The following is a 72,089-nucleotide window of genomic DNA, read 5'->3' on the forward strand; positions in this document are numbered from 1 at the left end:
CAACCTGTCCTACAGCACTGTAGGACTTTCTGATAAGGTGAAATATAGTGCTTTGAAAATGTATATTCATGTATATTCCCAATAGCCTAATGAGCACAAAATTCATTCAGACATGTAGAAGACATAGCTAAATCCCTGAAACAGGATCCTAGTCCTGTGCGTTGTCTTACAAGGCCAGTCATAATTTTCAGTTGTAACTGTGCCATATTGGGTTAACAAATATTTCACAGAAGAAGGCCTTCAGCTCCTGTTTTATCCTGTTCTAGTTGCCTTTGTCTTATTTTTTCCCATTGCAAGTTTGGTTGGTACATCCCTAACAAAGTTCATGATGGAACAAAAAGAAAACCTTACCCAGCCTGAGTGGCAAAGGGAATGGCTCCTTAATTATCTGTGCTTCCCCTTAATTACTGCCACTTGATTTAAATCGAAAAGGCACTGCTTTAGAGTGACAATGTGTTTAGTCTAACATTCATCAGAATAAGAAAAATTGGAACATAGTTGTATTATGTAATGAAGAGAGAGAAAATACTGAGACTGTTAAGCTATTATCTGTCCCTATTTAGAAGTGGTTTTTACTGAGAACTGTAGCAAATTAAAGTAATATCAATTCTGATATAACTCTCTACTTTTATTGAAGGGTGACTCAAACCACCTTTTTATCTCAGAGGAAACAATATAATACTAGAGAAATGGCCTTTGAGAGAGAAGCTGTATCCCTGGTTGAGAGTTTACATGAAGGTATTTTTCTAACATTTAGTGAGAGGTTTTTGTAATGGCACTGAAATAATACACAATGTGAAAGTGTAAAACTATATTGAATCAGAAAACAGACCTCATAGTACCTGTTACATGGGCTAATACGGGAGAGTCTGTGTTTTTCCTCACATCTATTTTCACAGAAAACTATTATTTTTATCAGTCTGTTTTAATCTGTTGTATTTCCCCTAAGTAGCAGATTCACCTTCATGGACTAATTTTTACATTGCAGTTCTGTTAGTGTCTTGTTTCCAAATGTTTTCAGGAACTGTGGTAAGCTCATGTCACTGTTAATTAACCTTAAAGGGAAGACAATACAATTCCTCTGTAATCACAGAATGATACTACAGAGTCTGTTTAGTCACCATTGCTTCTAACTTTTAAATTAGTTTTACAAAATAGCAAAACAATTTATAAAGTCACATTGAAACTTGAAATAATCAAAGTGGAAACTCTTTGGCCAGTAGCTAAATATTGTTCATTTACTGCTGGCAATGATTAATGTTCTAGGCAAATTATTACTGATTTTATTTCCGACGTGTCTACACACTTATGACAAAATTCAAGCTTTTGAAAGAAATTAAGACCAAATCCACAAGTACAGAAAATAATAATCTACAATAATATAATACTTTAATAATTTAAATTTTCCTTTCTCATAAGGGAAAAGTTATTCTGCAATTCTTACTATGAATCAAAGTTTTTGGGGTAAGTCTCTCTTTTTCTTTTTTAATTTTTTCAGTTAAACTGTGTAAGTAAACTGATAAATAATATTTTTGGTTTTGACCACATAGATAAAACAAGAAATTATAGGGATTATAAAAGTATTATATTTTTTATCCAACTCACAAAAACATCTGAATTGACAAAGGCAAATAGAAGTCAAATTTGATAGAAGCAATTTAATTTTAAAATTTCTTTTTGATGTGCACAAAGGCAGAGAACTCCTTGTGTGGATAAGCTTCCCTACAGTCGTCAGTGTGATTGGTCTCCAAAAGATAATCTTTATAGGAGTATCAGTTTTGTGTCAAGAGGACAGGAAAGGAGCCGATGTGCAGCAGCATGCAATGTGTGTGCCCTCTGTAAAGTTCTCTAAAATAAAAAATGTCTCTGCTTTAACAGATATCCTTTAAGAGGGACTCCAAATGCCAGGCTTTAAGGGCTAAGTTGTGAAAGACGAGACGCCAGGGTCCAAGGCTTTTGAGCACCTGGACTCGGGGGATACAATGGAAAAATCCAACCCTTTTCCTGGTAAAAGAATGAGTTAGAGTGCAATGGAGGAAGTTCCTAATTTCTTCCTCATTAGTTAAGTACTAGGAGTTTTGGGGGCAAAATCCTAGCTTTTAAGGTTCCCAGTAATTTATTTGATGTACTATAGATAATATATATAGTAAAAAAAAAAAAAAAAAAAAAAAAGAGGTGATATTAGACTCATCTAGACATTAAATGTGTGCTGCTCATTGTGGCTAAACAAATTCAGTTACAGCTGCTTGATATGGTTAATTCTCTGTGATATTAGATCAATGAAACTGTAACTATGGCATTTTTACTAAAAAAGAAAAGGAACAAAAGGTTCATATTTCTGGAATGCAAAACAACATCAAAAGCCAGTCAAACCATCATAAATTCTGCAGTAGTCTTGCACATGTAATTATATCATCTGTTCCAGATGTTCCCAAAGATCTTTGAAAAACTGCATGACTTCTTCAAGTGACCTTCCAACATGAAATTTACTTTTGCAAACAACACTTGAGTATCAGATTATGAGATGATAATTTCTTTTAGAGAAAAGTAACTTCTGGTTTGCTATAAATTGTGTAAATTCATGAGATATATGTAATTTATTAAATTGTGAACTGTCTTGTTAATAACATCTGCATACTGATTGTAAGCCTTCAGGTCTTTCCAAAAAATTGACTACTTTTGAATTCCAAGTTTCAATAACTGAGAACTTTTTATTTTACTATTACTCAAGTATGGCTCAGTGGACTGTATATTAAATTGATCTGATTCCCTTCCTAAGCATGAGGGGAAGGAGGGTTTTCTTAAAGACTGTAAGAATGGAAAAGGTCAGGACAACATGAAAGAGTATTTTTCAGACCACAAATGAGAAACTGATTGAAAGTTTGCAATGTAAAAATGCAGTCTAACCTCTATTTTGCAGAGGTTGAGGTGCAGGTTTTTTGACCACTGACTAAAATAAAATTTCTGGTGAGAATCTTGTTTTACATAAAACCACACTGAACCAAACCAACCCCTCATCCAGATTTTATTCATATATTTATTAATACTTTATATCCTTCTCATGATATCAGTAAACTCTAAAATAATATTAAATTCATTCCATCAACTCTGTTCTTCCCCAAAATGCTGAAGAGGAATGAGGAGTGATAACAAATCAAACAGATATATGCATCACTAATCCATACAGCTCAGCTCTCCTTGAAATGTAAATTCCAGAAAGGGACTTGCATTTTCAAAGATGCATACAGCTTCTGCTAACTGGTGCTCCTGCATTCAGCTCATTTAAAGATTAGCTGTAAACTTCAGAGAAGAAAGAGAAAGACTTGATGCCTGCAAGCATAAATATAGAAAGACATTAGAATTTTCCCCCTTCCTTTTTCTTGGAAGACTATGAAATTTTATGTGGCATATAGACGTATGAGTTTTTCAATTACTAGCATCTACCTGAAATTTTTATTAAAGTATGCATTGTTTTCAAATTTGCTTCTTGTAAGAAAAAAATAAAATAGGAAAAGTAGATTTTCAGAATGTATAGGAAAGAGAAAGTAATATATTTTTGTCCGATATAAGCTGCATTTATGTTGCTCCCTTTGCTAATGTATTTCTGAAATTGGAAGGAGTTTTGTTTATCACTGAGGTTGCATTGGTCAGAAAGAACCAGCCATGCTAGACAATACTGGGAATCTGGATTTGGGTGTTCTGTTATCAGACTAAAGTGCTGTGCCCACAAAATAGAAAGAGCCATTCTGATATAGAATCACACTGTAAATTCAGAGTTCAGACATTTTCTGGTCTAACCTTTTACTTGACAAAAGACAAAGAAGACGCTGTTAGACTGCACAGCTGTAGTCATTACCGTTTACCTATGCAATGTCCTTGTAGAGATGGTAGAAGAGCAGCATAAACATTCTGTTCCTTGACTAATTTGAAACAAAAATTTTGTATTTCCACAGATTCTTATTTGACATTGTATTTCTTAGTGTCTACATCTAATCAATATTAATGATTAAGAAGACACAATCTCAGAAAAGTGGAAGAAGTAAAAGACAATTTCCACCATCTGTAGAAATCAGGGATGTAGAAAATATACCTCAGAAAGGTAATTTCAGAGATTAATTATATGTTAATGAAAATAATTTGCTCTCATATATACAGCATGATTTCTCTCATATATACATAAACAAGTAGTAGAACAGCTAAAGAATAAGATTCATTATATCATTTTTAACATTTTGCATTTTTTGAGAGAATGTTTGGTGGAAGATATTTCTACATAGAGTCTGATTCTATCCAGCTTCAGAAGAATACCTCTACCTGCCTAAGTAGCCCACTCATAAGGTATTAAAAGCGAAGAGTCAGCCCTGCAATACATACCTCTTAGCCTGGAAAGGGGAACAATCCCACGGTAGAAATACACTCTCCTTTAGGCTGAGCAGTGACTTAGGTAGAAAGACAGAGATGCAGGATCTTCATTGGGTTTGATGCTCAGAGTTGATTTTCTTCTTTGGTATTGATATGTAATAAATTGTTTACATGAAAAAGCAGAAAAATCAGCACAATACTGTTAAAAAGTACTGAAAATAAAATCCTGATGCAGGGCTAGAAATGGTTGTGGTTCTTACAAATAACCTGAGTATGTCGTGCTGAACACTGTGTCTGAGATACGTAACACAATAAGAGGTTTTTTTAAAGTTTAGACTATACCATGGTCTGCACCAAAAATGGCAAAATAAAACTACACCATGCTTCGGGGGCAAGTAAATAAGTTTTGTTTTTAACAAGAACCGTTGTGCCAATAGAGGTAATATAAACCAAAGTCAAGAGAACAATAGAATAATTAGTCAGAGAGTACAAACATAATTCATATGGTAGTACTAAGAGCCTTTCCATTCAAAAACAAAGTGATAAAATTTATGCAATCAAATATTTGCACAGTCACTCGCTAATCATTAATATTTTTTGGCATTGATTTTTATTTTAGTGAATAGAATATTAGTGTTCCTGGGATATTTTAATTTCTTTACATTCAGAACCCTCACTTTAACCTCCTTCAAACAGTTTATATTTTTACTTCGGAGATTTTTTGAAAACACAAGATAGTAAGAGTGTGGTTTAATACCCATGTTATACAGACAGTAGCTTCTAGCTCACCTATTCAAAATTACAGGTGAAATAGATTCCTTCTATTATTAATTAAGTACTTCAGCATATTAAAGATGATGATTTATTTATTGGAGCTACTATGTATGCTCCTATTTTAACATACAATTTAAACTTATTTTATGAAAAATTCTATAAATCAACACCACTATCATGTGGGATATAAAAAATACTAACAACAAAAAATACAGAACAGTCAGAATAATACTATTTCCAATATTTACATTTTTTTACAGGTAGATGCATTTTTCCAAAACAGCAGAAATCCTGTAGAGATACACCTTTGCTAAGTTTGCTGAAGTTAATGTATTTGCATGTGAGACAAAGAAGATCAGAATATGACTCCCAGTAATCATACAAATACATAAAACTTATTTTTCCCACCATAAAGAGTACCCTTTCCATGAGTAACAGATGTGTTTTTCCAATGAAGCATATAACCAGTGTATTAATTCTCATAATACAAGTCTTTACAGTTTAGAAAGATATGTCTGAAAGTGTGTCTCAGGGCCTTTTAAAGAAACATTGACTCCTAATGTGTTAATGCCAGTCAAAGGAATGATTAACCATCCTGTAAAACTTTGCATTGTGCTCTCTGAAGTAAGAATAGAGTTGGTCTAAAACAGTGCTGTTAACAAGAGGATGGGGACGTCCTTTGGATTCATGTAAACACCTCTCCCTCCCATCACTTCTGATGCAGTAGAATCCCTTGGTTTGGTTAAAATAAAAATTAGAAGACATAATTCGGGATGGAAGATTTAGAAATCTTTCAACTTTTTGTAATTCAGGAAGAGGGTCCTTGATCAAAGTATTTCCATCCACTATGTGAATCTGATCCAAACTGAAATGCTTAAGCCACTTTTCCATATGGACATCATATAGACTTCTCTGAATAGCTTTGTATTTGGTATTAAGTACTCCATTCTTAATAACAATATCTTCAAAGAGTTGAACAGGCTTGTGACTTTCTACTCTGTTGTAATACACTTGGGTATAGTCAGATATAACTCTCTCAGTGGGATCTCTTAGAATGAGCAGCAGTTTAATGGAGCTATTCATGTCATGAATTCTTCCTGGAGCCTGTGGTGATGTAAAATAGCCTGGTGTTTTCTCAATTGTAATTTGATTTCCATAAGAAAATGGCATCAGATTTCTATACCAGTCTATTCCTTTTACATAATTTTCATCCCAGTCAAAGAAGTGGACTTCTGTAGCTGCCACCACAATGTTAGGATGAATATCCAACATTTCCAGCAAAGCTCTGGTCCCTCCTTTACGAACTCCTATGATGATTGTCTGAGGTATTTGTCTGCTCGTGCCAGGAGGTCTCACCTGTGCTGAATAGTGCTCACTTTTATTGCTGAATAATCCCACTTGTGACTTCAGTGTTTCCAGCAGTGCCCCATTCTCAACAGGAGCACCCCGAGCATGAGTCAGCAGAAGATAAGCTGACACAAGTAGGAAGGCCATGTGGAGAGGAATAATTATTTCAAGATAATGTTTTGCTCAATTAATGAAAGAACAGGTGAGTCCCCTCTGGTTGGCAGAACCCGTGGTAAACACACAGCAAGCTTCTGAAGCATCTGCAAAATAAAACAAGACAAATCAGTGATTCTAAAGTCATCATGAGTTAAAAAATTCAACACACAATTCAATTCACAAAGCTAATCTGTGATACCAATAGGAAATGAATAACGAAATTATTTGTTTCCCCTGAGTTTATATCAGAAGGACAGGAAAGTCCCATGTGTTGGGGCTTTTTTCTCCTTACCATGAGTGACCATTGATGGTTACTAACCTTTCAACAACTTTTATTTCCTCTAAGCAGATTAGAATTGTTCACCTGATTTTGAATCCTGACCATTTGTTGCTTGCTTTGATTTTCCTAATTATCTTCCATATATAGCACATCTCTTGTTATAAATACTGTACCCCATATGATAACAATAATTCCAAAGAATATTTGAACGTCAGCACCTTTCCCCAAATTCCCTGCTAGAATAGTATATTCTCATATAAATAACAGACCTGGATGATGGTGCCACCATCTGGGTTTTAGTGAGCTATGAATCACACAAAAATAATTCTGTTTTCTTAGATACAAAAAACCAAAACATAGATAGAGGCAAAGTTTTGAAATCGGTGCCCACTAGAGCAGAAAACTAACTCTGTCAAACAAAAGTAAAGTGGCTAAGTGGGATCAGTGTGGGAAAAATAAATGATGCAGGGTGGATGAATTCTCTGTAACTATCCAAGTGTTGCGCTGCACAGTCATATGCGTGTTGGGAAAATCTGGGCAAAATCAGATCTTCAGATAATATTCTGCAGTTCCTCCAAAGCTCTGTATAAGACATATCCCGATGCTTTCTGGTCACTGAGAGATTTCTGCAGGGAGACAAGTCTGCTTGAGGCTGAACAGCTTCTTTTACTTAATCCACATTGCATATGGTCATTTTAAGAAGTGGCAAATGTTAAATATCTTCAAAATTTGCAAAAACTTGAGGCTTGCAGGTACGTGCATGTGCAGATGTAAATGAAAAAAAAAATCTATGTAATTGTGTAACTAAAATTTGAGAACTCCTGGGTAACTTTTGTACATAATATTTGAAACAGATTGCTTATGGATCTGCCGTCACAACAACAGTCATAAAAAATTCAGATCAATGCAACACCTGCACCACTGTGCTTGGATTGCCTGTTTTTAACTCTGAAAATCCTACAGGACAAATTCCCTTTGAGAGGACTCGAGTTTCACTCAATTTCTGAGCAATTACATGATTTAAAGATTTGTGGGATATATCTACATTCTTGTTTTGTTTTCAATGTAGCATGCAGAAACAAGGGTTTTGTACAGTGAAGCAGCAGTTATTTAATAAGCCAAAACCACTTTTGGAATAATTTTGAATTATGGCACATATTTTAAAGTAGTCTCAGAAATGTAACAACCTTAGCTCCTTCTCCAGTGTTCACTGTCTGTTTCTGAACATATTGGTCACAGTACTTCATCTCTTAGAAACAACCTTAGAAAACACAGCTGATTCCCATTTGTCATGGCACTGAAAAGCATTCAGTATTTCTATTTAAAAATTGTTTATGTTGAGTCTTACTTTACAGGCTTAAAGACTTAAAATTTTTGATAATAACAGTCTAGGCAATGCAGCAGATTCATTAAATCTATTTTCTAAATTTTATTGAAACCTTCTCCAGCTTCTTGGATATCTAGGGAATGATTGTAGTCAGCCTCAACGAGCACTAAACTCACAGTTATATAGCAAATATTAACCCTAAAATTGCAATTTAAAAAATAAACTATGACCTTTAGTGAAGAAATCTGCAGAGAACATTCCCTGTTATGTCTGAGCAAGACTTAAAGGGCAACTGCTTCTTCAAAAAAGAGCATAGTTTCAATAGGAAGAGAGAGTATACGATTACTAAATATTGGAAAATCCAAGTACAAATTTGCTTTGTAATCACAGAGTGGAATGCTGTTCTGTAGGAACTTGAAAGGAAGTTTCATTTTAAAGATCACCATTTTTTCCACTAGGAACTTCACTCAGAAGTTCTGTTTGAAGTTCCCAAGAGGAAAGAATGTGAGAATTTCTATGGCAGTCACAGGAGGGAAGAACAGGTATGTTTATACCAAAATCATTTATAGTTACTATTCCTTTGGATGGCAAGTTTGGGAAGCGGTAACCATGCTGTTCAGTGCTGCTGAGGATTAAAATACATTTTACAATAATGGCAGCTAATGCTGGTTTTGGAAAGATCCTTCGGATGCACAGCACGACAGGTGCAGCGTCGCACCCCAGATGATTCATGGAATGCCAGCTTTCAAAGAAGGGACTCTGCTTTAAGAATTTCCAGCCAAATTTTCCACAATTCACAAGGTTCTTGAACAGTTCAATCTGAGGAAAGGCACAGCAATGCATAAGATGGTATCAGAAGTAGCAATATATGATACCATGGCAACTTTCCAGCCCTGTGATGCCAGCAGGCTGGGATTTGGGAGCAGGGGACAAGGGAGCAGTTGATCATTCTTTTAACCTGAAATTAATTCTGAAATCCCAGTGTTAGTTTGCATTCTATTAATCTTCATTGTTAAATTAAAATTCTTCCAGGAAGACTGAGGAATTGTTTTTATAAAAATCTTACAGGTTTTCTCAATTTACCACTTTCATGATAATACAGCATGTTATACATTATAAATGCATTTACACATCTATACATTAGATTACAAGTACTTTGAACTAAGGGAAGACCTGTCTGAATGTCTACCAAGCAAGGGATTACTTATAAATACCAAGGTGGAGACATACAGTTCATTATCTGATTTAAATTCTGGAACTATCCCATTTTGAAACAGTTTCATGAGCTGATTCAAGACAGGTATCTTAGGCAATTTTACTTAACTTGAAAGAAAACTATTTTTAGATTTCTTGAGAATTAGTATTCTTGAGACTAACTAGGTTAACAGCTTAAATTGAAAAAATAGAAAGGAAGAGGAAAGAAGCAGGAATTTCTCTGGAATAAACTAAAAGCAGAGTAAAAAAGAGAGAAGTATTTCATACTGGGACTCTGCACTAGTATAGACAGAGATGTGCTCTTCCTAGATTTGGTGACAGGTGAAAAAATTCTCACATTCTCTTTTTAATTTTGTTTAAATAATTCAAACACACCAACATTATTTCATCCCTGAGTTTTCTAGTTTCGTACACCTAAGAATCAGGTACAAATAATGAAACCCAAAGAAGACTGTAAGCTGTATGAGAAAATCATACTTATCACTGAGGAAAGATTGGTCTTCCAGAATATTCTCAGGTTCACTTCTGATATGAGTGAGAGTCTGCTTAATTTACCATCTGAAATCAGCAGTTCTCTATAGGACACATTCAGGCAGCAAGTAGCAGAAGGAATTCTGCATATTCTGTGACCTGAAGTACTGTTTGAAAAAATAATTAAACTTAATTATTAACCATTTTAACCAGTTTTCAAATTAATTAGTTGTTTTAAAAATTTCTTAGACTCATTGCTAGGAAAAATCCTTACCCAGGAAATACTACAGAAAAAACCAAATTCAAAATGTGCTGTAAAATTGGTTCCTAAATAGATCAAAATTGCCTTTGGGAGCAATTCTATCACAACAACATTTCAGCTTTGGCCTAAGATATTTGATTGATTTCAGTGGAGCTCCAAGATTTTAGATCCTGTGGTTAGGTTATAATTGCTACACAAATGTAAAGGTTTTAAAGCAGATTTATCACATATAATTGGAATGTTATTATAATAATTTTTGTGTTGCTTTTATGCCTTTATGCAATTACATTTTTAGAAGATATTAACTGCCTTTTATAATGAAAACAATATATTTTACATTGGTGCACTGCACCAATGAAGAATCTGAAAGTATTCTTGTAAAACTAACCCCATGACATGATCAGAATTACAGTGCCTTACTACCATTTTTCCCTGTTATTTGGTAGTGTTGGTGCTGTTCAGTAACATAAGGAACATCAACAGATATGATACTTATTAAGCAGAAATGTAGTTCAGAAAGAAATTCGTGCTGCAGAAAGGACTAATTAAGTAAATAGTACCTTGGGCTGCTGTTTCTTTTATTTTTTAAAACATAGACTAGACTTGAGAAGCTGTTATGCTGGCTGAAAAATCATTTTAATATTACAGACCTGTACTAAACACCCTTAACTGCAGCACTGTACTCTGAAAATCTTCCAAGTGTCTTATGATTTATCTTGCTTTGGGGTAAAGTACAAAGTCGTTGGGTAAACCTACATATATTATTACTAATTTATAACATTATTAGTTCCTAATAGTACTTCCTGTATTACAGTGCCTGTAATGCTTTTCATTGGAGAATTCTGCAGCACTCTGTGTTAATGAACTGCCTGCACCTTATTAAGGCACCGTATCCACCTTACAGGAAATTGCAGCAGACCAATGGATAGATCCAGTTCAGGAGTGCAAATGCTTGGGAAAGTCAGGCTAATCTAATCTGCTCAAGGTCACATAGCAGCTTTATAGTCCAACCAAGAATAAAAACCCCAGGGCTTCTAATTCTCCTTATTCTCCTTCCAATTCCCTTTTCAATTCCGACTTCATGCCATTTCATAGCAGCCTCTCCCAACCCTTATGACAATTTATAGCTGGATTACATGCTGAACTGAAAAGCAAAGAGGTTTCTCATTGTTTCAGCATAAAAATAATTTTTTTTTTAAATAAAGCTGCTTCTTTCCACTTGCTTCTCACCAAAAAAAAAAAAAAAGAAAAAAAAAAAGAAAAAAAAAAGAATCAAGTACTAACTACAAACTCAGGATTTTGTTGTTTCAAGGCTTTTGTGCAGAAATACTTCTGTTGGTGACTGAAAACTGCAGCAATGGGGGGTAGTCAGAGCAAATATAACAAAGCACCAATTTTTGTCTTGATTTTTAAAAATATAATGGGATTCAAAAACGGGTACAGTTTTTCCTGTTAACTCCTATTAGATACAAACTTATCCCGACACAAAGATCAATCACTGAGAGGAGTACAATACAAACATGTTAAGGCTTACTGGCACACAAACTTGGAACAGCTCAATTATATCTCTATAATTAAGAACATCTCTAATGCTGACAATATAAAAAAACAATTCCAGCCTAAATGTATTCACACCCCAAGGTCAGATAAGGTGAACAGCTTCAGAAATTTATGGAAGGACAATCATAATGTGATGTCAGTTAGACCCATGTAAAGTATCCCTATACAGACTGGGTTATGTAATGAATAATTCTCAACAACAGAAATATAATTCTAAAAGTTTTGGAATCTGAAATTAGGCTGGTGGTTTTCCTTCAGTAAAACTAGAATAAGTTACATATCATAGCAAATGCAAATGCACTCAGTATAGCTTATACATTCTTTAAAAACAGGCAAATGAATTATCCAGAGCGTATAGGACACATTGCTTAAGAGAATCCAGTATCAATCTATTCAAATCCAATAACGTAATGACTAAGTCAATTAATTCTAAGCATTAAATGTTAGAAATAATACTATCATCAAAAGTCCTCTTCATAATACCTTAATTCTGATTATAATGTAATTTGTGAAATAATGGACATTTGAAAATACTTGGCACATGTCCAATGGTTGAACAGAAAAGTATCCTTTTTTAATATTAATTGGAAGGAAACAATTCAGCTACTTCTATCCACCCATGTGAGATATGCCTATGTAGAGTTTAGGGGACAATGAGAGCACATTTCTGAGTGTGAAAACTTAAAAATTTTGGAAAAGTTTCCTGTGTAGAAACAATTGTGAGTCTTAATTTTATTACAAGCAGAGCAATTACTTTAGTTCTATGTTAGAATGACACCAATCAGGGCCAATTGAATAACTTTAGAGCTGTGCCCTAGAAGTGAGATTTCATTCAGAAGAATCCCAAATTACCTATTCCATGAGACTAAAGACTATGTGGGAAAGGAGAGTTATCCCAGAGAGATAACCCTTTATATGGCATGAAACTTCTCTACCACACTTTTATGCTCTGCTCCAAAGCAAGAGTAAAGTAAGAGAAAGTAAAATTTTTGTAAACAGCTGCAAGTTGAGCTCAGTGATCTCTTTTCATACAAGGAGCAGAGGACAAAGTACAAAAGGACCACAGACCCAAAGCCAAATAAACATTGCAGCAGTTCATACTGCTGATTAAGAGTCTTGTAGGCACTTAAGAATTTAGTTCACTTTCATTTTATTCAAACTATGGGCATATTTTTGTTAGGAAGATGCACTAAGATTTCCTAAATGAGGTAGTACCTAAAAACCCATGAACCCACAGATTGTCCAGAAATGCTGCCTTGCTGTTGTAACACCTCTTTGGGTAATGAAAAAGTTTAAAGGTTTCTCTTTAAGCATCAACACAAAATATATGTTGGCACAAAGAAAGACAAAGACATTAACATTTTAAAGTCCTAATCTCAGCAGTGAATTTATATGTGTGAGCTTTTTCTAATGAGATTGCAGTTTTATAACAGCCAACAGTTACTACCTTACAGGAATAAAAAAAAAAAAAGGAATAAAAAAGGAAATAGCTATTTGGTGTGTAATGGTAGGAGCTACAAAGTAGCAGCAGCTGGCTGCAGGCTTCTACCCGGTACACAGACTATAATGGATAAAAAGGAAAGCTAAGAAATGTTAGCATGAACTATAAACACCATTAAATCACTGGCAGGTGATATTAGCAGATAGGAGTTTTGAAGGAAGTTTGCTTCCCTAAGGCAAGCATTACATTTCCTAATTCCTTTTCTGACTGCAAATATGTAGCACAACAGTAATATATACAGTATAAACACACTAATAAATTTCTGAGCTAAATAAACCTTCTACAGCTGCAGTTTACACACTTATATTTTATGGTATCTTTGAAAAATATCATACTCAAACCTTCCACATAAAAGTCGCTGAATTACAGTTTCATAAAGATCTTTAATATGCTCAGCACATAAAACCAGGTACATTCTAGGGATACTTGTAAATAGACATAAATAAAAATGCAGTCCTATTAAGATGCAAAGAGTGGATAGTGATCAGATTAGCACAGATGAGAAGGCCAATTTTACTTATCACATTGGCATATTTGAAATGGAATTGCATTAGCATTTTGTTGAATTAAACTTACACCTCTAATTGTTAATTAAGCATCTGAATTAATATAAATTGAGGTAACAAAGATGCCATGCCAGTTCTTCAGCCAAACAAGCAGTAGTCATGTAATTATAAAGCTGTAAGATGTAATGATATGTGGCTGATAAGTAGCTTTTGTGTGTATTTCTACAGTACAGCAAAAAGGTCAAACTTCAGCCTCTCTGCCTCTGGTATAATTAATTGAATGTTATTAATTTTCCCCCACTCCTTTTCACAAAGAATAACTTAATACTCATAGATATTTAGGAAATAAAATTAGAATTTGATGCAGAGGAATTACTAGAGACCTGTCTTTTAAAGGAAAAAATTCCTCAGAGGGTCAGGATGGCAAATTCAACTGAAAGGACCTCATAGTCCATCTTTTCTCAAAGTAAACAAACAAGTACGACTTGAAGGGACCATAGAAAGCAACTTCTTACCAAGTCTTAACACTGATTAATAAATATATTAGTAAAATAAATAAAAATACATCAGTAAAATAAATATATTGGTCAAAACTGCATCTTCCACTGGTAAGCAAATTCTTGCTAATAAAGAAGGCAAATAGACTGCAATACAGAACAGGCAAACATATTAGAAAAGAAATAGATGTAACATTTCTTGAATTGAAGCTCGATGCCTTCAACACATATCCATCATCAAGCTATGTGCACATTCAGCCCAGCAGATAGCTGTAGAGATGCAGGAATGAAAGCAATTTAGGGAACATTTGGAAATGCCTGACAACTGGAATAAAACACATAAAACAGCCCCAAGTGCAACACTTGTGTCTCTCACACTGCTCCTCAGGCTGGTACTGGGAGACAAAGATGACAGGCTGAACACATGGAGTAAGTAAAAGACAGATTATTTTCTGGCTATTATGGAAAATCAGAAATCAGATCCTTGCTCCTTACCAAACCTTTTTCCAGTGCCAAAGTAGCACATTAAAGTACAGTAAAAGAATACTCACCACTCATAAGAGTCCGAGAGCAGACATCTAATACCACAAAATTCTAATGATTTTCTCCAGGACTTCTGAGATTCACTAGGGTCCTACCTGATTGTCTTTTCCACTTTTTAGTTAGGAAAGACAGACCTTAGGAAAGTTTCAGTGCAGTCCAAATTTTTCAAACTTTGATGTACAGCCCAAACCTGAACTCATGCCAGTAGTAAGACCCAAGATTTAGGTACATGTCAAAAATTCCTACACTTCAGTGGAAAACAAAGCAATTCCTTTTCTTTAGTCCAGACTGTTATGATGACTTCCCTGTGCAAAAACATCCTCTGCATCTACAAGTTTAAGGCGTCCTCACAAAAACACTTTCCATTGTTACGCCACTGCATTCCACAGCACGGTGAATTCCAGCAGAGCATGCTCCTCAGCACACAGCATCACTTCTGCCCCATAGCTCAGAGCCATGGTGCACCCAAACACCTCTTCCACACTTTTCCTTTAGTGCTGCTTCATTTCAAATCAATTGCAGCTTCTCAGAAAGGCTCTTTGATGGCTGAGAGTGCCTACAGCAATTTTTTGGCACCCTTAAGCTCTGTCAATTTTCACCTAAGTCTTAAAGGTAAAAATTATATTTAGGAGCCATCACATACATTCAGGATGTGGACTTTAGGACTTCAGATTTGTGAGACTTGTGACAAATGGTGAGAGAAAGAAACATCAGAAACTTTAACTAGAAAGAGCTACAATAGATGTGGTCGGACGCAAAATAAAAGCATGGTAAGAGTTGCTCTCAGATTCAAATACTGTGTTTGCTGTTTATGATAATCAATTTTTTTAGTAGCAATTTTTTATTTGAATATGTAGAATCAATTTGGAAAACATCTGTTGCACCTAGGTATCTTATAATGACCTTTTCATATTTTTCACCTCAAATCTGAATGCTCTTATCAGTATTCAGAGAGTTGATGTTAGGAATACCTATAGCAGAGAAAGAGGCAGAGGTAGGGAAGGGCTCTGATATATTCTCATAATTAACTGCATATTAATTAGAGCAATAAAGAGTTAGAATGTTCAAAGCCATTCTCTTAAGACGAGGTAGGCTGTACAACACATGTACTTTAATTGATTCTAATCCCTTGATTTTAGCTCCTCAAGTAGACACAGTCTGACAGCAGACTGGTCTCATTGTGCCACAATAACTGGACATTTCCCCAAGGACCAATCCTTCAAAGTAGCATAGAGGAGACAGGTACCTCCATTATCATACATTTTCTCTCTCAGTCTCCTTCCTTCCCAAATAAAAGAGAAAAACCCTCAAAGCACCAAATTTTGTTATTTTAGTTTCAAACTTCACTTCTTCTGTAGGAGGAGAGGATCAGTTTTGTGATCCTAAATCCATGTTCTAGCTGCAGTTAATTTTTTCCACTTACTATATAGCTTATGAGCCACATATTCCATACTATTCTAGTCCACTTATTTTTTCTCAGGAAATTAAAAAAAAGAAAAGCTGATGATCAGTACTCATTTCTCTTTTCACTGTTCTCTATTACCAGTACAACACTGCTATATAAAGCAAAGATGTAGGTGTTAGTATGTGGTGGTTTTAAACATAAAATAAACATCTTGTGCATCCTGATCATTGTTTCTTTGCCCCATGAATACCCTTAGCACTCCCTACCCATGGTGCAATTTTAAAGAAAATCACTATCTCACTGTACCTTTTACTTTTGAATATATTTTTTTCTTCTGAGGAATGCATTTGGAGTTTTTGCAGAGTTAACAGGACATTGCTAGCAGATTTTCTGCAGCATCCTTCATGGCTGTCTCAGCAGCTACTTTAAATGTTTTGAAGAACAAATGTCACCATGTGAATACCAGTTAATTTACAAGTCCAGTGGGATTCATAGATAAAAACCAGAAAGCAAAAAGCACCAAACCAACACTTTCACATCAGATTGCCAGAAACCACATAAAATCAGACCGATCTTCTGCTACTGTTTACCACAGAGAATAGGAGTTAATTCCTTTAATAAAATGGAGATGGAATTGGATAGTGCTGAAGCTGAGACTAGAGAATCTTAATTCACTACATAAACTGTGGTGCAATTTTTAAAGATTTTGAGCACCTGAGGCTTTTTTTTTGCATTTTAGGATGGCTGAGAACTCCACTGAAGGTTGCCTGCTCTCAGGCACAGATATAACAATTTTCCAGCTCAGCAAGAGGGAAGAAACATATGCTAGTATGTGTAAAGATTCTCTTGCAGACATTTGCAGCCTCCCTCTTTGCAGCTGATGTTGTGTCCAAACCTTGTACCATTTCATAAGAACTTTAATATTTTGAAAAAAGCCTCACATTCACACAGTAGTTTGGAAAGATTAATATGAAAATTTAGTTAGGGAAAGAGAATCTCTGGTGGAATCTCCAATTTATTTACACAACTATCCATCCTCCTGCTCTCAGGATTTGGTATCTCAGTGTTTGGCCACTGCCACATATAGTGCTTTGAAAATATAGCTACAATACTCTTTCCTCTGAGCCCAGTTTGTGAGAAATGTGTACTCCTATTTAAAGCAACATCATGTTTAATTTCATGACAATAAAGGATTTTTTTTTCTGCATTCTGATTATGAGTGTTCATTCCTCTTACCTTAAAATATGTGATCACAAGGGAAAATAAATCTGGATTTGAAATTTAATTTGTAGCTATAAAATATGGAATAGTTATTCCTGTTTATAGCATACTAAAAAAGGTAGTGCAAGTATGCAATGTAAGATACTGGTTATTGATGCCAGTTCTGTTTTAAAGCACTGATAATAGCTTTTCCTCTCAAGGGAGGATAGCATTTCTTCTAGAAACTGTAAATTGTATAGATTATTTCATTTTTTTAATGCTGAATTTTCAACTTAGATTTGTAGTTTGATATTTCTTAGCTAAAACATTTTCACATTCATGTCCCACTTATTCTTAATGGCATCTATCAATTTCAAGCAGAAAGAACATTAATATTAAGAGAAGGCTAAATTTCCCCTGGAAGGTTTTTTGTCCTGGGAGGAGATATGGATACACTTGGAAAATTATTACAACTACTAATACCTTAAGAGGAATTATAGTCAACAGAAAAAGTGACTTTGTGTTTTAGATAATAAACAGTTCAGAGCAAATTTTTGAGATAAGAATCAAGATGCTGGGATCAAACAATATCTGTCAGTGTGTGAGAAATAAGGGATTCAATTACTGAATGTGAAAGAATCATGATTCCTATACTAAGGAACTTACCAAAATTATAGAAATTAGGGCATAACATGAAAAAAAAAGTAATAAAATAAAGCTATTTCCTCTGACATTTAAAAAATGTAGCTGATATAACTGTCATTCAAGTTCTGGAAATATTTCAGTCACATATAAAAATACCAGGAGAAATAAATCACAAAGTCCAACCTATTCCATAAAACATCATGATCTGCTGTGTATATGTGAGTATGCAAGAGAAATTGAACGTGAAGTACTTTAAATTATAACACAAAACCATCTTCTAGTAAATGCACCACAAAGCCAGTAGTGAAAGAGTAAAGGATTGGAGAAAGCAAGGGAAGTGATGAAAAGCAAAAAATTGAGCATTTGTAGGAAAAAAACAGGTTGTTAATAATTTTAGTGATGTTCTATACTTGTGCAAATACAAACACACATATATATAGCACACAGAGAAATATAGAACAGACAGCAATAGAAAATAATATAGACAAATTAAAGAATTCAAATTATGTGGGTTTGTGAGCAATGAAGCAGATGCTGATAAATGTAGATCATAAAAGTGGATTGCAAATAGATAAATGTGTACACTGGAAACATGTTCAGGATCAAACGTTCAAGTGCAGAAGAACTTAAGATTTGTTACAACATATTAAACCTTAAGAAAATTTAGATTCTACTATAGTGCAGGTGCAAAGGAGGCAAAGGTTAAGGATGGTATTGCAGTAGATTCAAGTGGAAATTGCATTATTTGGAGTTCAGGTTTCACATTTTCTTGTGGGGACTGGATCAAACATAACTTGTGCAGTTATGCCATAACAAAGTGAGATCGAGTTTGAATTTACAATTGATTACTTGCTTTCCAAACAGAGCAACTTACTCAAACTCTGTTTATTCACATGGGGCATTAATGTTCAGCAGCTAATGTATTTTATAATTTACACCTCAGATTTCTCACAGTAATTTCCCCTTGAAGACAAGCCTTGAGAGTGAAAATTTTCAGGATCATTTATGCAGGTCTCATTCTAGTCCCACAGAAATCAGTCATAGTATTTTTTGCTTAACAGCAAAGTTATGAAAATTTTGAAAGTTTCCTCTCTCTTCCTCATCTTGTGCTTTTCAGAATTGTATTTCTCACCTTGTAGTGATATTACAAAGGCAAATTCAAACACCCTGAATGTCCAGGTGGTAGAAGAATGGAGGAAACCATAAAATTAATTCCTTAAGATTGAAATGCTGAGTTGCATTGCTACTGCTGAATAATAAAGGAAACATCTAATCACTATGCATGTTTAGAAATATATCCAGGTGTTCTGGAGAGATTTTAAACCACAGAGCTGAAAAACTACCAAGCAGTATCAGCCCACATGTTGAGAGATATTTTAAGGCTATGTACAATAGCAAAAATGTCATGGTCATTGATGTAAATTGAGAGAAATTACACTGAAATTAGTAAGAAAATGGAAAGGAGTGATGATATGCTAAAATTAAATCAATTTGTTTAGATTATGCCTCCCTCCCATATGAACAAACACATATCCTACATTGCTGAGCAAAATTTTTATACTGCTTTTGGATTCCATCAGTCATGCAAGCTAAATAACATGGGGTGAAAAAGTGTTTGACAAAGTTTATTTGGCCTTCTGACAAAGTACTTCACTATTAGTTTCAGGGTAAAAAAGCAAATATTCAATATGGATTAATAAAATCGCTCAGAAAGCAAAGTGTAGGAATGCACAGGAAATGCTCAACATCCAGCTAATTCACAAGCTTGCACCAGACATCTCTTTAGGAAAAGATACTGGCTGAGAGATTCAGAGCCCAAGGAGCTTCAGTTACTGATGCATTTGAAATTTGAATTTCAAATCAGAGATGGACCCAGATCCTTTAGACTTCCTGGAAAGCCCTACCCTTAGGATTCTTTATGAAGCTCCCAAAAATCTCAGTGAAAATTTCAGATGGATGCACAGCAGTGGACAAAGGCCAGCACATTATTAGTATGCAAAAGCAGTAAGAGAAAATGACAGCACAGTTTGAATGCATTTGGGTAAACTAATGGTTCAGAGTGACTAGAACAGCGTGTTTCATTCTGGTCAATCACTCTCAAAAGGAAAAGGGAGTTCAGAGGTGGCTGCCAACAAAAGATTTCAAGCATAAATAATTTGTCAATATAAGGAGATAGTATAAAACTGCAGAGTCTGTACTTTGACTGCTGCATTAGATAAATGAACTAAGATAACCCTTGCTCATTCCCTCACAAGTTCACAAAACATATTTCAGAGAAACAAAAAGGCAACGAAATTAAAACTGACAAAGTTATATGCTCTGAACAATGCACAATTAATCTAGGAGTGTCATCGCCACTAAATGTTACTGCAGATCTATATAATGCAAACAAAAAGAAAGCAACCACCAACAAAGAAAAAGGACATTTTAAATTGCATTTCAAAATACAGTATTAAATTTCCTATATAAAAAATCTACTATAAAAGTGGATTTTGCAAGAGCTGCAGGTGAAAGAGAGATAAATTTGAGAAAACTGCATTTCTAGCTTCATAATACCTCAGAGGTATGTCATGCAGAAATATGACTAAAAACTTACTAAAGATACTTTTCAAAGAAATTTCATATCAATAAAGTTTAAATAATTTTAAATGCATTTGGATGTATTTGTTTACTGAGTTTTGTGGAAAGAGGGAGAGAGAGAATAAAATTTCCATTTCCAACTAAATGACCATAGTTTCCACTCTTAATCTCAAAACCCAACTTTTGCCTTTCACTAATTTAGTAAAGACTAGGAAATATACAGTCTGACATTTACATTGAAAGTAAAGGCAAATTTGGATCTACAGAGGACAAGGAAAACCAGAGCAGCATGCCAGGTTGGAGTCTCATTCCAGAGGGAAAAGGCTGCAAATGTTAAAAATGAAAGAAGCTCACTTAGTTAAAGTTAGGAACTCAGATGGTTCTGATTTCATAGGTGCCAGGGCACAAAACAACATGATTAAATGATTAAACTCAAGAGAGCATGTGATAACAATCAGGTTGTGAGTCGTGTTCTAGACTCGGGCCATTCTCACTGATCGCTAAATTTTCTGTTGCTTTATATTCAATCAAGACACCAAATTCTAGGCCTCTTTACTCAGATCACACCCCACTAGCACAGAGAATAACAAGATTATGGTCCATGAAAATACTCCTTCCATTTTTTCTGCTTTTTTGCTTGGAGGTGGCATATATTCTTGAACGATTTCTAATCCATCAAATCACATGAAATTCTTCAGGGCAGAACTCTTATCTAGGCAAAAACTCCACACTTGGGATTTGTACAGTTAAACATTTATTTTCTATTTATACTTGTTTCTATTAAACTGCAGCCTATTTTATGCAAACCTTTTCTTGGAGATAGCAACAGCATTTTGACACAGTCTTGTTCTCCAATATGCTTGAACCCTTCCTGTCTTGAAGTCACCCTTGTCTCCCAAATAACACAAGTAATTAATAAAAGAAATTTATAAACCACCTACTGTGGTTTTTATGCCTTAAAATTGTGCAGTCCGATGTTGCTTTTTTGCCAATAAACACTCAACTCCTCAGCTTTCATTCAAAATGTATTAAAAAGAAAGTACAGGAGTTAAATACAAGGCAAGAGTTTATATGTGATTAAATGAAGAAAAAGAGATATGAATATATGCAGTGAGAAAATTAAAATATAATTAGCCATGAAAGGAACATAATTTCATGTGACAAACAACAAGCATCTATAAATTCATCCCATTCATCTCAATGGAGATGCTAATTTCAGATTAAGTAAAATTAAAACAAACATAGAAGAGACAAAGCCAGCTCTCCATCTCTGAAGCTACAAGCAAATTGGAGCATGTTTGCATCTCAGCAGTGTTTTTAACTGAAACCTTTGTTGAGCTTCATCTCAGACAGCCTGTACTTGGTTGAACCAAGCATTTACTTGTCTTGTGTCCCCTTGCCAGCAGTGGCCCTTCAGGGACACTTGAGGGACTGTACAAACCCAAGGCAAACACGCAGCGATTTTCCTGGGTTCCCATGAGTCTGAGCTCCAGTGGCTCTCTGAAACAGAAGTATGAGCTTTATCGTCCTTAATGGACAATATCAGTAACTGTAAATCTTACTACTTCTTGAGTGATTGTTAACACAGCTTGCATCGAGGAGTTCCATGGTGAACTACATGAAACTGTAAAAATACTTCCTTTGCTTCAACTCAAACACACCACCTGCTAGTTTCACCTAATGCCCAATGCCCTTGCTGTAAAGAGCCAGTACACAATCACTCATTATCTATTTACTCACCACTCTGAGTTAATAAGCCTGCCAGAGCCTCCTTCCGTTTTCTTCTTCACAGACTGAAAGCGTGTAGTTCTACCTTTTCCTTGTTTAAAAAATGTATTTAGTCATCCTTTACTCATCCAACCCATTCTCTCTGCCTATTCAAGATGCAGGTGCAGCACTGTGACACTGCTTGTAACCATGATGTTTTCTAATTTATTCTATTTCTTTCTAAAAATGTGTAATATTAAATTTTCTTTTCTTTGCTGCTACTGTTTTCATAGCTCACAGTGAATACATCGTGAATAGATAATGTCACAATGAAGACCTTAAAAAATAATTGTCAGTTTGAAGTCCATTGTTGTGCACAAATTTATAATTTTTTTACCCTTTGAGAACCACTTTAAATTTACTGACAGTGAATTTCACTTGCCACTTTATCACTCAGTATCGCTGAGGTACTTCTTTGCAGTTTGTCTTCATTTCTCCTATTCTAAATAATTTACTATCAGCTGTAAATTTTCCTGTATAAATTTTCTTGTTCTAATGCATTTGAAATAATGCTTATGTCTTTAGCAAGTTGCTTTGTAAGCTGTTATGCAATCTACACTATTGTGGTTTCATATTGTATTTCTGGGCTTTGTGTTTCTGTTATTCTTGAATAATGGAGTAACAGGCATGCCTTAATTTCTTACATACTGATTTGTTGGTGCCTCCTTGTAAGAAGACGTAGCCAAAATCTGATTTTTAGAACAGACTAAATGAATCTCTAAGAGGTATAGCAAAAGTAGCTGAAGAGAGCTATTTAATATATAATCAAAGGGACTAGAATAAGTCAATTGAAATTTTTGCATTCTAGACGAACTTAATTTGTTACTGAAGTCCAAGACTAAAACCAGCCACACAGTTCAATATGCCAATACACTGCTTTGGAAGTGGCCTAGATGAAAGCATCAGCTCACTTGCTAAGATCTGCTGATGTTTTTGCAATAAACCTCCTCTACAATAAGCATACAATACAACCTGCCAGTGGGAATTATTTGTACTCAGTTTAAAAGCTTTGAAACAGTTCATAAGAATGGGTTAAATGTTAATAAGCCAATAATGTTTTACACCTGACATTTTATTATTTGGTTAAGGCTATGCAACCTCTCTGACACCAAGCAGTTATTTCTGGAAGAGCAGTTGTCAGAATCTCAGCTAAATTTAAGAAGTGTATTTTCATTTTTCTCTCTATTCAAGACATGACTGAACAGAGATATCAAATAAAGCTCTTAATCGTGTTCTTGAATTTAGGCACACATTAGAATTCCTTGGGTAAAAAGCACCATATTTCAGTCTAAAAGTATTTGCTTACATTATTTTGTAATCAAAGAGAACCAGGCAATATATATATATATATTTTTTTTTTTCCCCCAGTGTCATGCTGCAATTTCAGCAACATCTCCTTCAGTTGGCAGATCTCTCACATCAAGTCCTGGGATAGTTTAACTAGATCGTTGTGTCTGGTACTTGAACTTCACTTGAGCAAGGGTAAATCTTCAGGTTCATGTAAACAGCTCCCTTTCTAAATTCATTGGAAATGCTCACACATTCTTAAATACTTGATTAACTGTGACAAATGAGAAAGGAGAACAAAAACGAGCTAGAATAAAAGGCTCAAACTAGTAATTTTCTGTAAAAATTAGATTCTGACACACAACATTTCAAGACTCCATAGGCATGGAAACTTAGGGCAACCTTTTTTAGACATTTTCAGTAAATCTGAATGCATCCCTTCTAAATTAATATTAAAATGCATCCCTACTACATAAACAACCTTTAATATACAAGATTTCCAAGTACAAGACTTCTACAAATACAGCCCATATTAACAAGGACAGTCAGGTACCTGACTGACACGTGATAATAACTACCAAACACCTAAGAATAGCAGCATATATAATTAATAAATACTTCAAAATATGTGTGCTAAATATTTTTCAAGGCAAGAGAAAGTATTTTATCCCACTGTTACTTTGAAAGTGGATATTTGCACATGTGCTTACATTATCAGAGCTTATTATTTTAATATGTCTACTCAGAATAAGAAAATTAACTGTGCATGTCCATCTGAGGTAAATAACAGCTTATGTTACCTTCATTTTACCAGTATTTAATTTTATTATGAAAAATTTTAAGTACTATGGCAAATAAAGGCAATGCTTTAGTCCCAGGCTGCAGGGACTTTCACTGACCTCTTAATTATTCCTGTTCTAAATTGCTACTTCATTTTTAATGAGTGTTCTATAAATGGTGTAGCTGTTTGTATTCTGAATCTGCAAATGTTGCAAAAACTTCTAAAAATGGGTCAGTTTCAAAATCCTAAAACTTTCAGTCTATTATTGCATTGTAGTATTTAAAGAACATTCTCAAGAGCTGATGTTTAATAGTAGACGTGTATTTTAATGACAAATATTAAATAACAATATCAAATAATGTTGACTCAAAAAAAATAAGAACTCACTAATATTAAACCCAAAATAAAACCAATTAAATAAATTAAATAAATTACTTCAATTGAACAACAAAGAGCAAACACTGACATGCATATGCACAGATACAAATTGTTATTAAGCTTGAAAGATGACTTAATTGTTAGTCACTGTTCAAGACTCAAGAAACCTCAGTTCTGTTCTACCAGCAAAACTACTGCTTCACTTCCAAAAGAGATTTAATTTCTAGCAAGCTTAGCTTTGCTTGTAATAAAAAGCCATGTTGTGTTTCTCATAACTTCTAAACTGTATTAACTGTACCTACAACATGGACTGAAGATCACTACTGCAAAGCCACTTACATTCTGAAGTTTCCTAATAGATGCTCCTTCTGCAGAGCCCCAAAACTGAAACACTTAAATATTTAACAAAAGTGTCATGCCATTAAGCTGAGTTTGAAGGGCTGCTGATACTAATCTGGGCTCAGGGGGAGCAGTGAAGCACTTCATTAGTCTGGCTCAGATCTAATTTGCCCTTAGATCAGATCACTGCAAGAGTAACACTTGTGTCCTCTCCTCCTTACGCAGCTTTTCTATCCAGAACACTTCAACTCCAGTTTAATTAACACCTCCCTTGGGATTTCAGTTTTTGAGACTGGGAAGTTGATAAGAAATTGCAGGTGCAGCTGCAGAGGCATGAACATTGTTGTTGCCATCTGCTGGCATCTATAGTTCTGAAGGCTCCTGAAGGTAAATCTACCCTCATTGCACCACCAGGACAATTTCAGTCCTGTTGACAAGTGAGAGGCTACAAAGGCACATTTTGAACAGCACAGAACAGTCTGAATTAGCATGTGACTTGTATCACCTGTTAGTAAAAGCTAAAAACACTGCTAAACATACCATCAGTTAAAAAAGAAAGGTTGATTTAGCAAATTCCAAGTCTTCATCTGTGCTGCTTTGCTTATGTTTTCCTTCCATTCAGTCTCAAGGTAGATCTCAAAATAAATAATCTGATTAAATTGCAAAAATTTCCATAATTAATTAGGAACCATTCTCCTTTCTTTTCTGCTTGGGGGTGGGATAAAATAGTAGAAATAAACTTTTCTAAGTGGGTAACTTCTACATACATATCTACAATTTATGGCATCACAGTGCCACAGAGTCACAGAGCACTGAGGTGGAAGGGACCTCAAGAGGTCACTCAGTTTGCCACTCTGCCCCTAGGCTTGATCAGTATACTGAAACCATTCTTGACAGATGTTTGCATAACCTGATCTTGTAAAATTTCCAGTGATGGAAAACACATCACTTCCTTAGGCAATATACAAAAATATTGTTAAAAATTGCAGCTACTGTTCAAGATAGCAAAAGTCCTCACTGACACTGGTCTGCAAGATCAATTCTTTCCAGTTTAATCCATAACACAGCACTCTTGAATTCATGCAGATAATGACTATGCACATATATCTCCATGAATAGGGATATAAAATGTACATTGGATTCCAATTATACAAAAAAGAGAAATTCTGCGTAACTGATCACAAATGATCTTAAATTAGTAAATTAGAGAATTTCACAACTAAGCAAGCTACAAATACATTGAATTGTCCAATTCTCCAACAGAATATTTTAAATAAATTTATCTTACTTTCATATTATTTTGAAACAGAAGGACACACATTTTCATGTATATATATATAAATACAGACACACACATCCCCTCTGGGTACACTGTGGATTAATACAAATTTCTAATGCAAACTATTCCCAGGTGTCTAGGTCTGTTGAAGCCGAAGGTTCTAATGATAAAGAAATTAGCACCTTCACAAATGAGGACTCTATGGTCAGGCCAAGCCAGATGGCTCTTGACACCTGTCTGCATCCTGACTGGCACTGAAGGGTCAATATTACAGTTTACTCACAAGCAGGAGCTGGGAATCCCTATTGGTTGCAGTAAGGATGAAGAATTAATTCTCTCCTAACAACATAAAACCCAGCAGGATTTTACTTGCAAAGGCAACAACTCTTTCCAGAATTTAATACACATTAACTAAGGCTTCTTACTTTTTCCTGCAAGGTTGTATTTTTTTCTCCTTTGTGAGAATAATTTTACTAGACAAATTAAAATTTTCATGGTGGTAGAGAGCATAAGATCTTGCGGTGAAGGGAAAAGGACAGCTTTAAGGCTTTAGTCCCAATATTTGGGAGAAAAAACGAGTAACAAAAATAGATCAAAAACAATTTTTAAAAGTGGAAAAATGGACAATCTCTTTTTTGATTTTATATCCCCTAGAAGAAAAGTTTTGAACTTACTGAATTAAATATTGACAACATTGTACCAATAAGTGTGTGGGGACCTTTTCAAACAGCTGGAACATTATAGATTTTTGCAAGTTCACAAGCCCTGTGCTCACATTTCCAGTAAAAGCTGCTGTCTAATACAAAGCTAAATGCCCCAGGGACATTGAAGTGAACATATTTTTCTGCTGGTTTAAGCACACTAGCAGTCATTTGTAGAGTTTACATGGCTTTCTTGTCAATACCTGCTGGTCACAGTTGGTGAAGAAGCAGTTTCACTTATGATCTGCTTGCTAATTAAGCATGGCAGCAGCCATTCAGAGTGAAATTTTCAACAACCTGACACACTAAAGGAAAGAATCAGATGTATTCTCAGAAGACTTCAATCTTTAAATCATTTGGATTCTGTGGTTACTGGAATTGAAAGATAACAGAAATTACTTTGTCAGATTAACATGCAACTCTTCTGATAAGCTATAATATACTGTATGTAGGATGAATGCTTTAACCCTGATGTTCTACAACAAAATTCTTTATGAGAAGGAAAATTGAAAGGATTTGAAGTAATCCCAATACAGGCCAAAAATCTGTATAGTCTTCTGCTTCTCCTCATTTTCTTCAGTGGCTCATAATCAATCCTTTTCTGTTGACATCTTCCATCATCTATCTGTCCTTCATGTCTGCTGCCCATTGCTGTCCTTGCAGGAGGATTGCACAGCTGCTGCTCTTCTGCACACAAAACATCCTAGAAAGCATCAGCAAAGCCACTTCATTGCTCTGCTTCAATTCTTTACTTCCCTGACCTTCAAAAGCCAGTTGCTTTGTGCTGAATGATGATCATCTCGCATCTCACTGCTGCCTTATATTACTCCTCCTTCTTGGTTTGTATCCATGTGTTGTCTCTCAGTTCATGCTCGTATTGCAAACTCGCAGGTAGAAGTCTCTGACATTTGTACAGCCCCACCCAGTGGTCCCAGGCTTGAATTCCAGGACACATTGCAATACAGTAAATAAAATAACCCCTTAAATATTAGTTTCCTTGAGATCTCACTCCTATGTTATGCCCCTTGTGTGAAGGGAAGACAAATCTGGAGGGGCTGGTAACCAAATCTTGTAATGAAATAGAACACACCAGTAGAAGTGAACCTTTCCTGACCAAAATATCAGGATGGCAAAAGCATAAGTGCAACTACCACAGGCCTCTTCCCACAGAGCAAAAACCCACTCCACAAGGAACACTATCATATCCCAGCATATTTTTAAGCATTTACAAGCCATGCTCAAATGCTTCAAATAAAATCCAATAAATGTTTAATTATATCTAGTTTGCAATTGCAGCTTTTCAGTTCTTGTCCACCTATGCTTTATAATTATCTTCTCCAAAATTAGATATTCCACATAATTGAAAAAAAGGTGCCTTTTGCAATTTTGTTGTGTTCCAAAGGAGAGTTCCTGGTGAGGAACCAAGGCAGGCAGAGAAGCCCCCAGCGTGGAGCAGGCAGTTTTTGGGCAGTGTTTGTGGTGCCCTGTCACTGTGAGCAGGGATGTCCCTGCGGGTGCTGCAGGGGAGCAGCAGCTCTCCTGCCTGGACGCTCTGCAGTGCTCTTCATGTCTCTATTCTGCTCAGCATAACTTCAGCAATAAACTTCTGCAAGGAAGAACGTCTGATAGTGTTACTGAAAACCTGCTTTTGAAGAAAATACTTTGAAAACTAGACAGAGTTTATTTTGAAGTCTTTTTTATCTTGTTAGAGACAAACTAAAGATCCTCTGGTGAGATAGTAGGGGGGAAAAAAGGCTTCAGAATATATGTATAAGATTTAATTTTAAAGACTGATATTCTTTCCCTGACCTTTGGCCATTTTTCTTTTAGTTTCTTAATAACAAATGAGGTTGAGCTATTAAACTCTCTAGAGATAATTCACAAAAGAGCTAAATAAAGAATCAAAACTGAGGCACAGTGAAAAATACATTAGAAAAATAAACTACCAACATTTTTAAGTAAAGTAGTCCAAAGAGTTAGAAAGTCTCTAAATTTCAATTTCATGATGTTGTACTGAAAGTCATCCCTGAGTCCTGATAATTTTCATGTTTTTCTTGTTTTGGTATTTTTGTGTTGGGGCTTGTTTTTCATCACTTCATTGGTATCCATTATTTGAGATGCAGTTCTTGACTGAGATTTTGGCTGCACCTGTAATGAAATATTTTCTGCTGCAGAATACTTGCAAAGTGCTGCCAATAATCACTAATAATCAGAAAATGTCACAGCAGGCAGTGCTGTCAGTGCGTGAGTAGCCTCACACATGAAATTCTGCATTGGAGAACAAAGAATAAAAAGTCTTTGAGCTTTTTTCAATATGAACTGCTACTTATTAAATATCAGGATTTTACTAAGCATGCTTTTAAGAAACACTTCAATGGAAAAAAGGTCACAAGAAAGCCATCAGTACCTTTTTTTTTCAGTTGGAGACTTTTGCGCAAATGTTACTCCTGTGCAAAAATCCAGTTCTGTCTATGGTGATGCAAGGATGACACAGTATTGTCTGTGAAGCTAGTTCTGCCCTGAGTAAGAACCTTCTGGCATCAAACTAGATTAAAAAGAACAGATGGTTGCAGAAACATAATTAAGAAAAAGAAAAGAAAGAAGAAACAGATATCAAAGCATCAGCATCTCTTTCCCTGAATTTTCCCTGAAAGAAGTAGAAAGGAAGTTTTAAAAAGGTTGGATCATCTAATCCACATAAGATCCTATTCAAAAATTAATATATCAAACACTCGAATCATAAAGAAGAGCCAGATGCTCAATATGAACTTGGACACTGCTAAATGGTCACTATAGGCATTCTCAAGAAATGAATATAGTGAAAGAGAAGAAGTCTTTAGAGGTAAATTACCATATTCTTATTCATTAGCATAGAATTAATCAAACACAGGTTGGCTTTAGGTCTCACCTTGCTGTGTATCTGCCCTGAAGACATGGCATTCCTTGTATTTGATTAAATATGGAACTTTCTGGAGCATTAAGAAAACCTAAACCAATGCCCCAAAAAAACTCTAAGCAAAACAATCCAATCCAATCCAAAGCCAACTGCTAGGCAAAAGTATGAATAATGAGCACAAAAACAAATTGATTTTAAAAAAATACAAAATATCTCCATTTTAGTTATTCGAGAGCTGTTTTTGTATAGCTATCAGACAACAGTGCCTCAGGGGACATCTTGGGATTACACTTGCCTTCTGTATCTTGCCTTGCTGAAAGCTGACATCCTCTGCTAGTGTAAGACACAGTTTATAACCAAAACAGCCCTGAAGAGTCAGAGCTACAGTCACAGCAATATAGGCAGATATACACGAAGCTGACAGATCTTCTCACAACAAGCTGCAAAGTTCTCCAGCATCATCTTCAATGAATCCTACACATGAATCTCCCCGTGTGTGCAGGTTCTTTCCTGCAGTTTAGTACCGAGTTGTTTCATATGCACACTCTGATCATGAAGGTTATGCTTAGTATTCTGCAGTAAAACAATTTAATTACTGTAAAAGAATATAAATTTCATTCTAGTCTTTGATGCTCTTAGAAACAATTATAAAGCAGCAAGAATTTCAGAAAACAACTGTTAGTACTATTTAAATTTAATCAGAAATCAAAGTTATGAGAGTAGGTAAAAGCATCAGAAGTTGCTGGGAAAGCTGAAAAACCTCTACATCTGGCTCATTAAAAGTACCATACTCTACAACTCCAACCATGTGCAATATGGACACCTCCAGTAAAAATAGCCTCAGTTTATAATCTATTCTGTGGCACATATTCAGGGGTTCAAAACAACAAAAAAGAGGTACAGGTGTGGGTTAATAGTGGGTTAATAGAAGATGTTAATAATTAAACATACTGACTCTTGTTGCTTTATAATAATGAGTCAATATTTTTAATTATTGTTGCTTTATAAATTTATTATAATTGATAATAACTACCTTTATCCATATAGCTATAATTGACAATAACTACCTTTATCCATATATCCATATAACTATCCTACTATCCACTTGTGCCACAGGAATATCTGTACAGTCACCATAAATGGGAGGAAACTAAGAAAAAGGAAACTTGTGGATTAGGATTGAAGAATGTGCAATTAAAGCACATGTGACCTTTTTGTTTGGCCTGCTCTGAGCCATTGCAAAATGTTTCAGTCTGTAGTGAAACCAATGCATTCATCAAGTTCTATCAACTAGATATTAATTTGAAAGTTGAAGGTGTATATATAAATACAAATGAAAGATTACTGTGTAGTGTCTAAAGGGTAGCCTTGTTTGTTGAAACAATAAGCACTGCTCTTTAACACCACTGATATGAAATCTTTTTAGCAGCAATGTTTTTATTCAAAATTAGCTATGTGCCTGAAGTTATTAATTGCCTTGTTGTAAGTACAATGTTACAAAACAGATCACTTAGTGAAGCAGCTCAGAAAATGGATGTGTTTGTGATACCTTTAATGTAGGTCTTTTTTATGAAGAATAAAGAATAAACCCCAAAAACTCAGAATACTTAAAAATTTCTATTTATCAGGCAAGGAAAAACAGCCTACATACATTACATTTAGGCTGTCAAAAAGGTTCATTATAGGAAGCTTATATATTTATTTACTTGTAGAACTGGTAGGGATCACTGTCTGTTACAATTACAGCCACGACACTTGATTCCTGACAAGACTTTACCGTGTCTCTGTTAGCCCACAGCACGTCTGTGGAACTCATGGTTATCAATCTGATAAATCTCAATGTGCTGTGTCAGTTTTAAGCACCCCCAACTGCTCAGGCACATAAACATCAGCAGCTACCAGGTGCTCTGCAGTACTTTATATCCATGCCCTACACTGTCCTTCCTGATATTCAGTTTTAGAAATCCATTTTCAGTTTCATTGCTCTGGTACCAATAATCAAATGGCAAAAGCTGTTGCCTGAAGCTGCATCCAGTGTCCCAAAAAGATCATCTAAGAGGGCTGAACTAAAACCAATATAAGATATTTAAAAACATTTTTATGATCTACTTGAAACTGAAAGCAACATGACAAAATTTAACACACTGCTAATAAGAAGGAAGATATATCTGTAATATGAGTTTCTTCAGTTCTCCTGAAAACAAATCCTAAAATATAAAAAACAAATTATGACTCCAGGAGAGACTTTAAACTTTATATTTTTAAAGATGAGATAGAATTAAAGCATTCTTTAGACCTAGTTGCAGGTATAATAATAACTAAACCAGATGATGAGATACAGGGAAAACAGAACTAATGATTTTATTGTACTCACGGGGTTTTTTTTGGTCTTGTGTTGTTTCCAAAAATATGTTTACAAAACAAAATTAAAAGAAAGATGCCCATAAAGAAAATTGTTTTTTTCCCTAAGGACAGTCAGGTGTGGGAACAGGTTGTCCCAGGAGGTGGTACTGTCTCTGTCCTTAGATGTTTTCCAGACCAAATTGGGAAAACCCTGAGTAACCTGGCCTGATTTCAACATTTCTTGAGCAGAAGGCTCGACCAAGATACCTCCTGAGGTATCTTCCAACATGAATTTATTGTATAAGCCTATAATCTGTGAAGTATTTACAGAAGTATTCACAAAGGTATTCATAATTCATTTTAAAGGAACAGAATAAGGTCAGAGCTAGCACTACCACTGTTAAACAACAACAACAACAAAAAAAATCCAAACAGAACATCATCTATCTTCTAGAAATACACACATTTGTACGACCACAAATAATACACTGTACAGGAATAAGAAAAAAAGATCTTAGAGTAGATGTAGGTAAGAGAAAGAAATGCTAAATGCTAATTCTGTAACAAGTTTTACACGTACAGCAAGAGACAAAACAGTGTAGGAAATAACACTTTTTGGTGGGCTCTATCATCTTACACACTGCACTTGCTGCAGATTACAGGTTCTCATACTTTTAAGAAAGCATGGATAAAAAACCTGTATTACCCACAGGTTAAAAAATCAACATTCCATTCTAGAAGAATTAATCCCTTTCCAGTTCCAAAATGACCAGGTTTGGTTTCAACAGTTATAGCTGCTGTTGCTCAACAGTTGTTTAACAAGTCAGGGGCAAGAAGTGTGCTCAGACCTCTCCTCATCCAAAGCCCTGTCTGGCTTCTCAGACATTTCAGTGGAAGCAGGTGCAATTCCTTCAGAAGTGAGTTAGAGTGCACCGTGCAGACTTAATAACTCCTTCCCCAGCTAGAAGACTTAAGTGCTCTAAAAAAATATAAATAAGAAAACTGAAGTTCTCTAGCAATCCCTTGGGCCAATTACACAGATCAGAGATGGAATGATTCAAAGCATGATGGTCCTGTCTTTTCCATTCTTTTCTTGATTATTTTAGCATGAAAAGAGTTGGTTCTTGCTAAAGGTGGAATCAGCTCAACTACTGCTGACCTAGACAGCTGTACATAAAATTACATAATTATCCAAGATTTTTCTGATTAAGAAAAGAAACAGATGATGGAACTTGGTGTCTGGTGCAATCTTGCTTATTTACAGAGGTAAATTTCTGCTTTTCTTAGCACAACAAATCACAAGCAAGCAAGTTTTCTGTTACTTACTATTTTCCTTCATCTACCATTCCATCTAAAACCTCTCACAAAGTAGTGTCTGAATTCACACTTCAAATAGTCATTCACAGAAGGTCACGAGCATTTGCTTCATTTTTCACTTCTGTGCCATTTTCTCATTTCTTCTAAGGTTTATTTCAGCAAAACCCCTCAGCTGCATGAATGAGAGACAGTGGCTAATTCCTGCAGCATCCTTGGTTTTCTCCAGGAATTGGCAATCACTGCTAGAGATTGTTAATTTCTAACCTCAGCTATATGCTATTTGGCTGCAGATGGATTTCAGACACCAATTATATGGATGATAAAGCACTGGCTTTTCACAACAAGGCTCTACAGTTGAGCCCTTTCCACATAAGGCTGCTGGCCAACTGTTGGTTATTCAGAGCAAAAAACTCATCTTTTCCACTGACAGCCAATCTGAGCCTCATCTATAAAGTCAAGCCCTGTAGATCAAAACAGACTCAGTTCTTGAGTTTTCTGTGCCAAATGAAGAACCAAAGAACACCAAATGAAGGGCAGAGAAGGCTGTACTTAGAAATGCAGTGCAGTGTACAATCACTTTCTGCTCTGCGAAAGAGATGAGCAGGAAAATAGATGGCACTGGTCTCTGCAGGCAAAGACAGTTCTCTTTTACACTGGTGTCATATGGAGAAATTGGATTACCACACAATAACAAGTCCAATAAGCACAGATTATGAGTGTAGGATAGAAAGTAATTTACCACTAGATTAATCCCAGGCATTCCTCTTACCTAGGCTGCATTAAAACAGCAGCATTTATCTTTCCACCCTATTGTTCAATGTGTTTCATATCCTCTGCTACCCCCAGAAAGAACAGTACATTGTTTTTTTTATTATATTCTATTTACTTTTTCTATTCTGTTTTTTTTATTATATTCTATTTACTCTCTACAAAATAACAGTTTCACATGCAGCAGATGAAATCTATTTGGCAAGAAAGTACAACAGTACTTTTAAGTTGTCTGCATTTTCACTGGGAGAAAATGTGGATCTACGACTTGAGCACATGAAGTAGCTACTCTCAGACAATCACACAGACTACACCTTAATTTGCCAGCTAGGATCTGAGGTCACATCAATGTAAGAAAACTCTGGAATATTGGGCCAAATTAAATCTAAAATATTGATTTGTGTGTACAGATATTTCTCAAAAAATATAATGACCATTCAGTAAAATACACTGAACGGAGAAAAGAGAGAAGTGTTATAAACTTATTCAATTATTAAGATTTAAAAATTATTAAAATATAAAAATTCTTAGTTCAGTTAAACTTTGAAAGGATTGTCTAGTTATCTTGGAGGAAAACCATTTATAGCTCCTCCCATTTCACTCAGTCTTCCTAAACCTATGCTCTCGATATTAAATAGGAAGAAACTAATGTATAAAACTTCAAACAGAGAAAACGTTTTCCTTATTACCTTAACAATTTGATGGCAATCACTTTTCAGAGCCATTCCCCATTAAACAGGAATGTATTAAAGGTAAGTAGGTATTTACTCAGAGGCAAAATTCAAATAAGTTAGATATTAAAAGGTCAAGATGAAATTATTTCATACTTGGATACTTATCTAACTAACTGGAAGGTAGAATTTGTATTCTGAGGAATTCTGAAGCTCCAGTAGTACAATAAATTAGTTCGCTTAGGAAGCAAAATTCCTCAGGTCATTTGTAGAAAGGGAAAGAAGTTTTGCCCTAGCTCTTTGATAAAAAAAAGAAAAAATTCTATTATGTTAGGTGAACCAAACTCCGCTACTTATACAGATTTCCTGCTGCCAGCATGGTAAGCTCTGTCCTACAGCTCAGCTTCCTGAAACCTGTAGTTCTCCTAAACTTAGTTAGGAAGTGAGTGATTCTATTAAACATCATCAACATTTTCTCAGGTAATATTATGTTGAAATAGTGTGGACAGGTACATTCCCTCCAAAAGTTTCTCACCAACCCTAAGTCAATACCTAAAATTTCTTCATGCCTGACATAAGTACATTTTGAAGTGCAAAGAACAAATTCACCTCAATTAAACAATACATCTAAACCACTGGACATGGGATACATTCTCATACTGAAAATGTCTCATTCAATAGCTACCAACCCAAAATTTAATTCTGAATCTTACCCAAAGCTTCCTATGTAACAACTCACAGTATAGGCTTGGTTTCTGCATCTGTTTAAGGAAATGAGATTATAACAAGATGGAAAAAATAAATTTAATCTTGCTATCCACAACAAAAAAATCAACAAAAGAAAAATTTTTAAGTAAATATTGCTATTAATAGCTATGCACAAATAACACATTTTATGGGACCAGGATCAACAGCACATGGCTGAACAGACAGAGAATGTATCAAAATACTAATGCACTTACAATACACCATATGCAGAGACAACTGATATTTTTTGACTCATAATTTAAAAAAATTACTCTGTAATTTGAACAGTCTTTTTTTTTCTTAACCTTTTTAGCAAAGAATCATTCATAGATAAATGCAAAATATCTTAACTGAAACAATACTTGCAATTTAATACCTATATCATTATTTCCTTCCACATATATATACACACACACACACATAGACACACATATATATATATATATGATTATTTCCATTTACTAAATGACAATACCCCAGGATCACAAAAAGTAAAGTAGAAACAATAGAGTAGCCCATATATTTTATTTATAGTATAAAGTAATATGATCAGCTTGTACAGGAATAAACATGCTAAAACATTTATGGTATTATTCCACAATTGGCTGAACAGTTAATTGCCTTAATCAGTATATATGATACTATCTGATTTTTTTTTAATGGCAATTTTACACACTGAATATTAGAGTTCTTAAAGAAACAAAACAAAATGCTTTAACAGCATTTCCTTCTAGTGCAAGCTAGCACAAATTTAAATATCTCCCAGCAGGCTACAGAGAGCCCTGTTCGATGCTCGTGTATTTCTATTGGCTTCCATTTGATTAAAGGAAAGTGCTTCCCTATAGAAGCAAAGTAGAATAATTCCTTGGACTATTACTGCACCATGTTCTGTGCCTGTGACCACACAAGGATTCAAAAGAAGAACGATACAGTGTTCTTTTCAGAATAGCGGATTATCTAACTTTGAGTAATGACTATTTAGTGAAGATTTATATTATATCCATTTTCTAAAGCTCTATGCATAATTATCATAACAGTTCTCTTTTCAAGATAAATTTAGTTTTGAAACTTTGGTTTTCTATCACTGGCACTATTTATACTCTCGGAATAAAGGAGATGAAGTTGCAAGCATAAAAAGCCAGCCATTAACCATTTAAATAACTGCCCTAAACTTCCATAATTTTGCAGAGGAGGGATTAAAAAAATAATGAAACAACACAAGTGTTCAGGTCTCTAACTTGCTAAAGAGGCCTAAGCTCTCAGGAGTGTTTGCAGTGTGCAGGCATGAATCTTACTTTAGGATCCAGGAACTTAGAGCTAAGGTAAGAATGCATCTGAATAAGAAAATAATGAGCCTTTTGTTCTTTTTGTGCACATATCAGATTTTGAATTTAGAAAACTCTAAAGCACGACAAAGTCTACACATAGTAAGGATATTTCATCATTCTACTATAGGAAAGGACAGAAATTACCATAGCCAGGAAATCAGTGATGTGGTTGCTAAAACTACTGGAAGAGTTCACATTGTATAGTACAGAACAAAATCAAACTCATACAACAAGATTCTAGTAAACTACGTAGATTTTAAAAGTCAAAAAAAACACCATCTAAGTAAATGGAACTATTTATTTAGAGAATAAGCTGAAGGTAGCATGTGGTGCAAAGGAAGCTGAGTCATAATTTGTGAGACTGAAATAGCCTAATGTTTGGGGATAAGGTCTAAAAGATTTCTGACTGTGGCAGTCTAGAAAAAGAAAGCCCTTACATGTTTATTTTCATATTGCATCTCAAGAATCTAGCATTAGAAAGTGTCAAAGCTGACAAATGCAAATTATTTTCCATCTTAAACTTGACAGTATTTACCTTTATAAATGGTGCAATGGAAAACACAGTGCTGTGAGGATTAATGTGAGCCAAGTCTGGAAGATGGTCAAGAATCTGGCTGTCATAAGACACGAACTTCTTTCATCCTGAGAGTTACCTACATGCCCTTCATATGTGACAAGGTCATAAAAATAAATATTTTATTATAATATCTGTGTAAGGCTTATTTTAAACAGTGTATGTGTATGTAAACGATAAATAACAAATTCTGAACTTCCAGTAAAAATTTAATTTTAAAAAATTTTGTGTTACAAGCTATTGTTTGCAAGGCTTGACTGCCTTTATTTAATAAGGTCTGCTGACTGTATAAATTGCAGTGAACAGCTTAGCTGAGTAATATGGCATTTTTGTGGCTATGATTTTAACTAGTTAAGCCATGGAAATAGATGACAGCTACTTTATTTTTAATCTTACTGTTGGAGAAAAGCTGTAAACTTTTTCCTTCCAGAAATAATCCGCAAACTGATTGCTGTCAACTGCTTGCTGGAGGGAAAGTCTGTCAACCAAGGAGGGTGGAGACAGGAGAGACAAGCTCTCTCTTTCCATGTGTAAATACCTTTCCACAAAATGGAAGCAGAATATTATAGAATCTTTGTAAATTAGGGATCTATTCTGTGTGAACCTTTAAAAATGTTCTTTGTAGTATCCTACACTTTTATTCAGAAAAAAACTATGTCTGACTAGACTTTGTTATCAAAGAGACATGATGTTATTCAAGTGTTCTCAATGAAGCCCTGCATCTTTGTTCCTTAAAAATGAAAGCATATCTTGTAAGAGCTGATTCTGGATTCTGAGGGATGTAGTCTGCCCTTTATAAACTTCAAAAGCACTTATACCAAAACTCAAACTCTTAGCAGATTTCTAGGTCTAAAATATATTGGTCCTATACCATTAATTCGCAGAACATATAAATGCCTTCAGGTGTAATGAAGATCATTGGTGTATACAAGGATTTTTACCTTGTAAACACTATACAAGTGCTAAATTATGACAAGGACAGAAGTAGCCCAGTTTATCTCCTTCCAAAAAGCTAAATTTTTTTGCTTGCATTTGAATTACCTTATTAATTCATGTCTAAAACCCAGTATCTCTACTAACTGATACTTTGCCATTTATCAAAATAATCTAAATCCCTAATATCTCACTTCAATTTTTTTTTCAGCTATCCACTGTAAGATCCCATTGTAAATAAATACAACCTCAGAACATATTTTTCTGTTGCCAATTTCATGGGAAAAAAAAAGTCTACTCCTTGCAGTTTACCAAAAGTAGAACATGTTTTTTACCTCTCAATTTCTGAAACCCTGAGTTTCTTTACTTGCAGAAACTTACATGACACAAATTGGTTAGTTAGCAATCTAGAGAATTGTAGTAGGACAAAATATTAAATCATTTTCTCCATTGTTCTGCAAGTAATGTGTAACATTTTACTTAATAACTATATCTGCACCTTTTATAACCTCAGTGGAAAAGGATTTGCTCTGCCTTTCCAAGTTAAACAGATGTACAGTGTTAACAGGAAATTATAGACAACAACAAAAAGAAAAAAAACTAAAGCAATTATTTTTCTGAAATTCAGATGATTAGCGCTTATGCACTTATATTGATTTTGGAAATAAAAGTAAGGGCTAGAGCTGCATACTTGCACAGGTGCCCATTCACAATTTTTCAATTCCCACCTATTCACTGCAGCTTGGATGCCAAGGGTCACTTCTCTCCAAATTCTGGAGGCCTTAATACCACATAGAGAAGGAAAATTCTCCCATTTTTCTGATGGAGTTATGGCAGGATGTGAATTCAGAATCAAAGAGCAAGGACTAGATTGCTTATCAAAATCAGTGTCGAGGTACTAAGTTGTAAGTACAATTAGCTCATCACTGTCCCTAGGACACTATATCCTCATTTCATGGGGAAAAAAAGAGAATCATCATTTCAGTATTTTAAGTTCTATCATTGCAGTATTCTGTAAATGGAAAGCCATTTGATTACAAAGTTCATTTTCATCACTCTTCTATATGCATTCACATAAATAAAATATATCTTCTTTAGCTAAAAGCAAAAGTATCAGTCACTTGCTAAAAAATGGAAAACTCCTTCTTTTCAAGCAATATTGAATGAATTTTTCTGCAGCAAAACAGCTTGATCCTAGACCAAACTTAAATATTTTGAGCCAAAACACAGAGCCCTGAGTCTCACCCTAGAAATCTTAAGCATTGCTTGCAATGAGGGTAGTTCAGTGTCTTTTCTCACTGCTGCTGGCAAAGCAGGTGAGTGTGAATAGCAAGACAAAATAGGGAATACCGAAGCAATTTTTCTCAAAACATTTTTTTGCTATTTGAAGGAAACATAAAAAAAGCCCTTGCATTTTTTAACATAAGGTACACAATTTCTTCACCTGAATGAAAGACCATTTGGCTTCCAAAAAATCAGCTATAGAGCAATTAATTCACCTGTATTTTGCAATCAATTTCAAGATAACATATTTCAAATTCTCCGTTAACTATAACAAGTCCAGAGGTTCATTTGACCTATAAAGAATGAGGTGGGGAACTAAATCTAATGCAAAAAAAAATTGCAGTGCCTCTATGACGTGTAAAATAGTATCTTCCCTGTGTCAAACATATGGTATGAGTAATTCACACTCATACTCTCAAACACAGAAAAACAGACAACTGTCAGCTGGTGCACGTGTGTACACACACGTGCCAGTGCTATTAAACCAGAGCAAGGAAAGATGGTGAAGAGATATTTTTATCTGTTAATTTTCCTGGTCACACAGCAGTAGTAAAATTATTACTGATGTTACTAACTATTATTACTAACAATTACATTATTATTAATGAAGCATGAAAGTGAGGTGAAATAGAAAGTAGTGGAATTACTGGGCTCAGAGGATTGTGATCAGTGTCACAAAATATTCAGCTGAGAACATTACTAATTGTGCACCCCTGTTGATATTGGGGCCATTTCCCTTAAAGACCAGAATAAGGGGACTGAGGGCACCCTCAGCAAGCTGGAGAGTGTGTGAAATAAGGAGCAGTCGTGCTGCTGTTAAGTGGGACCTCAGCAGGTTGGAGAAATAAAGCTCGGCAAAAGGAAATACACATTTTCCACCCAGAGAGAAATAACTTTGTGGACTGATAAAAGTCTTAGGACCAGCCAGGGGAAAAGAACTAAGCACTAAAGGATGGAGAATGTCCTAATGGACAAGAAGTTAAACATGAGTCAGCAAAGTGCCCATGTAGGAATGAAAGCCAACGCTTTCTGTGTTAGGAAAAAGAGAGTTAGGAAAAGCAGGATGAGAGAGATGATCCTGACCCTCAGCACCAGTGAAGTAATATCTGGAATATTGCCTCCTCTTCTGGGCTCCCCAGCTCAGAACAGACATGGACATACTGGTGTACATCCAGTATGGCCATTCAGGGCACAAAGATAAGGGTCTTGGAGCATCTGTCATTTGAAGAAAGGAAGGGAGAGCTGAATTACTTTTTCCTGGAGAAGGCTCAGAAGGGATCTTAATCAGTATTTATAAATGCTTGGTGGGAGGGAGGGAGAAGCCAATCCTTTGAAAGCAAATATTATGAGAAAGAACATACAAAATCCACTCGCTCCAGATTTCATTAAGGAATTTGATATAGTATCATCCAGCAATTATTTACTGAGTTGGAAATACAAGCATAATACAAAAATAAAGTTGACACAAATGGTAACTATTGAATGATAACTAATGGCAACTATTGATGACTAATGGTAACATATTGAATGAACTTTGAAATCATTCTTCACACTCACTTTACCACATGCCTATAAACACGGTGAAAAGCAGAGGTGTTTTCATAAAAACTGGTTACAGGAAGCCCTCTTGATACTGGGGAGGTTCTTGCTAACTTACAGAAGAAATTGGAGGAGCATTTGCACAGGATTAGAAATGGGAAAACCTTTAGCTACTTTTCAAAGCCACATGATTACGAATAGCAGAATTTCTGATTATTTCTGTGATGGTCTCTTATTATTTATCTCTCTTGCATTTGAAAGCAACACAAAAAAGATAAATCACCCACCCATGTTTACTATTAACAGATTAAACTAACCTGGCCTATCTGTAAAACAAACTTGATATTCGCCAGTGTCTGACAAAGTATTTTCAAAAGACCAAGTGGAGTATTAGCAGTCTTATTCAAGACTTTGAGCAAACACTTCAGGTGCAAGGTTCAAATTCAGGAGAATCAAGTTACTAGCCTCTGTATCTTCCTATTTATTCTGTTTTGCCACACAGACTAAAAGGTGCTTGCTCTGCTTGTTTGATCCTAGCACATAAAAGCTGAGAAGACACATGATCGATGTTTATAATTTATTGAGGGCTACACACTGAGGAAGGAGTTGGTTTAAAATAACAATACAGAGAGATTAAAAATTAGGAATCAAAGAATATATTTAGGTTGAAAGTTCAAAGAAAGCTCTAAGCATTAGGAGAGAGGTTTTGAAATATCTTTAGAAACATCCAGAAAGAACAACAGGGCAATGTACTTAAAGGTAGACTGTGATGACTTTATAACTGAAGTTAGATAAGATTGCTGTTTAGCTCAGAAAGGTCTTTTCTTCAGCCCGGAATTACTACTGTGACCAACTGTTCCTGGTTCTGCTCCCCTGCTTCCCAGACTTCTTGCTTCACACTATTCCCACTAAAATTCAACTAGGGCTGTGAGAGAACCTCATGCCATTTTTATCCTTAAGAGAAAGCAATCGTAAGACTTAAACTCCTACCCCTCTAGCTTAAATGGTTTTATGGAATATTGCATCAAAGCAGTTGATTAGAAAACCTCCTTGAGATCAGAAGATTTAATCAGCACCTAAACAGAGCAGTGCACTGCAAACCTACAGAAATGATATTACCTCTTTGAGTCTTCATTAAATATTTGTCCTCCTGGCCAGTTTAATGGATTCCTGCTTACTATATAAACAGTCAAAGAGAGAATTTGATTGTACTCCAAGCAAATACACCTCAAACGCTGTCACTATTCAGAATCATGTAATTTAACCTGTCTGTTAAGACATACAATTATCCCCACCCTTTATAACATGGTAATATGTTAATCATTGAACAACCCATTCAGAGGATTTCCATGGCAGTGGGTAAAGCAAAAACAGCTACAGAAAAGAGAGAGGGCGTATTCACATGTCTCTAGCTACTGGCCAGTTGTCACATAATCATTTGTGTAGCAGCAAGTGAATATTGAGCAATGTTGCAGACAGCCAACTCTTCTCCATTCAGCTCCTTTCAAAGATGTGTCCATCACTAAACAAGCAGCACTCTGCTTTCCTGACCCAAAAAGCATGCTCAGCTTGTTGCAAATATTGAAAATGTAGGCGGGTCTGTCGTTCACCAATCCCACAATCCCCAAACACAAGTCAGTACTGTAAGGCCAATAAAATCTGGTATGACCCCATTTCCCCACCTCCCTCTGGCTGACAAATGATTTTTTACACTTTGTTTTAGAAATGAAGCAAATGTTTTTCCAATATAAGTGAATCCAACGCTTGACAGACAATTAAAAATGTACACTGGACTGAAATTTACACAGTGACATATATTGTTCAAACCCCAAATCAGAACTCCCATATTTCATTTATGACTTGCAAAGCCAAAGCACTGTCCAGAAGAATGCCAGTTACACAGAAAAAAAAAGTATTTCTATTTTAATGGTATCTCAGAACAAGAAATGTTCACTAATTAATAAATTTGGACCACTTTGTAGACTGGTGTTCATGACAGCATTTCCAGTTAGACACAGAAGATTTGGAAAAGAAAACAAATTATTCTCCTGTTTCATGTTCAAAGATGAACTCCACTTTCATTGACTGTCATTTGACAGCTACCATCTCTTATTTGGTGCCAAACCAGATTCTCAACAACTGAATCTCTTTTAATTGGTTGGTTATAGTCTAGACCAAGGCTTCTACCTTAAATGCCATAAAAATGCTGTGTATGTGAGTATGATTTCATTTAACAATGACCTGCGCTCTTGGATCTGACAGAAAGTCTTGATTTCCAAATGTTTTTCCCCACCTGACTAGTCTCCTTTTAGATTTTTGTCTTTATTTCTGCCTTGTGCTTATTTTTGTCTCCCTTATTTTGTTGCTGTAGAACAGTGATGTGAAAACTACTGCATCCAGGCTTGCTTTCAAAGTAAGCATATTGAGTGGCTAGCCTGGCTCATATGTTCTTGCTTACCTCACAGATTTCTGTGTTATTATTAGTTTCTTCTACTAGCATAGCAGTCTTTTGCCACACACATACACACACTTTTACAATAAGCTCACGACTTATGAAACTTGCAAATCACACATTCTGCCAAAGCACACAGATTTCTTAGTTTCCTCATTCTGAAGCAATGTCCAGGGTCCATCTATAACACTTAACATCTTCCTAATCAAAAAGCAGTATTTTTACATAAGTGGAACAAAAAATTTAGTAATATTTGCCATTCACAGTTTGGTCAAAAATATGCTAGGTTACTAAAGCAATTAACCCCAATCTAAATCAGTTCCATTTGAAATGACGAAACCTCAGTCTAGTTTTGCCAGCAACAAACCCAGTGAAATATGTGAAAAGTCACAAAATTAGGTATTAATAACTTCTACAATATAAAGCCATTATCTCATCAGGCTAAAGCTGTCATTTTGTATTTTATGATGAAATACCTGGCACATGAATAACACAAACATCTTACTGAACAGTAGGTCTCCCCAGTTCATCTCATTTAGCAGGCAAGCGTCAAAAATAAATACTGTATTGCCTTAGAGGCAGTAAGTGAAATACTTGGAAGTAGCTTATGACATTTTTAAAGTTTTTCAGAAGGTGGAAATAATAAAAAAAGACATCACACAGATTTTAGTTGCTGTAGTTGAGAAAGTCAACATTTTCAATGGAAGTTGTGCTACCCCTTGTCCAAGTTTTCCCCATCCTGCATCTCAGAAAATATGGGTTTGTGCACACTAAAAACAAGGTAAACCAGCCTGGTTATTCTCAGTCTTTTCACTTGTGGCAAAAATAAGAGGACATATGTGGTTCTAAAGCACCATCCTTACACTCCACCACCTCCAACTCTGCAAGAGATTTCAGGCTGTAATGTGTAAATCATTACTACATGCTCTAATAGTACTTTCTATTTAATCAGGGGAGAAGAAAAGCCCCCTCTAGAATTACAATAAATAACTACAGTTTTGTTTTAAATTAAATGATGTAGTTTATATCTGACCTGAGTTTCAGTCTTTTCCTAGTGGGAAATATAAATTCAGCATTTGGATACATAATCCTACAGCTCTCAGAAGAAGCCGACTCCACCGCGAACACTTTACATGATTTATAGCTCTCCTCCAGATTCAGATGACAAGTCTCGGCGGAGCAGGTGCAACGGGGTATTTTTTCCTTCCTTCAGACATCATTCCCTCGTATGTAAATTAATTAGCAAGTCTTCCTCACTTTCGCGTAAGCGGGGAAGATGAAGCTGATGGAATATCAGCGTTCTGTTCCTCACGAGGAGCGGGTGACCCGGCGGAGGGAGGGAAGGAGGGAGGGATGCGGGGAGGGGGCTGCTGTCGTTACTGCTGGAGCCACAGCGATTTCGACAGCGTCAGCGGCGATAAAGTGAGCCCGGCTCCCGCGCGCTTATGCCAAGAGAGCGATTTTTAAACCACGGGCAGGATTTGAAGGAGCCTCGGGGACGCGAAGCGAACACACCCCGCACGCCTCCCGCGGCAACCCGAGCCTTCCTGTCCCCCCTGCCGGCAAGTTGGAGCTGCCCTGCCCGCGCCCCCTCCGCCCTGCCCCTTCCCGGGCTGCCGGGGCACGGGGAGCGCGTCCCGACTCCCGTTACCTCCTCCGGAGCCATGGAGAGCCGCGGCCGAGCGGAGCGGAGCGGAGGGGCCGGCGCTCCCCGCGCTCCCTCAGCCGCCGCGCCGCCAGCCGCTGGCACAGCCCGCTCCACATAAATGCATTAACAGCAGCCACATCGTGATTAATTCATCAGCCCCAGTGACCAGGGGAGGAGGCAGGCGCGGGGGCTGGGGAGAGGCAGGGCGCACGGGACGGTCCCTTCTCCCGGAGTTGGCCCCGGCTCCGGCCCCCGCCGGCGCGGAGGGAGGGATGGATGCCGCGCCCGGCTTCCCACAGTGCCCGTGCCTGCCCGGCCTGAGGGAGGCGGGGTGTCCCCTCCCCGGACAGGGCACGGGCGGCGGGACCGCGCTGGGAGCCGGGCGCGGATGGGCGAGGCAGCCGTGGGAAGTTGGGAAGGCTCCGCGGCCCGGAGCGGGCGGGCTGCAGTCCCCGCTCAGCGGGAGCATCCTCAGCTCCACGGGAGGGAGATGCAGCCCCTCCTGGTCTCCGCGCTGCCAGCGGCCCGCAGGGTGCCCTGGCAGCGGAGCAGGGTCCGAGCTGCCGGCACGGAGGGGCCACCGGGCATACAAGCATCCGTGCGGCCGTGATCACGGCAGCAGGACTAAGCTCGTTTGCACAAATGTGTCCAAACCCCTCCTCAGCCTCGGTGAAAACAACGGCTCGGCCACGCGCCAGTTGCTGGAGCCAGGTTTTTCCGTGCCACACATCATTGGTGTCCATGTGAGCTTGCCTTGGTCTGCTGAGGCAGCGAGCCCGGCTCCTTCCCCAGTCCTCCGGCACAGAGATTTGCTGCCCTGTCTTCTGAGGGCAGCGCCGACTTCTTCAAGCACCATTTGCTAAACTAGCAGTACGCTGGACTTTGAGTTTCTTCACAGTAGTGGCACAACACCACTGTGATTTTAAGGGTTTCAGAACAGCTGTTAAACGTAGGAAACCCTTTGCATTTCTCTGCCTTCATTTTCCACTCCAAACATAGGTAGAAGTCCTCTAAGTCCACCACCCCCTCCAATATTTAATACACAAGATGCCACCTTAACTTCTTAGACAGGTAGGTCCCTAGTCAAGTGATGAAATTTGCATAGAACTGATGACTTATCAATTCCTTATCACTGCCTCACTTGATCTGTAAAACCATGTTTGCCTACCTATTGTCATACTCCAAGGGAATGTATTTGTATAGGATATTACCATGGTTTAACAGTTCCTTATTGATCATGTGCCAGGAGCAAAAATCACCTCTTGTGGATTTTAGATTAGCAAAGAATCTCCAAGCTGACATAGCTATATATAGAGATTGCCAAGTACCAGACAGAGTTCATAAGCTTTACATAGAGAGATCCTCAAATTGTCACAAGACCTGATAGGTAATCATAGGCAAAGAGGTTTAAAGCTGTGTAAGGAGGAAGCAGAAAATAAATGAAAAAGTAGAGCAGTTTTGTGGGAAAAATTCATTTACATGACACATTAATTTTCCTTTTATATTATGCTCCAGATTTGTGTTGCTCATACACAAAAGAATAATTAACTCCACAGTTAAGGCTGTGTTGTGGTTTCCACTTATAGCGGGAGTAAAAATCTCTAGGTTCAATACTTGAAAGCTGCATTTAGACTACATAGCACAATAGCACATAAGAATTACAGTTGAATTTTCTTCTAAAACATAATACTTACTTGCCTTCTACAGAGAAAAATCTTAATTGTCCTCTTTTCCCAGATTTTCCCATTTTCATCTGTGAATTCTGAAGGTTCCTGTGTATATTAGAAGCCATTCATCCTGTAGGAAAAGAACACAAATAAAGCTGATTTTGAACTTTTAAAATTAAGTAGAAATAGGGTAACACAGACTATATCCACTATATTACTTCATTGCACTTGGTACTGGCATCCCAAGATAATTACATAATAGCAGATTGAATTGTTCTACTTATTTTTTTTTTAAAAAAAGGATTTTATCAGAATCAAATGTTTCCTGCAAAAACTGATGTACTCATCTGAAAACATAAAAACATGGAACTTGATTAAAACCTCTGAATCACCAATCCAAAACTCTGCTTTTTAGCAGACATTACCTAATGTCTACTGTAATCCAGTGCTTCATCTTAAAATCAGTTCATTTCACTCTTCCTAGTGAAGGCAGTGCCTAAACATGCACTGGCTCCCCTGATTAGAAATTGTCCCATTTGTTACTCTGCCCAGAACATTCTAAGTATTATTCTTTTCTGTTCACCTATTGCTATATTCATATACAACACTCACGTTTTTCTTCAGTTGAAACAGATTCTCCTTCAATCTCTTTCCATAAATCAAATTCTGGATTTCCCCTGATGATGTCTATGACCTATTACAATTTGAATTAGTAATTTTTAAACTCTGACAGATGGACAGAGCTTTATACATGACATTCCAGTAAACTCTTATTAGTAATGCCCACAATGGTCTCTTCACCCCCATTTAAGCACTGATAAAGGTGGGCTTTGCCTCACTTTCTTTCTTGACCTTCCTATGTCATAGCTTTTGGTTTTTCCTGAGCTCCATACCAACAAGTCTTTCTCATGCCATACAAATTTTACTCTCAAATCACCAGATTATACCGAAGTTCTCATCAGGTTCTGGTGCATAATCTTGAATTTTGTTATTGTATTTCTTGGCTCCAGTATTATGTGCTATTGACAAGCTGCAAATCAACAGCAAATTATGCATTTTTTAATTTTCTATGATTATTAATTAATTTACTACGGGATACAGAAATAATAGGAACTGAGTCTTAACAAACCTAGCAAATTCCATTTATGCATTGATCTCCTTTCAGCATAAACTCTCTTCCTTTGCAGGTCCTTATCCACTTCACAATTTTTATACAGGTTTTCTTGTCTTCCATTGCAATAGTTGCCCACACACAGGTGACTGCTTCCAAGTTAAACTCTGGAGAAAGCAAAGGTGTTAAATGAGATGGTGCATGAGGTGTCAACTGTTACAGAGTTTGGGACAAAGATGTAGTACAATTAAAAGCAAAGGATAAAACCACTCATAAGTAGCCTGGTAAAAGTCATCTATCTGCTGTGCTACATTTCCAACTTAAAAATGGCCCAGTACTACAGTTCAAAGAAAAATCACCATGGCTGGAGGGGGGGGAGAGTGGACCTATTCTCTATACTGTTCACTCATTTCTTCTATTTCTGGAAACTCTCCAGGTTCTTTATTACAGAACTCACTTGCCTGGGCAATTTTATTCACATGTCATCTTACTGAGAGTGGTAGAACTATGTAACTATCAAAGTATGGAAAACTTCAAAGCTGGATTTCTTTTATTATTATTATTTACTGAAGTACAAATTTATGTTTCTATGAAATGATTAACATCCTTGCTGATACCTTATTGGTATGAAAAGATGGATGCATAGTTCCACTACCACAACATCTGAAGTTATATGGATACAGATTCATTAAAAACATTTCAAGTAGTATTTATTTTTATATTGTGAATCAAGTCTCAGTGCTGCCACATCTAGACATTTGGTCTTGGTGTATCTCTGCCTAAATCTTGGGATGAAATCTCAATCACACAAAAATAAAAAAAATTCTTCTGGTTAATTCATCAGAGCTAGGACTGCATTCACTGATTTTTCTCTGAGGGTTCACTACATTTGTCATGAAATCCTTAATTACAGCAGCTTATATTAAATATAAGCATACACGTGTCTAGGTTTATTTCTAGAAAATAAATCATATTGAAGAAAGAACATTGCACGACAGAATCAATCCTGATACAGTAAAACTAAAAGCAAATGATAATAGTACATCTCTATGAAATATCCCTGGCCTGAAGGCCATATGACATTTTCTTGATTCAAGGCTTAATATTCAAAGCTTGGTTGTAGTTATTCATCTGTTAAGGTTCATGAAGTTAGACTGATTTATGACTAATTCTGGCTACTACATGGAAACTGTGGATGCAGATGAATTATGATTATTTTTTTTTTCAGTCTGAGGCACAGACTAAAACTCAAGGCATAAAGAGTGTCTTTTGCCTTGATTTTAAACTAATTTTCAGTGAATTAAATATCTGACAAATAAGGCGGCAGGTCTACCTTTTGGAAGTCAAAGCACTTGTGTTAATTAAGAGTGAGTTTGACTCAACTTTCCTCATTCTCCAAAGAACTTTTCTTCTCAGCCTTATAAAAGTCAGATTATGTAGACAAATGTGGATTTCAATATCTATAAAACTTATGGGAACTACATCATATAAAAGCTCAGAGCTTGACATAGGCAACCTCTGTTATTCAATAAAGTAACAACTCTGGAATATTCCAGAGAAGTGCACCTTCTCTCATGTTTATCTGGTCATTGAGGATTGTAATTTCTGACCTCTTAACTTTCATGAAATGACTTTTTCTTACTGAACTCAGAAAAGCTGTTAGAAATCCTTAGTAGCAGTAAAGCAATAGACACAAAATACTGTTAGGACACCAATAACATTGAAAGATGACAGACTTATTTTCTGAAAGAGGGGAAATTCTGTCATTCTTGAAGGAATGCTGAGGCATTCCAAAAAGTATAGATAATTTTTTGAAACTGAAACATTTTGCTATATACATTATTTCTGATTTTTGAAATTGCCCTCAGTTTTAAATACCCTCACTCATATGTCAATTGTGCTGCCTCAAATTGTGGCACCAGAGGCAGTGAACTGAAGAAAGAGAGAAAATGGGAATGGTGACTGAGAAATCACAGCAAGAAATAAGATGATCCAAAAAACCATATTACTCCAAATTGCTAGTCCAGCTGAGCTGTACCTTTTGCAGTCTCAGAGCAGACTGTAACTAAGGTGCAATTTCTATTGTAGTTCTCTCACCCTGAAAACAGTCCAAAATGATCTATACAAAGCTAGGGCAAGCTGCAGACAAGGCTGGTGTCTACAGTGTACACCCTCTGAGCATCTCCTGAAGCTGTGCAATTTGCTGAGGAGTAAAGCATGTTGCAGGCTTGCCCTTCAGAACCTCAATGCATTTCCTGCTACTGAAGGAACAGACACGAAATCAGTGGAAGGAAAACTCACTACACCACAATACGGAACCAAGACCACTATTGTTTTGCTAGCTCTGATGTTTCAGCTGAAATGTGGTTTATAATGCTGTAAAATTATGGGTCAGGTAAACCTCATTGCAGCTCTTGGGTATAGCTGTCCCTCTTCATTTAAGATAGATGTAAGAACTCATTATGCTCCTTTGCTGAAACAGGTAACTGAAATGACTTTAGTCTCCAAACCCCAAACACAATTACACATCTCAGTACAAAACAAAAGCTTGAAAAAGTCAGGTCAGAATGAGAATGAAGTGGGTGGAGTGGTTTTGCTGTTTTTTAAGAAGGATACAAATGAAAGTGACACAATGTATGTAGGCTATGCATGTAGGACATGCATAAATATGGAGAAAGAGGAAATATGTAGAAGCTCATGTCAAATTAATGCTAAAGAACAGGTACCGAGGAACAAATCTAGACAGATTTTGGGCTGCTGGCACAAACTGCCACAGGTTGAATCTCTGAAAAATAAAAAGCTTTTTCAATATGCATAATTTCTGCTATGCTCAAAGAAAGATTTTTTTAATGTTGCTTCCTAGAAATAGGACTGCACTGACAAAAATCAATCTCTATTAACAGCTCCCCTATCTAATGGAAATAATAAAAAACCTCCAAATTTTGACCAGCTGTTGGGCGAAGTGACAAAGCTGTGTGACGGAGTGACAGATCTCAGATGTAAATATACATGCTATTATTAAAAATATAAATCTCAGCTAGAAATATACATATCATTATTAATTGATTTTCAGAATTCCCACCCTGTATTTTCAGAGATGTGCCTTCCCTTAAGTTCCCTGAGTATCATTTACACTTTGGGAGCTGTAACTGCTATATCCAGCTTTCAAATACCCCAAGGACCTGCTAAATCAAAGACATTCCTATACAGGAGAAAAATATTTGAATTCTCAATTTCTATATGAAGATTTAGGTGTCTGTAACCTCCCCAACACAGTTACATCCCTTCTCCAGCAAGTCCAGGAAAAAAATTAAGAGAATGTAGGCAGGTATCTGTTGACTTTGCCCCCAGGTGCCTTGAAAGAAGCTTAGAAAAGGAGAGAGTCTTTTGGGGTAGTGGACTGAAAGTGGCTTGGAGCAAGAAGTGAAGAAATACTCCAGTGCCTTGTTCAAGGAAATAAGATTTTGTAGTTTTTTGTAAACAAACAGTCATACAAGAGGACCTAACTTTACAAAAGCCATCAAGTTTTGACCCAATGTTAAGCTCATCAAAGTATAAGTGCGCTCCTGACTTGTAAAGACCAGGAAAAAGTTATCTCAAATTATCTTTCCCAAAGGAAACTCTGAGAGTAATTCACATAGTGCAAGTGATTCATTTTCTCAGTGCACATGTCACTTCTGACTTCATTGTTAATCAGTGGCTTTTTTCTATATCTGCAAATCAATGAACAAACTTAAGTGGAAGATGTAACACACTCATGAATGAAGCAAAAATATTTAAAATGTCCACCTCTGAGCTCTCTAAATCTCACAGTATCAGTCAGGACTCACAAAATTCTTAAGGTTAACACCTAAGATTGGAATGCATTTTTTTCACTTTGCTAAATAAATGCACAGTACAGTGTAAAACGGTCACATAAGGACAGTTTAAAATAAACACACATTCATATCATGTGCAACAGCAAAAAGAGACATCTTGCAGAAGACAACAGTGATTGCTCAAGTGCTCAGTACACAAAAATGGAATACTTCACATGCTGGAACTGATCAAAGGTCCAGTACTCTGCCTCTGGTGTGCAGTTCATCTACATTCCTATCCTTGGCCAGATGGTTAAAGGCTGTAAGTGAGTGTGTGTACAAAGTGGTCCTTTCAGAACATCCTCCTACCTTCTGGCAGTATTAAAGTATTAAAAGTATTATTTTCTGAAACACATTTTCCGCACAGACCTGTCAGGTTTCATAGCCATGCATGGATTCAATGGAGGAAGAACAACACAAGCAATGATTTACTCTTTCTGAAGGGGAACTGTCAGAGCTCCTGAATCTTCTGTGCACCACATACAGCACCCTGGGCTTTCCTGAGAGGTCTCCTATCTAATTACTCACCAAGTTCAACCTGCTTAGCTCATGAGAGCTGACGAAATCATAGCCTGATGTGAAGCAGCTGGGATTTAACTCTCATTTATAAAATTTAATTGGGAGATTTTTTTTCTTTCTTTCCATTTTTTGCACTTCTTCACTCTTAAAATCACATAACATCCCCACATGCATGCACAAACACACAAAACAAAGAGTAAAAGCAAACCACAACAGTCAGTGAAGTTACTTGCTATAGAAATAGCAGTGCTGGTATTAGCACTTCAAAGGGAAAAGCTATTTTAAAATTTAACTGCCTGGCAGATGCAGCAGATATAGGACAGGGACCAAAGAGAGGTAAGGAGAGAGGGAGAGGAGGAGAAAATAAGTGGGGAAGGGTAGGAAAACAGATGAATGGTGCATTAATTAAAGGTAAAAATAGCCAAATTCTATGCTGGCAGTGACATTTTGGCAATGTGGAATCCAATAGCAAAATTCCAATTGAATTCTGGGAAATCTGGTTTTTGCTCTGTATCAATAGTTTTACTCTCATGTACTGCAATGTATCAACATAATTCCTCAATGTATTTAGCTCCTTTTAGTTCATTCTTGCTAATAATTTATTCTACAATGATTCTACAAATGTTGTAAAGGCAAGAAGGAAACTAACTTTGACCACTGAGTTTTCAGTATTACATTGGAAAATCAGGATAGTTACAAACCTGTTAGTTTTTATGGCACAAATTTCTATTTTCACAGATGGTATTATACAAACCATAAATAGTCATTCATCATATATTAAACTCCTGTATTTTGAAGGAACAGTTACAAAGTTTCATCCACATCGTTCCTGGGATTTGTTATCAACTTCTACATTGTTGAACTCCAGAGGCCATGATGATTTCAAAGGGAAAGATTTAAAACCATCTCTTTAGTCTGTAATGCAAGTTATGTAATGTTAGTCAGTCTACACTGATGCATAACTGATTATTACTGAGGCTCAAAAATATTCATGGAAAAGTGTTGTACATACAGTCAGTCTGATTGCTGTGGTAACATTGAATAACCTGAGCTGGCTCATTAAATCCACCCATGATGGAACTTTTTCTGTTTCAGTTCTTTGACAATAGTGGTAATAATCACATAGATAAGTAATTAGTCTACTACAACTCTTTAATTTGCTCTTAGATCCATTCTGAACAGAGTTCAGGCAGCCCTGTTAAAAAGTTACTATCCCTGCCACTGTTATTCCAGGAGATTTTTCTGATAAAGGGCATTGCAGCAAATATGAAGAAGTATACTCACATCAAAATAACTTACAGGACCACCTTTGCCTTGAGATCAGCAGCCCGTTGTGCAAGCACTGTGTGACACCACAGGTTGCTTTGAAAGAAGGGAGATGGATCCTTTCTCAGAGCTCCTAAAACAACTGGGGCAGTTACAAACATTTTACAATGGGGGAATAAGGCTCCGTGAATCAAAGCAAAATTTTCTTGGCATATGGGCCTCTAGGATCAGAAAAAGTTCCTAACTCCAAATGTATGACCTTGTGGAGAAGCTCTGAATACAGGGAATACCAAAGGGTAACCCATAAAATTATGGGGTCATAGTTGAAGGACTGTGCTTTGCACTTTATCGGGACTGAGAAAAGATGATGGGCACAATTCCAGGTTAGGTGTTTTTGCAGATGATTTTGTGTCTTTTAAATAGACAGAAAAATGACAACATAGTCTATTAAGAAATAAGAAATTCCTTATCAATTTAGTGTGTTTTCTGAAACTTGCATTAAACTCAGATGCAACTGAAAGTTGCATTAAAGTTGCACAAAAAAGTAAGCTTTCTTCCTATAGGTGCACAAGGAATGTTGCATGGGGATTTTATTTATCCAAACATTATGGAATGGTTAGCATGTTCTTATCAAGATAAAAATTGACTATGCCTTTAGACAGTAGAAGAAACAGATGAGACCAACACAAAGAACTGAGTAAATCTACAGTTTCAAGTGTGTAGTCATACTTATCAGCCATATGACACAGAGACTGAGAGATGATTACATTAAGAATAATCATAGAATCATACCTTTATGTTACTCACTCCATCTTTTATGTGTTTTCTCTTACTTCTCCATGTTGGTGAAGTTCAGAACATTTAAAGTTCCTTTATCCGTATGGCTGAGTTAACAGTTCTTTAATTAGATTTCTAAAAAAATCTGTGGTTTTCCTTCGTGACCTCAAACTTTGAATTCCTTGGCTGAAAAAAAGGCTTTGTAGCAGATAAGTTTCAGGGAAAATACACTTAAAATAAAATGCTCATGGTTAGAATAAAGAAATTTATCTAAACAGCCAATTATTTAATGCATAAAACCATGTGGCCTTCATTTTCATATATGTAGCTGTAATCATTCTGGATTAAATAAATCTGAATGAATGTAGAATGCAGAATATGTTTATTCTAAACATAAAATTATGAAAAAATAATACATGCAAGACTTCTAGGTAAGGTACTTACACTTTGTTCAGCTCTCAAACTTCTTTATAGGCTTAGTCCATGTTATGGTAGCCTAGAGACTGAATCTGCTACATTTCCTTAAATACACTGCAGGTTTCAAAGCTAAGAGTTCTCAACTCTGGAAGTCTTGCTTTCACATTGAACACATTTTCATTTGTTTACATCTATATCACATCTCTGTCTGCATTTGTAGAAATCAGCTGAGACTTTTTCATTGAAACTGTTGGACACTGGAGGTGAACAAGGAAATACACACATTTTTCATTGACGAAATGACAATAATTTAAAAAAGTGAGGCCCTTCACTCATTTAGATTTTGGTATTAGGTCTCTGCAATAGTTTTAATGTAGTTTTTGAGGTTTCAGTTGAATATTTTTCTTGGTAAATATGTAGAGCAATTGGGTCATTTTAACACTTCAAAGCACTATGGAATATTTTAACTAAATAGAATCCACCCCTCTTGACCTCTAAGCCACCAAAGACGCTTACTCAGTGATGATTTCAGTTTTTAAAAGAGCAGGTTAACCTTAAAAGAACAACTTACCATACTTGTCAAAGAAAAAGAATTCACTTGAAACAAGAAAATAATGGTATTTCTTTTCTTTTGATGTTAATTATATGCTTTGTTGTTGATTCTACTGTCAAATAATAAACATAATCCTCTAGAGACCAACCTGGCTTTCAGTTTGGGGTACATAGTTCATGTTACAGTCAATTCTTTAACATCTGTGCCTGTAACAGTGGAGACCTGCTTAATTAGACTCCCCTCCAAAAACCACAAAGAATAATTGCATTCCCAGGTTTTTAGGTACCACATAGTGTTCTGGATACAAAACTAAACTCACAGGAGCAAATAAACCCTCCACTACTAATATTTCATAGGCAAAGGCTACCATGCGGGTTAACACAGAAAATAATGGATCCCTTTGCCTCAGATTTTTTTGCAGACAGACTTAATTGCTTATTAACTCCACAGGTAGAGATAATTACAAAGATTTAAACACATGCCTTCAATTTTGACATACCCAGCCTAATTTTGGACATATCCAAACTCTCATTTTTCAGACTGGTTAGTGCCTCAAAACTCAGCTGATGTTGAAGTGGTAACTGTAGGTACTCATCCTCATTTAATAAATGCATTAAATAATTATTAGAGCAATATTCTTATACTAAGGTAGTTTAACTGTATTAAGCACACTTAAAAACCATAAACATAAGTAGTAAAGTTTTAATTTTACTTTGTTTTTTTGTTTCTTTTGTTCGTTTCTTTTTTCCTCTGGCTGCTTGAGAGTTTTGAATATGCAAGGTTGTTGTCTTGTGTATTGACAGATGAAAAATCTCCAACAAAAGTAGAACTCTGACTTGAACTAACTAAAAGACTGAGTTCAAATGAATGACTAAATGAGATTATATTGACAGAGGATATATTGACCCTCTGTTTTACCAACAGACACAGTGTCAGTCTCGTGTGTTTTGAGCTGAATAGAGGAAAGCATCTTCCCAACAGGAGCTGTGAACTGCTGAGATGCAGAGTGCTGGAGCTGCTGAAGCTCTGCAGCTGCCTCATGGCTCATTTTGCTTCAGAGAAAGGGCAGGAAAAAATCACTTTTGCCTTTAAAGGCTAACATTAATTTATCTAACAGTGGAAGAACCAGTCTCAGAATTTTTGCTGAATATTAATGACCAAAGCTTATTTTTTTAATTATGGTTTCTAGAAAAATTATTATGTACCCTATTTTTCTGTCTGCTGAGGAAGATGATGTTTTGTTCAAGTAGTAATGTGGGTAATTTAAATCAAGTTATTCACAGAAGTTTATTTCATGACATATGATCTAAAGAAATACTCAGACACTTCAAGAGAGAAAATTTTTAGTAGATTCCTCCTCTACCCCCAAATTAGCCAAGTTACCAAGGATAAACTGATTATTTCTCTTTGAGATGATATATAATTTATGATGCCAAGCACATATGCCCTGGGGTTGACAATGACTAGTAATATGACATTTTCAGGAATATAACAGCGGTTAGACTGTTACCAAGATGCATTGAATACAATGGGCAATTATGGTAATTATGTAGCTAATCACAGAAAACAAAGTGTACTGAAGATGCATTGGTGATTTCATTTATGCACGTAGAATCTGAACAATTTAGAACTCTTGTCTATTTAGAAAATGGGAAAACATTCTATCACTCTGATTCTCAATGCATATTTTAGAACAGTGTCTAAAATGTGTTTGAATATGAAGGAAAACGGGAAGTACTTCCAAATATTTGCACACCACATTCTATTAAAAAATGTCTCTAAATTTTCGTTTCCTCATAAGTGCAGTAACTTTCAATAGGACAGAATGTGATGTACACTGCAATTTACATAATAAGACAAAACGAACCAAGATAGAGGATGCTGGAGTAAAGCATCTAAGCTAAATACACAAGGCCACTGAAGTCAAGGCAAAAATTGCTTCTTGTACATGGAAGCACCAAGGCTGCTTCTGGACCAAGGGGCCTATCAATAACAAATTAAATCTCTTGGGTTTCCACGCACAGATGTATTCCATATATTTTTCATAGCAGTTTTGCTTTTTAAATATTTCATAACTTGAAATAACTCCTTCTCACTCATATTTTATATTAAAGAAAACCTCTAATGGAAGAGTTTATATAAATTAGTATGTCCCTTTTAGGTATTTTTTGATTTTGCAGTGTCTAGAAGTTACAAAGTACAAATTAAGTGCATTTAGAAGAGAAGGGTGTGCATCTTAAAGCAGTAATAAACATTCCTGAAGTTTAGGGGGGAGAAGGAGAGGCTTTTTACTTATTTATATTTTTGTGGTTCAGCTAACTAAAGAATTCAAGTTCCAAGGCTGAAGTCCTTTTCTATTGTTTAGGTTTTCTTGTTTTAAGACTCCTGGGATCTCTAGGAGGGATCTGCACAAAGAAATCTTGCTCACTTCTCAAGGAGAGATTTAAGGCAAAGTTCTCAAACACTGGCAATGTTATTCTGTGTTCAGGAAACACAGGAAAAAGCCTGGTTGGGGCACGAGTTCCTCTGTTTGATGGTCAGTGCCTGTGGCAAGACCTCATTGTCAGCTGCCTTCTCTGTAGCGGGTGGTGCCAGCAAGCTCACTCTGCCTTCCCTTCTTTCACCTGGCTTGAGTATCTTGTCAAAACTAGTTATTTCAGCTGGATTGTCAGGTCAGGGTAGCACCTTGGGCCTGATGATGATGAAGGAAGCGAGATAAAAGTTCATGAAGAAGGCCAAGAAAATTCCAAATACCTTTTATGATATACCATGCCAAAGCTCTGTTCAAATGATATTTCAGGAATCTGTCACAAAGCACTCAACCTCAGCAGGTTTTGAGGTACCTTCAGGTGCTGTCCTGGCACAAAAGCTTAGAGTAAAACAGAACTTTTGCAGCAATTATTTTTGGCTTTGTAGAAACAACACCTCAGAAAGACTCCCAGGAATGAGCTGATGATTGTGTGGCCTTTTTTTGTTAAAGTCAGTCTCAACATTTTAAAGTTTTTAATAAGAATTTTAGCATAGGTTGCTAGCATGGAAGCTGCTCATTATGAGCTAATTGTATCAAAGAGTTGCTGAAAGTGCTTGAATGTTAAATATATGCTACTGTAAGCAAATATTCACAAGCCTTTCAAAACAGATGTTTGAAAAATAGTAGGCTGTCTGCTCTTGGTAGTACACAAGCAGTACACAAAGGACATGAAGAAGAGGGATTTAATAATAATATGCTCACAGCTACATGGATGCTAATCCACAGCAGGGTTTTTTAAAAAATTTTCAACTAAATGTATAAACCAGCAGTAACCCAAATACTTTTTGTAAGCAAGTTTACTGCAAACAGGAGTAATTCTTGGCTGTTCTGTGCTCTCCATTCACTTCTCTCCATTGCTTTCCTACCTACCCTGGCTGTGCATGGCCCTCCCACTCCCAGCACCTACTCACAGCCCTTGTTTTCTTCTGTCAGCTGGGGCTCTGCCTATTTTCAGTCTATGCACACACTCTTTGCCTTTCATTCTTCCTTTCTCTTCCGTCCTTCCTTTTTCTTCCTTTTGCTCTTTCTCCCTTTCTGTATGTCTTTATTTCTTTCCTTCTTTGATAAAAATTTTGGTGTCAAGATGTCTTAAATTCTCCAACACAGAGTGGCAAGGTTGGATAGTATGGCATTAATGTGCCACTCATTATGAACTACAGAAATACTAAAGCTGCCAATGCACATATAGCACATTCTGCACCACTATCCCCTCTTTTGCCTTTTGTTCTCGTTTTACCTCATATGTCCCAAATCAATAGCATTCTGTTGACTGATTCCTGGTATTGACTACCTAGGATATTCAGCAGATACCCCTTTACCAAAAAAAAAGAGAAAAAAAATTTACATTGTTTAACTGGCCTTACAAACTATAAGTACTGGTATTTCTTACTTTCCTATTTTTACTTTTTATTCTTATGGGTTTCAGCTGTTTTCTTGTTTTACCTTGGATATAGACAGTTTTATTCAGCAATCTGACATCTGAATAACATATGGTTATATGGTAATTCATGGGGTTTTTTTATGGTGGATACATTTGCTGATATTGAGTCATAGCATGTCAAAGTACTTGGTGGTCACTAAAGCATCTGGGGGAGAGATCTCTGCACTACTGAGCTCAAACAATCAACTGCTACATGAGTGCCACACCTTACTCATCAAACAGAAGGGATTTCTGACCTTAAAGAACTGAAACCCAGATTGAAACAGAACTAATGTTACAAAATTCGCATAAAATCCATTACTAAATAAATACATTTACAAAGCATTATATTTATCCTCAATTTATCTTTCTACTTGCTGAACCTGGAGTAGTTTGCTTGGTCGGTTGACACTTGTTTTGGTTCTTTTGTTTGTGTTTGTGGACTTTGTTGTTGTTTGGGGGTGAGTTGTTTTGATTTCATTTTTTAAAGATAATTTCTTATTTCTTCCTTCTATCCCCTCAGAATGTTTCTTAGCTTTTTATTATATTGAGTTGGAGCTAAGATGACCTTCTGATCTTGTTCCAAGAGTGAATTGGAAGGCCAGCTTTGCACTGACAAGCAAAACCTGACCTTCCTTCTCCCTTAGCTATGTTTTTCTGTATTTCTACATTTTAACCAGAATCACTCTTTTACTATAGCCTCCTATAGCTTTTGATGCACCCAGAGCTTTTCAGCTTATCTTCACAAATTCTTCCTGACTCTCTACTTCTGTTCACCAGCATGCCACTGTAATTTTCTACTATTATACCTCTTCTCATAGTGAACCATCTACAAACTATGCCAGAAACTCGAAACAGGAAAGGGAATTTGCAGAATCAGCAAGTGCCTTGAAAAATGTTATTGGAAAATACTTTGCTGCTAGGGCAACAAAGGAGAGATGAGTTTCTTCCTTGCCCAAATGTCCAAATTATACTCCTTTGATTCCTTTTCACATTCACACTCTGGTTTTCTCTGTTTAACACTTACATTAAAGTACACCTTGATCAAATATGCCTTCATTTAACTCTTCCTGGTATCTTTAGAAGATGGGATTATACTGTTACAACTTAATCCTATATTTGATGATTTGTCTTCTGCAAAGCTGCAGAAAACATGAGTCATCTTTTGCAGGCAGAATTTACCCATCACCATGACACAGGAACTCCTTTTTTTCCTTAAATTTGAAAATACCAGTCTTCAAAGCACAGTTTGAATAGCAGAGATGAATCAGGAACTCCGGCCATTTTCTCCCTATGGGCCATTAGGATTCCATTAGGAGCTAGGTGAGGAATTCTGCATCTGCAGAGCTGAACCCTTAAAACTTTTTATGGTTTTATAGAGACACCGTGGAAAAGAAGAGAGACAGTGTTGAAGAAAATATCTCTAATCATTGCTTACTTCATCAGCCTGATCTGCCACAAGAGGGCAGAGGCTTGTGTCACTCAGCTTCATCTACCTTCACATGAGAATGTCAGGGATCTTTAATGGGAAAATTCATCATGTTTAAATACCAGGGTGAAAAATGAAATTCCATTAACTATTTTTAAATGGCTTTAGGCCAAAAAGCCAAATGCAGCAACAGAACTCTGTCATCTCTGTTGCAATAACTACAACTACCATAGCTTGTTTATAAGGCGTTTATTACTGTGCATTAATTAATGCAAAATGCAAAAAAAAAAAAAAATTAATTAAAATTAATTAATTATGCAAAATGAAAAAAAAAAATTACCCATACACACACATGTATAGAAAAATATGTGTATGGAGCAAGGCTTTGCGAGTTCGAAATATGTGTCAAGCCAAGATACTGAAACCTTGTGTAATTTCTCATTGTAATAAATGGGTAGATTTTGAAGTGGGGAAAATATCAGAAATCCAAAACCATTATGCCAGTCTTAGAATAGTTTAAACTCTCTGCATTTGCTGAGCAAAAATGAGTAAATCAGCTGCTAAGGCATAAATAGACCTTCTTTTAGGAGATAAAGTAAAAGAAACCATGGACACTGCTGGCTTGGTGCTGAATGGGTAGCAGAGAAACTCAAATCAATAATGTGTTATATTCTGCACTGGTACAATAGTTTTGATGGAAAAGTGAGGAAATGAAAAAATCCAGCTCAGTTTTTACACTGGGGTATTTTACATCGCATAGACTGACTTCCACTACCTTAAAATTTCTGATAAATTGAAGTTGATGGAACTATGATTTAACAATTTGTGGGCTAAGATTCTGACAAATCCCACTCCTGTTTCCTACTGCTAAGAATTGCTTATAATCACATTCACACTTTAAAAAAGTTTCCATAGTTTATCAGCTGATTCAACTACTGAAATGAAACTCTCAATACCACTCACTGATGTATTTGTTATTAACAGAAACTGCCTAAAAATCACAGGAATTTCTTTTTCTTCTTGCTAATATTGCAGCTGTAAAGCAAGAGCAGTTCTTTCCCCTGTCAGGTTTTTTTCCTAAGCACCATCTGAGTAAAAAAATACATTATGAAACCAGGAGAGGAAACGATAATGCTCTTTTCCATTTTTTGTTAAAGCATATTTTAACAAAATGCAGACTTCTTTATAGTGAGACTGCTACCATGCTCTCTGTTCAATGCCTTTTTAAAGCTACTGTTAGACACACTCAGTGGGAGGAGATACAGCAAAAATCCCTGCACATTTTCAAGTTCACTAAACTGATAGTGATGATTGTAATTATAAAGGACAGCATGAAGGAGGAAGTTACAAAATTCTGATAAGATAACTTGGCTAGCACAGTGTTCTGTCAAAAAATTAAACCTATCTATAACAGGGGTAAAAAAACCCAACAGCCTTTTCTCCACCCTCAAGAATTTTGGGAAAAAAGAAAAGAAAACAAACAAACAAAACTGCAACCCCTCCTCCCCCCCTGAATTCTGCTCTAGGTAAAGAGATTTCATATTCCAGAATCTGAAATATATCCATTTTAAAAGATTTATGTTGCAAAAAGTATTCCCATTGAAAACTGCTGGAGACTTAATTTTTATTTTAAATAGGGATTTTTGCTTTTATGATTGGGAAACTAAATATAGTCTGATATCTGGGAATTGATAACCCAAAGTTTCTCATTCCCCCACAGTCCCTGGGTCTGCAATTTCCCATGGGCTACCACAGACACAATGAGGTCAGGTAAACTCTTGAGAAACTATACCAGATTTACCAGAAACTTGTCTGGTTTCATTAAAAACTGAACAGAATTGCTACATTTCCACCCTGTCCTGACAAACTAATACTCTCTGATAGACATGTTTTGCTAGAATTTTTCCAACCAGGCCTACAGGCCTAGTCTCTGTTACAAATGAACTTGTGACAGCATTATTAATGCAGCTGGGACAAAAATCAAGGGCTTATTCCAGTTTATTCTTCTAATTTTAGACCAAGACTTGGACAACTCTTACTACCACATCAATTTTGATTATCAAGTTCATCTGACTTACTTGCAGCCCCTGCAAGAAGAATAGTATATAAAAAATATTTACTTCTTTTTTTAAAAAAAAAAAACAGATGTAGCTATAGACAGTGAGAAAATAATTCACTGAAAATCAAGTGTTTTAACTTAGGATGAAAAGAAAGGGGCAAAAGTATATCCAGTTTAAGCAGCAGCAAAAACTTAGGAGGCTGATTCTACTAGGTTGATCCAAGGAGTTACAAGATGATCCGGGGAAGTTGGGTACCCAGGTTCCCTTCAGAAGTAAATAAAGACAGAAGAAAATCTCAATAAACTAACAGAAAAAACCCACCCTGTGAGGAAGGGTGGGGGATGAAGATATCCAGTTCTAGCAAAAAGAAATCACTGTGAGCATAGCAGGTGAGCCAAAAGTGCCACCAAATGTAGCAGTGACAGTGCAGCATTATTAAGGACCTTCACACATCCATCCTCTGCACTCTGGAATAAATTATCTGAAGACAGGCACTTAATTAGCTGGGACTCCCTTCTTCTGAAGATTAGCTGGCTGATGATACCTGCCTTTTTCAAAACAACTCATAAATTAAGCTAATCTGTTCAAAAGCATAAAAACTGTGGGTTTGCTCTCCTTAGCCCCTGCAAATTCAAATGTATGCCTCCCACTTGCCAGGCATACATCCTTGGAACCAGATTGTGGGAAAGCTGCTTACAGCAGTAACAAAAAGCAGCCCCAGTATACGTTGGTTTTGTTAGAATACATCAGGAAGTCCATTTGCATTCTTTCCAAAAATAAAACTCTACAGACACCTTAAGCTCTTCTGTCAGTCTTTTTCTCATGTCAGGAGATGGCACATTTTGCTGAGTTAAAATCAATTGTAAATTCCCACAGATTTCAACTGAGACAGGTTATCACTGCAAAACAGTAATACCAAAGACAAAGAAATTATATAATGTGTTTTCCTTTTATAACTGGATTAATCTGTACTTTTTAATATTTTTAAATGTCATTTCTATATCCAGAAGGTCAGCTATCATTCTCATACCCTTTAGAATAAGACAGCTGTGAAGGGGACTGATTAAAAAAAGCTGTCATTTTAATGAAGTTTCCATTCTCAATTGGTTTTCTTAAAGAAACTTGCACATGCATAAAACCTTACTGCCAGGCCTGACTCATAGCCATTAGTTCTGCCAAGTATAAAAGACATCCATAATCCTTCCAAACAATGTATAAGACACATTTCTGCTGAATAAACTTTGCCAGTGTTATTAATCTTTTTGCTACTTAATATGCCTTTATAATGCACATCTACTTTTCACACTATTCTCTTCAGAATTTCTAATTTCTTTGGACCATTTTCAAAAATCTGAATTGGAATATTCTTCCCCAAATATTTAGTATCAGTGAATCTGTAAACACAGGGAAGGATCTGAAAGGACTCACCTCATGCAAATTTAGGATACTACCACAGCAATTAGATCATTACAGTAAACTGTGAAAGAAAGTGCTGACAAACAAGATTCAATTGTTATAAAATGGTGATTTAAATGAGAGTCAAGTGAAATCCACAAAAGGAGCTCGACCTTGTTGGGAGAGGACAAAAATGTGATTAGTAAAGGGATATCTGTGATTGGCCCACATCCACACTTTCAAAAATGTATGTGACATTGCCAATGAAAGGTTTGATAAGAAAATCACAAGTTATTTGGTGAAAGAAATGGAGAAAGTTGTTACCTTTTCACAGATAATGCAGGACTCGTGAGAGGAAGAGTGTGACTGGTCCTCATCAGTTTCAATGCAAAGTGACTTAGGCTCATGGAACTTAAGCAGAGAAAGAACATGGAAAACACAGATTCATTGGTGAATCTCAGCTGAGCCACCAATAATTCCCTGCAAAGGGAGTGAGAAGTAGTAAAATTGCCAGACTTTTACCATTCCCATTCATCCAGCAATACCCTAAACTCATGTTTCAAAAAAAGACGACCTGTGCTACAGTACTAATGTGATCTAATTTCTTTAAAGAGTCAATCATAATGCTGTGGACTAACAGTGAAAATGATTTTACCAAGAACTGAAAATAACTGGGAGATCCTGTGAAACATTAAAAGATGATAATTATATGGCAAAGGTCACAAAGAGACAATAAAAGTAAGACACGAGAGATTTCACCCATCACTGAATTAATTAAAAAACCCCACAAACCCAAGGAATCATTACAACAACTTCTATGCAGTACAGTTCAGAGGGTAATGTTTCAGCAGCATGTGTACTCGTCACCCTCATTATAAACTTCCTTGGAAGGATATGACCTTCATTTAAGGTTACTATGCTCATGTTCCTAATTACAGAAATTCACATTTCCATTCACACTGAGCTTTTAGCTTTCTAGGTGTCATTTCAAGCAAAGACACAAACTTGGTTATATTTCTTGAACTCTGACGCTAGCTGAAGCCACAGGATCCCTGATATTACAAATAAACACATACCAGAGTAATTTTATCAAAACAAAATTCACCATGAAAGACTAAACTGGGACCAAATCTATATTCTCCTGCAAGATTTAAGAATAATTTACCTCTGTGTGCACTGTAATACATCATCAAAAGACAAGTTTAAATATTTCACAGGGCATCTCTGAATGCCTGACAGTAGAGATTTAGGCCCAGTGAACTGTGTTACTGCATTTAGAATATACTTAAATATACAGACAGTAGCTTTTGTTTTAAGAACAGCATAATCACAATTGTGTGCTGAGACTGAGGACAGTATATTACACTGCTGCTTTCTTCCTGGAATAGAAATGATGTTTAAGGGACTTCTGTCACTCATGATTACTAGTTCAGAACAAGCACAGATATATAAAGAGCCTTGCATTGTGCTGTGTGACCCATCCAAAATTGCTCAGGTACTCACCCATACATTGCCAAGAAGGAAGCTTTTGACTGACCAGCAGAAATACCAATGTGAGGTGCTTCTTTCCAGAATGAAAATACAATTGAATGCAAATGGAAAGAACTCACAGAGAAACCATCACCACCACAACAAAACCCAAAACATGTCAGGGCATCATATTTCAGAGGAAAAATGGGAAAACAAAAGCTGGTTAGTATGCTAACTTACACTTGGACTTTCAGACATCCTCCTAACCGTGACTTCTGCTATATTCTTACATGTATTATCGGATCTGTAATATCCTGACAACTCAATTTTTATTTAAAAGTCTCTATGCCTCTTGTGCTAAAATCTGTAGCAAATTTTTTGGATAAGGTTCGGTTCCCTTAGAGGAAACAAAAGTTACTGATTTACCCCAGCTACTTTGACTGTCATTTGTCAGCCCAGCCTTATTACCCAAATAACCTGCTGCAGAAACTCGGGAAGGATTCAGGGCAAGGGCCCTAGGTCTGCCCTAGACACCAAAAGGAAAAGACATTAGTTGTTCTTCAGACCTTCTACTATACCAGCCTCTAGCACAAAGCTGCTTCATAATTTATTCCTAATCTCACCACAAACTAGGGAATGCCAGAAGAGTTGTATCTATGACACCTCTTGGCACAACTTTAGTCAGCTAAGGATCTGCCCAGTTAGTTCAGCTCTCCATTTCTTTTCTGTTCATTTCACTGCCAGAACAGTGAAAAAGGTACAGAATCAATCCTGTTCTCGTTGTATTTCTTCTAGGAATGCTTCCAGGAATGATCAGAAAACAGATAATCCAGGAGATTCCCCCAATGGGAGATAGAGAGGAGCAAGGTTAGTCCTGTAACTTCCATACTGCCTGTAGCCCTCTCCTCTGGAACAGTGAGTGTCTTCATCATCTCAGCTTCCTATTTCATCTTCTTTGATTCAGCTGAAAGTGGTGAGGGAAGAAAGCCTCAGTGAACTCTACTGTCTCATTCCAACACCATTTCTCTCCTTTCACAGGATAAACACACAGTTCCAGCAAAGGAAGTGGAATTTATTATTGTTTTGCTCTCAAAAATGCTTCCGGATGAAAGTACAAGTGTGATTTTTAAAAAGTAGTAAAGATTAAAAATAACATTCATAAAAAAATCTAAACCCAGCCCTCTACGAAATAGTGTCACATTCCTTTTTCCTCTCATATAACAATTGTTTACATTCAAAAAATTTAACAGCATTTGCAAGATGAGATTTAATTATCAAATGATGAATCATCATGATTGTAAATGAGTACAATAGCCAATGTTGAGATGAGAGTGCTCATGTCTGCATTTCTCCACTTTGACCAAAGCATTTACAATCACAAATTCTGCTTTTCCCCTCATCTTGTTTAGGCTTCTTCTGTAATTATAGCTGTATAGATAAAGGAATCCTTTCAATGTGAAACCATTTTTACAGCAGTTATAGGATGGAATTTATTAGAAACATGGGCTCATATTAGAAAATTCAAATAAATACATTTATTTGCATTTCCCTTATGGAAAAGCAAGTGTTTTATCAGTTTCTATAACAGAGTTCTTGGGGATTTCTCAGCTGTGTTAGATACCTAATTGCAATTCCTACCTTTGAAACTCTTCCTGTAAATCCTTAAGTAATCTTCCTAGAGACCAGGTATCACATGTAAACAGGTCGAGAAAGTAATTTAGTAATCATCTCTCCATCTCTGTATGAAAAACAAAGCACGTTGACATCTCTGGAGAAAGAAAGAAATTAAGCACGTTGGAATTAAATTCAGCTTAGTTTACAAAATTTTAGCACACTCCATGAAATACAAACAGATCTACCAAATGTTTCCTGCCCCCTTTATATCAGTGTCCAGGGTCAAACTAGTGGAATAACATAAGCATGACTGTTGTTTTCTTAACAATTTAAATTTTAAAATTTTTATTTCTCCAAGCTGACTTATTATTGTAGAGTAGAGCTCTTTTACCTTGCTGTGTCATTAAGGAATCTTGAGAGTAATGTTAAATTTCTTCTAGCTATATCAATTGTCTATAGGTATGCTTGATTGATAATACAAAAGAAAAAAAAACCATTAAAAGTTGGCATATCTGGCCAGATGTTGTTTATGTAGCTATAAAAAGTATCAGTCAGTGATTATTTAGTAGACATTTCTTTTTTATTACTAGTGATCAATGGAAATGCAGACCATTACTTCTCACATTTCGTTCAAGACTGTATATTCACACACAGGAGATCCATCCGTCCGTCCGTCCATCCATCCATCCATCCATCCATCCATCCATCCATCTGTCATAAAGAAAATTTCATTGGTAATGAAATAACCAATATTCTGTGCATCATTTTTCCAGCACCAAAATTCTTCTTTAGAAGGGGACAAGGGGGGCTTGGTTTCTTTGTTTCCTGCTGCTGTTAGGTCTAACACTCAGAGCTGTGGATGGCAGTGAGTGCTGCAGGGTGCTTCATTCCTTGTGATGCTTGTGCTTATTCATAATTGCCAGGGCTGCCTAGGGCTCATCATAGGCTTAGCACCTCTTCATCTATTTGTATGAATCTAAATAATGCATAGCTCTCACAAGTCTGTCTTTGCACTACCCCAAGAATTTCTCCCTGTTGTCCTTTATGAAATGTGAATTCTTGTAAGCATAACTCAGGATTATTTTGCCTGTGTGCATTAGTTTGCATTCTGCAGCAGTCTGTCAATTTAACTTAATTCTGAAGATGTCTCTATTTAAGAGAATATGGGATATTATAAGAAGTATTATTCACACAATGTCTCCATGGCTTATTTTGGCCTATATGCTCTGAGGTAAGATGAGAATCTATAAGGAACATTAAAGAGAATGAGATATAAAGATAGTGCCTCTGATTTTCCCTATATACAGGTAATTTTCTATGGTAAAATTACTGAAAACAGGTTACTCCAGAGATTCTTATGCCTCTAAAGGAGTGCAGGACCTGTTATTTTTCTGAACAAAACCAGGATTTTTTTTTCTTTCAATCAATTTAAAAATAATCATACAGATTTTCAAATTATAAAAGAGATCCTGAAAACTTGCTGCATGGTGCCCAGAGAAGCAAAGTCCTATTGCAAAGCATAACTGATCACAGTCCAGAAGAGAGTTCTCTATCCTTTGAAGCTGTCCAATATGACAAAGTGAAAAACCTTCTTGTAATGAGCATTTTGGAAGGAGCATTTCAGAGTTCAAACAGAGTGGTGTAGATGTTTGAACACTTTGCATTTCTTTTTTTCATCAACATTTCATTTATATTTTTCTATGAGTTATTACATTTACTGCTTCCAAAGTTTCAGACTAGTTGAGTGCAATGGACTCATTACACACCTACCAGGTTTATGGAAAAGGAGAATAGAGGGCAGACCTTTACAGAGAATGTAAACAATGAATGAAGAATCAAATCACTCTCTGTAGGATTATAGCACAATAAGAAGAGCTTAAACAGAAGTATAAAAAAAATAGTAAGTATAAAAACTTAGGACATCACTCCATCAAAATTTAAATCTATTACCAGCTTAGATGATGAAAGTTTTTTTCTGTTTAATTTTAATATAGATCAAGTAAATGAGATATAGGAGATAATTAAATAGTGTTTCTGTTTACTTAAAAAAATCCCCCACAAAAATTAAAATTCACACAGTGTGTTGTTTTGAAGTTGGGTATTTCAGTGATTGCCTTACTTTTGGGGGCATATGCCCATGAGTATCACCTAAGAGTTCTGCAGTAAGGCCTAGAGCAATAAATGAAAAGAAAAATCAGTGTAGGAAGAGACTGCAACTAATAAATATTTGATCAGATACACAAATTCACACAGTTTGATAATGCCTTGAGGAATTTGCCATAAATTATTAACTCCTGCAATGTAAACGTGTGGTATTATGTTCCTTAAGAAACAGCAGGCCAATAAAGAGCTATTAATTTTTTCAGGCAATTTTTTTCCAGAAGTACATATATCTAAAATATTATGGGCTTATATAAAGTCATGTGAATAAAATAATGTGTGAATAAAAAATGAAAACCATAAAACATAAAGAAAGGTGCCCCAGAAGCATAGAAGCTATAGAGTCATTCCCACTTTTCTGAAGAATTATACAATTTTAATATAGGAACTGAAGGTGTTTTTAACAATTAAATTACCTTAGAAAAAAAAATCAGTCCTAAAGTAAAAAGTAGTTGGAACAGAAACATCTCTTGACACTTATCTTGGCTATTGAAATGCCAAATGTTACTTCAACAAAACACATTTGGAGTAGGTTTTACATTTAACTCAGGAGCAGCTGAAAGAGTAACATCACAAGATTGGACTGCGCAGCACAAAATATGATTTTCAGTTCTTCTACAGTGCAAAGAGATTCCTGTAGTGACAGAATCTTTGTTCAGTTTCTGTAACTGTGGGTCGGGCAGTGCTCCTGCACATCCTCCCTTGCTGCAAGGCAGTGATCACTGAAATCCAGGGACCTGCCAAAGGCAAAGGTGCTCCTTGCCCCTCTCAGAGAAAGCTGTGTGAGATTCAGGCACAGCAGAGCAGAGCTACCGACAGATGGTGAGAAATGGCCAGCTGCTAGGCAGCAGGGTGAGCTTAAAGAGAGAATTTTCCATTACTGTTTCATTGGAAATGGAGGGAAAATACTTCAATTGTTCTCAGGATGGATTAGAACTTCAGAGTTCTCACTACCAAATACAGCAACTGGGAGAATCTAGGCAGTCTTCATCTTTCACGAGGATTTTTCAGTATTCATTTGAAGATGCCCAGCAGTCACACATACAGGGATATTTATTAACCATATCATGTCACCCTTTGCCCTTGCAATTATTCCTTTAGGGGGCCTCTAAAAAGGAAAGATCATTCTTTTTGATCACTCTAAAATGAAATAATGAACTGAAATGCATTTCAGTCTGAATAAATTAATCTGAAACCAAGCATGAAAAGCACATAAAAAACATTCATCATCTTCACATTTCTGCACAGTAAACTCTCCTGCCTACGAACTCTGTATAACTCATGTCTGCAGGAAGCAGCATGGAAAATGTTCTGCTTCTGCAAAACTAAAAATGCCGTACATAGATGGACATTTTACACATCAGATACCACTGGGAAAAGCTGACTATATGAACTGGTGAATGTACTAGAGAGTTTTCATACATTCCAAATTGAAGTTTGTGCTGATTGATCCTAGTAAATTACATAATATTTTTTAGGAAAAAGAAGCAGTAAGTTTTTCTCCACAGTGTCTTAATCATTGAAACTGTCAGAAAGAGCATTGTAGTCTGTTAATTTATAGTCTATGTATTTACAGGAATGCATTGAGTCCCACAATGAATTCCATGCAATTTTTTTCTCCAAATTGCACCTTTATAAAAAATAATTTCGCACAGGAAACCTTAAAGTTATTTTGCTTCATTTTATGGAGGGCAACTATTCAAGTATTTCGGGATTAATAATAACAAAAGCAAAGTGTAAAAACTTGAAATATTTCTATTCCTATTAAACTTGCAATAAAAAAACAGAAATCTGTCTATCCATGATGGAATAGACAATCAACCCACAAATCTGGTTTGATTGTCATGCACAAAGCTAAGGAAGCATTAATGTAGATAAAACATTCTTACTTGAGCCATGTGAGTTTCTTACGCACTAATTCCCACAGATATTTATGTTGGACTGTTTAGGGTGCAAGTAACCCAAATGTTACATCCATTTTTCCTTTGTTTTAAATTCAAAGTCTCCATATTCTGTCTGAGATCAAAGTTTTGGCCATCATACTCCATGTAAACTTTGCTTGATTTGATGAATGTAGAGGAGTCTGTAAATTTTGATAAGCCAGTTTTAGGTTAAGGAATCTGCCTCAATCTAAGAGTAGATTACTAGAGTAATCTCTAGTATAAAGTGCAATGATTCAAT

At 36.1% G+C, this 72,089-nt stretch overlaps 1 protein-coding gene across 10 annotated transcripts; it reads right to left on the minus strand.

The window, feature by feature from the left end:
- Positions 1–3,087: 3,087 nt before the first annotated feature.
- Positions 3,088–54,141, minus strand: LOC135449859 (heparan sulfate glucosamine 3-O-sulfotransferase 1-like). 10 transcript variants are annotated; one of them, XM_064717245.1, is made up of 5 exons: positions 52,668–52,769; positions 48,460–48,608; positions 47,943–48,024; positions 47,358–47,460; positions 4,183–6,743 (listed from the first exon to the last, which is right to left on the minus strand). In XM_064717245.1, exon 5 carries the CDS (start codon positions 6,628–6,630, stop codon positions 5,701–5,703), a length of 930 nt encoding a protein of 309 aa, XP_064573315.1. In that variant the 5' UTR covers positions 6,631–6,743; positions 47,358–47,460; positions 47,943–48,024; positions 48,460–48,608; positions 52,668–52,769; the 3' UTR covers positions 4,183–5,700. The 10 variants fall into 10 exon arrangements, 9 of the variants coding, with proteins under 9 accessions (XP_064573315.1, XP_064573317.1, XP_064573318.1 ...); XM_064717247.1 differs by lacking the exons at positions 47,943–48,024; positions 52,668–52,769 and adding an exon at positions 54,102–54,141; XM_064717248.1 differs by lacking the exons at positions 47,943–48,024; positions 52,668–52,769 and adding an exon at positions 53,519–53,563.
- Positions 54,142–72,089: the final 17,948 nt, after the last annotated feature.

This window comes from Zonotrichia leucophrys, chromosome 6, assembly GCF_028769735.1.
Source record: "Zonotrichia leucophrys gambelii isolate GWCS_2022_RI chromosome 6, RI_Zleu_2.0, whole genome shotgun sequence".
Taxonomy (NCBI): Eukaryota; Metazoa; Chordata; class Aves; order Passeriformes; family Passerellidae; genus Zonotrichia; species Zonotrichia leucophrys.

What these genes read in the sequence shown, in the direction of transcription:
- LOC135449859 (XM_064717247.1), bottom strand. Translation starts at nt 6,630, where the DNA reads ATGGCCTTCCTACTTGTGTCAGCTTATCTTCTGCTGACTCATGCTCGG.